This window comes from Hippopotamus amphibius, chromosome 3 (assembly GCF_030028045.1).
Source record: "Hippopotamus amphibius kiboko isolate mHipAmp2 chromosome 3, mHipAmp2.hap2, whole genome shotgun sequence".
NCBI classification, from domain to species: Eukaryota; Metazoa; Chordata; class Mammalia; order Artiodactyla; family Hippopotamidae; genus Hippopotamus; species Hippopotamus amphibius.
Genome location: NC_080188.1, coordinates 112,783,877 through 112,855,044, shown reverse-complemented (window position 1 = coordinate 112,855,044; position 71,168 = coordinate 112,783,877). Strand labels below are relative to the sequence as shown.

Genomic DNA, 71,168 nt, shown 5'->3' with positions numbered 1-71,168 from the left:
CTGTCCAGGATCTTTCTTTAGGTGTCCCTTTGCCTTCCTCCCTAATCTCCAGGGTCCTCCCCAGATCTGCATGTGGGTATGCCGCTTAGAATTCTGTAATTGTGAGACAGCAAGACTTCCTGCCCCAATCCTCTGCCTCTTGGAAGGACTCAGTCTGAAACATTAGACACACTTTGCCTCTCTGCTTAAGCATCAGTGGAGGGAACTTGGCTTCAAGGCTCCTCACTCACTCAGGTGACACAGGCCTTTGCATGGGTGTCTCTTTCCTTTCCCCTTCTTCCACAGTAAGGCTCCTTTGTGTCTCCTCTCAGCTGCTTATGTGTCTGAGGGCTTCCTGCGTGGAAGGCTCTGGAATCATTGCTGTGAAGCATTCCTAGCCCTGAGGTGCTCATAGTTGAGCATTAAGACCCATAAGGAGGAAGTCAGAGAGCAATAGGTGTCCTAATAGACGCAAGAACCTTCTTTCGGAGGCAAACCCATTTCCCTGAGGTCTCAATGCTGTTCTTGATCAGTTGCCCCGTTTACTGCATCTCCAACCCCTTTCCATGAACCTAGAGCAAAGGTCAGCAAACTATAGCCCACAGACCAAATCTCCTGCCCTATGCCTGTTGTGGGTTTTTTTATTTTTGGTGTGTGTGGCTTTTTTTTTTTTTTTTTTTTTAAATAAGGTTCATTGGAACACAGCCCTGCTCTCTTGGTTACACATTGATTGCCTATGGCAGAGTTGAGTGGTCACCACAGAGACCCTACAACAGGCAAAGCTTAGTATATTTACTAGCTGGCTCTTTACAACAAAGGTTTGTGGACAGTTTTGGACCCTGTTATCTCAGAAAGCTGTAACAGAACTCAAGGAAGGCAACTGAAGTTACCCTGAGATGGGAGTGGAAAGACACAGCCCAGACTTTCCCCCTCAGCCTACACATATGCTCAGATCTTCCCATAACCCACCACGAAACTTCTCACAACGCTTTCCACATGTGTTCGGCTTTCCACATCTCTCCTTCATGTCCCAGCCGCCCTGAAACCTACACAATCCGGCTGCTGTCCCTACTTTCCACTGAAATGGTTCCCACTAGGACCACCACTGACCTCCTCACCCCTGGCCCATCATTCTTTTCTCAGTCCTCATCACACACAACCTATCTTTAGCATCTGCCTCTCTTGACTATATCAGTCTTGAAATGCTCATGGCTTCCGGGAGACTAGACCAGTCTTGAATTGCCTCTTCTCTCTCCAACTATTTCTTCTCAGGTCCCTTCTCTTTTCTCCCTTGCTGCCTAAACACACATTCTGCAAGGATTTGTCAATGGCTTCTTCTCCTCTCAAGCTCTCTCACTGGAAAAAACTATCCACATGCCTGATTTTAACACTCACATCTATGTTGATGGCTTCCCAGTGTACAGCTTCTGAACTGAAAGCCCAGATTTCCAACAAGATGCTGCAACTCCTCAAACAAATCAACCTGCACCTCTGCCCCTCCCCTAATAACCCGTGCCTCTTCTTCCATCTATCCCCTTTTTAAAAAAATTATCTCTGTTCACCAATGACGTGATCTTTTTAAATTAATTAATTAATTATGGCTGTGCTGGCTCTTTGTTGCGGTGCATGGGCTGTACAGCACAGGAGCTCAGTAGTTGTGGCGTGCAGGCTTAGTTGCAGTATATGGCATCTTGGTTCCCTGACCAGGGATCAAACCTGGACCCCCTGCATTGGGAACGTGGAGTCTTAACCACTGGACCACCAAGGAAGTCCCCCATCTACCCCTTAATTGTTGCTCTTCCTAAGAGATCTGCCCTGACCCTTCTCTCTTTGGGGGCAATTTCATCCACTCTTACAGTTTCAACAATGAGCTGTACATCAATCACCGCCAGATCTGTTGGGTTGGTCAAAAAGTTTTTTCATGTTTTCTGTAACATGAAAAAACACAAACAAACTTTTTGGCCAACCCAGTATATCTCCAGGTATGTTTGCAGCTGCCTCCTTACATTCCCAAGTAGATGTATGAGGTAAGTATCAGGTGCTTTTGCCTGCTTGGATTCCATCCTGCTTCTGGTAACTACACCTTAGCTTTCTTTTGGGAAGACAACTATTCTCTACTTTCATTCCTCCTGGTTCACATGAGTCTGACCTCACCTGCCCCTTCAGGGGCAGTCTCACAACCCAGGTGTGTTAGATCTATGGTTGTATGAAAAATTAGTACAAAATTTAGTGGCTTAAGACAATACACATTTTTTCATGGTTTCTGTGGGTCAGGAATCTGGGCAGGGTTTGGTTGGATCCTCTGATTATGGTCTCTCATGTGGCTGCAATCAAAGTGTCACCCAGGGCTGGGTTCTCATCTGAAGGCTCAGAGGGGAAGGAGTTGCTTCCAGGTTCACGTTCAGAGTTGTTGGCAGGATTCAGTTCCTCAAGGGCTGTTGGACTGAGGCTCTCAGTTCCTTGGTGGCTGTTGGCCTCCCTCAGTTCCTTGCAATGCGGTTGTCTCCAATGTGGCAGCTTGTATCAGCAAAGCCAGCAAGAGTCTGCTAGCAAGATGGAAGTCAAAATCTTTTGTGACCTAATCACAGAAGTGCCAACCCTTTAACACTGCCATATTCTATTGGTCAGAAGCAAGTTACTCAAGAGGAGAAGATAACACAAGAGTATGTATCTAGGAAGCAGGATCACTGGGGGACAGCTTCGAGGCTGTCAACCACAGAAGATTTAGCCAATTAAACCACAATAATTGATTCAAGGATGGGTATCCAATCGAAGTCAATCAGAATTAGACCTGAGATGTTTGCAGAACTTTGGAGAGAGTAGAATTGCTGGCATTGTTATGCTGGCAGAAGAGGGTAAGCTTGAGACTGCTGGTGGTCATAAGCACTGCCTCATGGAGGAGAATCTGCCTCAACTGGAGACCTAATAAGGAACAAGAAGGCAAGAGATGGGGAGAAAGAGATGCCTGATAACATCATTTGAGAACCTGATACAGCAATGCCTGCAGCAGAACCCAAGTTTTTGGTTATGCAAGCCCAGACATTCCTTCTGCTTACATTGCTTTCAGATGGATTGTGCCACCGACAACCAAAAGTTTCCTGATGGATAAAATGTCTTAGAAATACCTTGGATTCAGTTTGCCCAAACTCAATTTAATTATCTTATCTTTATCTTCCCCACAAACCTGCTTCTCTTCCTAGGTTCTATTTTGCAGTTAAAAGCATAACACATTGCTTAGGGTGAAAACCTTGAAGTCATTTTTGCCCTTCCTAACTTGCTGTGGAGGTGGCATAGCCCATGCAACATTGGTTCTATAGAACCAGAGGAGAGACCTTTTTCCTTCGCAAAGACGGAGGAGGCTCTAAGTTGACCTAGTGATATATAGTCTTAACTATACAGCTAAACAAGTAACTAGGTTTTCCTTCAAGTCACTAGAATCTTACAGAATTTCTGGATGTGAATCACAACATTTAGAGGAAGAGAATACTGTATCTGACTCTCATTTCAAAACATAGCATAGGCAAAATGAAATTCTGGCAAACTGCCTAGGGACCTTGTCATCTGGAAGGCACCCTGGGCTGGTTTTGTGAAAATATTCCTTCTGTCTCTCAGGTAAATTAAAAGAAATCATGTCATTTGAAAGTCATTCATAATTTCTTTGACATCTTTCTCCTTAGCATTCCAATCATAATTCTAAACTTTACCTTCCTTTCCCTATGCCACCTTCATCCGGAATTGCCCTAAATCCTGTGCATTCTAACTCTCAGACGTGTCCTGTTTTCTCCATTCCCCCATCAGCTTAATACCCACCTTGGGGTTTTGTATCATCCTCTGAAAAACTTTCCTTCCAACCTCCACCCCATCAGAGTGTGAGTCCACAACACAAACCTTGGATCATTCACGTGCCCCAAACTGTGATGCCTCCCTAGTGCACAGACAACACTTTCTTTTTTTTTTTTTTTAATAAATTTATTTATTTATTTATTGTCTGCGTTGGGTCTTCGATGCTGCACATGGGCTTTCTGTAATTGCGGCAAGCAAGGGCTACTCTTCATTGTGGTGCGCGAGCTCCTCATTGCTGTGGCATCTCATTGTGCAGCACAGGCTCTAGGCACGTGGGCTTCAGTTGTTGCTGCACACAGGCTCAATAGTTGTGGCACATGGGCTTAGTTGCTCGGTGGCATGTGGGATCTTCCTGGATCAGGGACCGAACCCATGTCCCCTGCATTGGCAGGCGGATTCTTAACCACTGCACCACCTAGGAAGTCCATAGATAACACTTTCTAACCTTTATTGAGTTGTGAACCCCTCTTATTTTATTTTTTTTTATAGTTATTTATTTATTTGGCTGCACCAGCGTGCAGGATCTTCATTGCTGTGTGCAGGATCTTTGTTGCGGCATGTGGGATATTTAGTTGTGGCATGCGGGCCCTTAGTTGCAGCATGCAGGATCTATTTCCCTGACCAGGGATAGAACCCGGGCCCCCTGCATGGGGAGTGTGGAGTCTTAACCACTGGACCACCGGGGAAGTCCCTATGGACCCTTTTTTAAAAAGCTGATGAAATCTATGGGTAAGGACTTCCCAGGTGGCATAGTGGTTAAGAATCTGCCTGCCAAGGCAGGGGACACAGATTCAATCCCAGCTCCAGGAAGATTCCACATGCTGCAGAGCAACTAAGCCCATGTGCCACAACTATTGAGCTCTTGTGCTACAACTGCGAAGCCCACGCACCTAGAGCCCGTGCTCCACAACAAGAGATGCCATGGCAATGAGGAGCCCACACACCACAATGAAGAGTAGCCCTCACTTGCTGCAACTACAGAAAGCCCGTGTGCAGCATCGCAGACCCAACACAGACAATAAATAAATAAAATTAATTTATGTTTAAAAAAATCTATGGGTAAGATAACTCTTTCTAGAAAAATCTGTACTTTGTGTTTTGGTGTTCATTTCAAGAAGATCGTAAACCCTCTGGAGTCCATTTCCTAAATATCGTGCCCACTTAATGACATATCCTCTCATCAACTCAGGTTAGATCTCTGTACAGAAAATACGTTCCAAACTTCTTAGCGCGGCATTCAATGCCTTCCAGACTGAACCCGACCAGCCTTTCTAGCTGCACCTTCTGCCTCATGCAGTTATGGTTAGTTTACCTCTGATTCCTCACCAGGCCAAGAGTCTCCCTGAGAGCAGAGATTGTGCCTTTTTATTTTTCCCTGTTATATCTCCCCAGATGGAACGAAAGTTTCTCAGGAGCAACCATCAGAATGCCTAGATCAATTGTTAGTTCACTGCTAGATTTATTTTTTTAATTTATCTTAATGTAGTAAGGATATTTAACAAACACTTAACATGAGATCTCCCCACTTAACAGATTTTTAAGTGTACAATACAATATTATTGACAATAGGTACAGTGTTGTACAGCAGACCCCTAGAATTTATTCACCTTACTTAATTGAAACTTTATGCTGGTTGATTAGGAATTTTCTCTTTCTTTTTCCCTCCAGCCCTTGGCAATCACCATTCCATTCTTTGATTCTAACAGTTTGACTATTTTGGAAACCTCATGTAAGTGGAATCATGCAGTACTCGTCTTTCTGTGATGCACTTATTTCATTTAGCACATCTTCAAGTTTCACCCATGTTTTCACATATTGCAGAATTTCCTTCTTTTTTAAAGGCTGAATAATATTCCATGTATGCCTTCCCCACATTTTCTTTATCCATTCATTGTCGATGGACATTTAAGTTGTTTCCACATCTTGACTATTGTGGATAGTGTTGCAATGAGTTGCTAGATTTATTAATTTCTAGCAGTAAAAGGATTTTAGGGTGATGGGCCTAGCTAGTATGATAGAATGTCATAGGCTCCAAATCTGTATTTGGGGAGAGTTCTAATTTCAAAACTTTTCAGTTTTGGTGGACACCATAGGAATAGGGACTTCTCAGACCTCATGTGATGCTTTTGGTTTAGGAAATCACCCCGCTGGTGAACTTTTTACCACATTTGCCAGCACCAACGCCAGGAATCATTTTTGGTAGCCAGAGCCCTTTGGGACCTTGGAGAAACTTAAAGAACTGGCTCAGTTGGTGGATTCTTAGGTGAGTTTATTGATTTCATATTGTAGCTCTGACTCAACCCCCACCCCCAGCACAAACCAGAACAAGACATAGGAATGTCTCCTCTATTGCTCCAAAATGCACATTCTCAGGAAATCTGGGGCAAGAGAAATTGCTCCTCTTTGGCCACATTTCAAAATTCCTCCCACATTTCAGTCACCTCCTGCTCCCTACCCCCACCACATACATGGGACATTTCACAGCACATGATGGGAAGTAAAGAAAGACATTATCAGTCCATAAAAGTGCATGATCTCAGGGGGACAAGGACTCTGTCTGTCTTGTTTGACACTGTATCTCCAGGGCTACAGCAGTGCCTAGCACTTGGTAAGCACTCGAATTAATCTTGTTGAATGAATGAATAAATGAATGGGAAAAATGGGAGAAATCAGTGATCTTGGTTTCTAATTTGCAAATGTTTGTCTTCAGAACCTCTATACTTTCTTTGTGGGCACTTGGTATCTTGTGATTTCATCCAACCTTAAGCATTGAAGGATCTGGGTCCTTCTAGACCTGTCAGGACCAATGGGATGATGTCAAATTTCTCTCATATGCAATATACACAGCATCAATAAATCAGATACCCTGGGACTTCCTAGGTGGCGCAGTGATTGAGAATCCACCTGCCAACGCAGGAGACATGGGTTTGATCCCTGCTCTGGGAAGATCCCACATGTCGTGGAGCAACTAAATCCATGTACCACAACTATTGAGCCTGTGCTCTAGAGCCCATGAGCCACAACTGTTGAGCCCGTGTGCCACAACTATCAATGTCCACATGCCTAGAGCCCGTGCACTGCAACAAGAGAAGAAACTGCAATAAGGAACCCCCACACCACAATGAAGAGTAGCCCCCACTCTCAGCAACTAGAGAAAGCCCATGTGCAGCAACGAAGACCTAATGCAGCCAATAAAATAAATAAATAAATAAATAATAAATTTATGAAAAAAAAATCAGATACCCTCATTGTGTGCAAGGGCCTCACACAATGGTATCAATTTGCTATGGTTGGGGTTATCAGTGAATGTTAACTTCTACCTCATGGTCCATTATGGCCACTCAAGCTCCAGCCATCATGTTTTATTCCAGCCAGTAGAGGGGAGGAAGGACTGAAGAAGGCTGTGCCCCTCTTTTTTTTTTTTTTTACATTAAATTATTAAGAATATTTATTTTTGGACCATTATCATTTTTTTTTTGTTTGTCCACATTTTATAAATTTCTTACAGTGAATGTGTGGGTGTGCTGTGCCCCACTTTTAAAGAGACATTTCAGGGACTTCCCTGGCTGGCCAGTGGTTAAAACTCCTCACTTCCACTGCAGGGCGCACAGGTTCGATCCCTGGTCAGGGAACTAAGATCCCATATGCCGCATGATGTGGCCAAAAATAAATTTAAAAAAATAATAATAAATAGACTTTCTAGAACTTACCTATGATTCTTCTCCTTACATCCCATTAGCCAGAACTTAGTCACGTGGCCACACCTGATTTTAAGGGAGGAAGTCTTTATTTCAGGTGGCCAGGTAACCAGCTAAAAATCAAGGGTTCTATTATGAAGGAAGAAGTGGGGAACATATTGGGGGAGACTGTTGACATGGTTGGGGAGGTGGTTTTGAAGCAGGAGGGAAGGGGGCAGGGTACAACCTTTGAAAGAATGGTTAGCCAGAGGACATGACGTAAACTGATTAGAACCAAATGGGTTCAAGATGGTGGACAAGTTTACTTCCACTAGACCTTGAGCCTCAACATACACTCATTGTAACACACCAGCAAACTAAATGACACACCAACAGGTACTGTGACCGTTCTAAGTCTGACCACAAAGATCAAAAAGCAGGCGATGGCCCATTTCCTGGAAATCCCTGCCCCTTCCCAAGATAGCTGGAATACTCCTCCCACTCATTAGCCTATAAAACTACCCACCCCTATAAAAACTGACAACCCCGTACCCTGGTGCATCTCTCACCTTCTGAAATGGCCCACACTCTGTCTGTGGAGTGTATCTCTCCAAATAAACCTTATCTATCACTTTGTCTCACCGAATTCTTTCTGAGATGAGACATCAAGAACCTGAGCTTCATTAAATCCTGAAACCAGGTGTGTGATCTCAGTTGGAAGACCTTGAGTTTTGGCTGGGTTCAAGTCCCGACATGTGCATTCAAGTCCCAATCTGAGGAGCATAGTTTCAGTTTGACCTGGAAGGTCTTGCAAAACCAGAGAAAGCTCTCTCAACTCATGCCCTCACTCACTGTTCTTATCTGTGGAGTGGTGGTCACCAGCCCAATCCCATGTGAGGGTGGAGGAGTCTGTGCAGTGGTTAGAAAGCACAGCTGCTGGAGTCAGATGGCCATAGGTTCAGATACGTCTCTGGACCTCTCCTTTCTTCCCTTATGAAGCGAGGAAAACAGTACCCATTGTGTAAGATTACTGTGAGTATTTCACTCCTGGGAAATCCCTGGGACAGAGTTGTTGCCTATGAATGATGTTTTTTAAAAAAATTGTGCTAAGAAAGCATACACAGGACTTCCCTGGTGGCGCAATGGTTAAGAATCCGCCTGCCAATGCAGGGGACACGGGTTTGATCCCTGGCTCGGGAATATCCCACATGCCGCGGAACAACTGAGCCTGTGCACCACAACTACTGAGCCTGCGCTATAGAGCCTGTGAGCCACAACTATTGAGCCCATGTGCCACAGCTACTGAGCCCACCTGCCTAGAGCCCGTGCACTACAACAAGAGAAGCCACCACAATGAGAAGCCCACGCACCATAACGAAGAGTAGCCCCCCTCGCCACAACGAGAGAAAGCCTGTGCACAGCAATGAAGACCCAATGCAGCCAAAAATAAATAAATAAATAAATAAATAAATAAAATTTATTAAAAAAAAGCATATACAATTTACTCTTTTGACCACTTTTAGTGTGCAGGGGTTAACTATATGCACATTGTCGTGCAACAGATTTCTGAAACTTTTTCACCTTGCAAAACTGAAACACTACACCTATTAAACAGCAAGGCCGCTGCTCCCTCTCCTTCCAGCCCCTGGCAACCACCCTCCTACTCTCTAAGAGTCTGAATACTTTAGATACCTCATATCAGTAGACTTATACATTATTTGTCTTTTGTGACTGGCTTAATTCACTTAGCCAAATGTCCTCAACTTTCGTCCATGTTGCAACATACGGCAGAATTTCCTCCTTTTTTAAAAAAAAAAACCCAAATCCCAAAATGGACATGCCACATTTTCTTTATCCACATGTTCTTCATCCAGTGGATGTTTAGGTTGCTTCCACTCTGGGCTATTGTGACTGCTGCTGCAAGAATGGCGCTTCTTATCAGAGACCAGTTAGTATCAGAGACTGGTTCTCTCCTTTCTTTCAGTATCCTTTGGTGGGGAGCTTCAGGGTTTGTTGGTTTGTTTCTTCTTTCCTTGTATGTAAATAATTGTTAGGTTAAACATCTTGGGCGGAAACAAACAAGGTAGATGAATTTGGGGGTTCTATAGATACTGTATATCAATTAGAGGGAAAGAGAAAAGGTGCTCCAGGAAAATGGCAGAGTACAGATTCTCTCTAGGTGGTGCATTTGAATAGATAAGAGGAGAAGCAGGGCTGAATCCCAGAGCCACTAAAATGCCAGACTCCAGATGTTTACTCACCGGAAAGGTGCAGCACCATGGTCCAGTTCTGACTGAAGCCAGCCATCCATGAATCCTAAATCCTTACCCCAAGGATCAAAGGCCTGGAGCAGCAGTGAGGAAGAAAGACCACCTAACACAAATATGCGATTCCCTCGTTGAGAAGTCACTTGTCAGGCAAAACCCTAACTGATAGTAATTATGAGAAGCAGAAAATAAGAATAAGCAGAAAATAAGAATAACATCAATGTCATCACTATAAAAGAAAATCTTTACCCAAATATGGATGTTGCATACTTTAAAGCAAAAGCATTTACTACGCATTTATAGGCATAGATGGTATCAGAGAAGCATGGATTAATCAGGTTCCCAAGGAGCTTCCTAGTAGTTGGAGTGAAAAGGTAAAATACCTATGAACATGGGGCTATTGTTTGACATTGGAAGGGCAGAGAACACTGCTGGGCGGAGGGAGGATGCACTTTCCACTGGACTCAGAAGAATGACAGCATTTAAATAAGTGGACAGGATTCAGAAAGGCATTTATTTTGTCTTAGCCAATATGTACTGAGTGCCAACTTGGTAGGTGCCAGGCTCCATGATTGTGGCTGAGGATAATGACAAAAAGACGTGATCCCTGCCTTCCAGGAGGTTTTCAAAATTATTTCAGCAGGGGAGCAGATTTTTCTAACTGAGGCCCACACCGCCCTGGCCTCACCCTCTGAAGGGGCCCAGAGGCACTTCCAGGACACCCAGTCCCCACGCAGCACAGCTGGGTGAGCAGGAGTTGGGGATGCAGGGCTGACGGTCTGGCTGCGGCAGCAGCGGGGGAGTTGGTTCTGATGCTGTCGGGCACCTGGTGTCCACGGTGAGGATATCCTCCAGGAGCCCTGCTCGCTCGCTCATCTCACCCTGGCTGGCTGTTGCGCTGCATTTTCTGCTCAGCCCCTGACCCTTGGCCTGTGGGGCTGGTATCTGATATCCCACTGTGAGACTCCTTCAGACTTTGGCTCTTAAGCTGATTTAGGAGAGAAGACGAGGAAGACGTGCCGGTGGGGTTTCCAAGAGGAAACGCCCAGCAGTAAGCTGGCTCTTCGAACCTGAGATGGTGAGTTGGGGAGTCACCCGCGTGGAGGTGGGGTGGGATGGGGTGGGGGAGATACACAGGGATCCTAGGCAAATAGCAGAATCTGGTGTGAATAGCGTCTCTAGCCTTCCCAGCTGGGAGACCCTGAGCCAATCATTTCGTAGAGGCTCCGTTTCTTCATTTGCAAATCTGGCAAAACGATACCAAGTCACAGGATTATTGCAAAGTCTCAATGAAATACGGAAAATGAAGCCCAGTGTGGGGCACATGGTAAAAGCCCCCAGTGAAAGGGGCTTAAGCAAAGGAGGGGAGCAGGGAGCTTCACGTGAGCTCTCAGAGTGTGCAGAGAGAGGAGCAGAAGGCTGACGGCTGAGCCAGAGTGTGTCCCTAACTCTGTGGAGCTAATCTGCCCGGTCACTCAAGAAGAAATGGAGTGGGATGGGGGAGGGGGCTGGGCGGCCGGGAGGGGCACTGTCCAGCCAGCCTGTCGCTCTGGGATGATGGATGAGCCTATACCACGGCTTGTCATTAGCGCTGACTGACTCTGAGATTCTTCCCTTGGGGGAGGAAGGAACACTCTCCTTCCTCCTCTGTGCCTGGGAGGCCCTCCTCGAGGCTTGGGGCTGGGGCTGGATGGAGAATTTGCCCTGAAACTCTGGCTCAGACTTCCAGAGGCTGGTGTGCATGTGCTTTTTTTTTTTTTTAATGCTATTACTTTATTTTTAAAAATATTTATTTATTTATTTAGGCTTTGCTGGGTCTTAGTTGCGGCTTGCGGGATCTTCCTTTAGGCATGCGGGATCTTTAACTGCATCATGCAGCTTCTTAGTTGCAGTATGCATGTGGGATCTAGTTCCCTGACCAGGGATTGAACCTGCACCTCCTGCTTTGAGAGCACGGAGTTTTACCCACTGGACCACCAGGGAAGTCCCTGTTGTGCACGTGCTTTTGTACGCGTGTGTGAATGCGGGTATATGTGTATATTTGTGACTCTCGTATCAGTGTGCACGTGTACATGTGCGCACATATATACGTTGGTGTGTACTTACACATATCTATATGAGTGTGCACGTGTGCTAAGTTGCTGGTCAAGACAAGGTTAAATATGCAATGAAAGGAATATGTAAAATGCTAGATTTTTGTTGGGGTTACTTGAAGCAGATTTCAGTTTGAAGAAGTCACTTGACAGGTAGGCAGCCTTGAGGGAGGAAATAACAGACGTGTTCATGCCCCTCCCCAAGATCCCTGGTAGCCAGAGCAGTTCAGAATGGAAGAGGTGTCCCAATTTGCTTATGGGTTTTTCTGGGGTAAGAGAAACTCGTATTTCCCCAACGTTTCTTCTTATGATTCAAGAGTTGTGGAGAGGTTTTGGGAATGAGTGAGTATAATTTCAACCAAAGCTTAGAACAGAGAATACCAGTAAGATCTCTAAAATAAAATTACCTTGAGAAAAATGGAATCTAGGTTACTAAGCACTGGGGTCTGCTCCCAACTCCACTCTTCATCAGCTATGAGACCTTGAAGGAGTAGATTAATTGCTCTCTAAGACTTCATTTTTCCATCAACAAAAAGAGGATAATACTGGGACTTTCCCGGTGACGCAGTTAAGACGCCACGCTCCCAATGCAGGGGGCCTGGGTTTGATTCCTGATCAGGGAACTAGATCCTATGTGCACGCCACAACCAAGAATTCGAATGCCACAACTAAGGAGCCCATCTGCTGCAACTAAGACCTGGTGCAACCAAAAAAAAAAAAACCTCACAACAACAACAACAACAAAACACACAAAAAGGATAATACTGGCATGGTGCTATCATATATTATGTAAATTTGAATTATGCAAATTTGAAAAACTGAAAATCCCTCTAAATTAAAAAAAAATTATCAAGGTTGCATGATTTCAAAATTGGTGTACCAACTGGTTTGCAGGCTGTTTACAACTGCTGCCACAGGACGGCATCACATGAGCTGGCAAAAGTAAACAACAGCCATCGATGTTTCTATTGTGAATCAAACTGTTTATGTACATCATAACTTCTGATAGTGTCATTAATGACTAATGTGCTATTATTCTAATATTCAACATTATCATTTAAAATATTTTCTGTATCCTAGAATGATGTTATCTTAGAGTTCATTAAGTGGTGATGTTAGTGCCAAAAAAACCTCTCTAAAATCAATAACTTTGTAATGGAAGTTAGATATGATAAAACACTATGAAAAAGCCCAAGTAACTGTCGTAACTTGCCAAGAAGTTAATTTAGGAGTGCCTACTCTGTGAAACATGAGATTTTCAGTGTTTAGTAAATAAAAAATAGCACAAAGGCAAAAATATTCTACAGTGGTTGAAGATTCCTCTCCCTGCCTTTTACAAGTATTCCTCTGGAAAATATAGTGTCAAATTATGTAAAAGTCTTGAATTATCCAGCATCTTCGGTAGCATATTTTTTTCATGAGGAGTGATCTCCTCTTAAATGAAATTATGTAACCCGTGAAAATTCCTCAGCTTGGTAAATGCTCAATGCATATTAGGTAGTTACTGTTACTGTGGCTGTCAATCCCAGCCTGAAGGGTTTTAGGGACTCGGCGGATTCTGACACAGCATGTGGCTTAGGTCAGGAAGTGTTCTGGAATCCAGGCAGAACCTAAAGGTATTGAACTTTTGAAAACAGTGGCCGAACAGGTGTAAACTGTTAAGTTTGGAATTTAAATCCCCGCAGGAGGGACTTCCCTGGTGGTGCAGTGGTTAAGAATCTGCCTGCCAATGAAGGCGACATGGGTTCGAGCCCTGGTCCAGGAAGATCCCACATGCCGCAGAGCAACTAAGCCTGTGCACCACTGAGCCTGCGCTCTAGAGCCCATGAGCCACAACCACTGAGCCCATGCACCATAACTACTAAAGCCTGTGCGCCTAGAGCCCATGCTCTGCAACAAGAGAAGTCGCTGCAATGAGAAGCCCATGCACCACAAGGAAGAGTAGCCCCCACTCCCCACAACCAGAGAAAGCCTGTGTGAAGCAACGAAGACTCAATGCAGCCTAAAAAAATACATAAATAAATTTATATTAAAAAAAAAAGGACACATTCTGGGAATTCCCTGGTTACCCAGTGGTTAGGACTCTATACTTTCACTGCTGAGGGCCTGGGTTCAATCCCTGGTCAGGGAACTCAGGTCCCATAAACTTTGCGATGTAGCCAAAAAAAAACAAAAAAGGGGGGAGGGCATGTTTTCTTGACTCTTTGAATCTAAGCTGGCCTAATGACTTGCTTTGGCCAATAGAATGAGGCGGAAGTGATGTTAGATTACTTCCTAGTTTCACAGTCAAGAGGCCTTGTGTGCCCTGGCCACTTTCTTAGACCCCTGCAACCTCCATTTGATTAAGACCAGACTAGCCTCCTGGAAAACGAGAAATCAAATGGAGCAGAGCTGGTGAGCTGATTCATTTCAGACTAGGTCCCAGCCATATGCAAGAGCCTATACAAGTCCAAAGCCAAACCTCATCAGACCTTCCAGCTAACCCCATAGCTGACTGCAGCAGGCATGTAATCGAGGCCACCCTAAATCCGCCAGGCTCTCACAGACTCGGTGATTCACGAGCTAAATAAATGTTTATCATTTTAAACAAACGAACAGCCCCCAAAGTGGCATACGTGCCCTCTTACGAGAAAAGCCTTGGGGCTTCCCAGATAGCACAGTGGTTAAGAATTCGCCTGCCAGGGCTTCCTAGGTGGCGCAGTGGTTGGGAGTCTGCCTGCCAATGCGGAGGACATGAGTTCGATCCCTGCTCCAGGAAGATCCCACATGCCGCGGAGCAACTAAGCCCGTGTGCCAAAAAAAAAAAAGAATCCGCCTGCCAATGCAGGGGACACGCCAATGCAGGGGACACGGGTTCAAGCCTTGCTCCAGGAAGATCCCACATGCCACAGAGCAACTAAGCCCGTGAGCCACAACTATTGAGCCTGTGCTTTAGAGCCCGTGAGCCACAACTATTGAGCCCATGTGCCGCAACTACTGAAGCCCATGCGCCTAGAGCCCGTGCTCCGCAACAAAAGAAGCCACGGCAATGAGGAGGCCGTGCATCAAGACGAAAGAGTAGCCCTCGCTCACCGCAACTAAAGAAAGCCCGCGCAGAGCAACAAAGACCCAACACAGCCAATAAATAAATTAATTAATTAATTTTAAAAAAGTCTTAAAAAAAAAGCCTCAGAACAGAAAATATTTAAATTCCCTTCACCCTCAGACTTTCTCCTCTTTCCAGATGTGTAAGAATCTCCTCTTGGGACTTCCTAGGTGGCGCAGTGGTTAAGAATCTGCCTGCCAATGCAGGGGACACAGGTTTGAGCCCTGCTCCAGGAACATCCCGCATGCCACGGAGCAACTAACCCCGTGTGCCACAACTATTGAGCCTGTGTGCCCCAACTACTGAAGCCCATGTGCCTAGAGCCCATGCTCCACAACAAGAGAAGCTACTGCAATGAGAAGCCACTACCACAATGAAGAGTAGCCCCCACTCACTGCAACTAGAGAAAGCCCATGTGCAGCAACGAAGACCCAACACAGCCAATAAATAAATAAAAATAAATAAATAAATTTATATTTAAAAAAAAAATCTCCTCTTTCCCCCTACCTGGGTGTGGTGATTCATTGGCGATTCATTCATTCAATCAATCATTCACTCAACAGATTTTTTTTTTCTTTTTTTTTTTAGTGTAAGGCACTTTGATAGGCATGGTGGGGCACGTGGTGCAGGGCATAAAAACACACAGATCTGACTTATAGTCTAGTTTGGGCAGAAGGGAAATAAACCTGGCCAAATAAGCCACATTCAGACAACGTAGGATCAACTTATAGATGCATGATCTTTGGGTAGTTACTTAATTTTCCTGAGTTTCCCCTTCCTTATCTCACAAACAGGAATAATACCCAGCCTTCAGCATGGTGGGGAGGGTCAAAAAATTTGTAAAGCTCTACGCCCGTGGGTCAGGATCACGTTCTCCTTCAAATTTTGGGTTGGCAATGAGCACCATCTCTATCACATCAGGATCTCCCCAAGGAGTGGGGAATCTTCCCAAATTTGGGAGGTGACTGCTTTCAACAGTTCCTCACATAAGACTCAGTGCGAGGCCAGCCCCCTTAGATAGGAATTTGGCGTCCCTCCAGCAGCTTGAGAAACGGACTGCGACAGGAAGGGCATACAGAGATCACTCTGCAAATCAAGCCTGCTGTGAGCAGTCTCTCCATGCCCACCGAGCGACAAGTTAAGTCTGGGTGATTTCTTGTTTGGCTCTCAGCTTTGCCTGGGAGACTGAGCTGCAAGAAGGCCTCTGACCAGGGACCTGGCATCCTGAGGTTTTGCCCCACAAACAGTCCACACAGGGACTATGGGCAGGAAGCAAGTAGTACTAGAGGAATGACAGGGCAGGGGAAAGCCATGAACACCCACCATGTCTTCTTTCTTCCCCTCTCAGAAATATCTGACCTCAACCAGAACATGCATAAACTAGAAAGAGCACACTGGAAGCTTGGGTCTTGACTTCTCTGGTGGTCCATTGGTTAAGACTCCAAGCTTCCAGTGCAGGAGGTGCAGGTTTGACCCCTGGTCAGGGAACTAAGATCCCATGTGCTGTGCAATGCGGCCAAAAAGAAAAAAAAAAAAAGGAAGCTTAGGATTACTTCTGATTCCTGCATTTCAGCCCTGAGCTTGGCACCCGAGACCAGGCTATAGAGAAGGAGACCAGTCCAAAAGGCAGAGAGCTGCAAGTGTGGCTGTAGCATCCACCTAGCTCAGTTACCGTACTGCCCTCCCATGCCTGCTTCTCCTGATCACCAGGGTATGTGTGAGGGGTACAGAGAAACCAGATTCTGTAGAAGTACCTAGGGTGGGAGCAGCAGTGATGTAAGCATATATCCTAGTGGCTTTGATGGTGTTAAGGAAAACACTCCCCCCAAAGAGACATTTCAGGCAGGACTAGTCAGACCTAAGTTGAGACCCTATTAGAAAATCAAATCTCCATGTAGGGCAAATGCTTGATAAATGTCTGTGGACTGATGGCTGAATCCCCATGTGTAATCCCCATGTGTAATTCTCGGGAAGTAGTCAAACCTCTGGGCTGTTTGTGGTTGGGAACCTGAATGTCTGAGTATGTGAGGGAGCTGGAGGGGTGGGGGACAAGTCGGGAGGCGAGGTAAGTGGAAGGGAACATGGATGACCAGACCTGTAGCCTAAGGGCTAAAGCCAGAAATCAGTCGGTATATTTGGGTTGACAACACTGTAACAAGGAGAGGGGAAGGATGGGAGATGAGACAGACAGAGCGGGCAGGGGGCGGGAGAGGATGGAGAAAAAGAAAGGAATAGAGACAGGAGATTGAGACATAAAGACAGGATGAGAAGGAATAAAAATGAGAAAGAGGGAAATAGAAGGGCTAAGAGCTGGAGCATCAGTGAGTCTTGGAGTAGAAGCTGGAAATGAGGAAAACATATTGAGAGACATCTTCAGAGACTAAAAAAAATGCTGTGTTAAAAATTTATCTTCCTATCTGTCTCCCCCATCAAGCTACAGGTTTTAAAGACAGGCATTAGGTTTAAGTTAACTTTATAACCTCTGCACTTAGCAGAGAACCCCACACACTCTAGGTGATCAATTAGTTGGCTAAACAAATAAAATATGAAGAAAAGGCAGGACTTGAATATATAAGGGCAGAGATGTAGAAGAGAGCAGCTATGAGCTCAGCTGTAAGAGTCATAAGGATATTCTTTCAGATCCCAGTTCTGCCGTCTAACTGCAGGATTTTGAGGGACTTCCCTGGTGGTCCAGTGGGTAAGACTCCATGATCCCAATGCAGGAGGCCCAGGTTTGATCCCTGGTTTGACCCCTGGTCGGGGAACTAGATCCTGCATGCCGCAACTAAGAGTCCGCATGCTGCAACGAAGATTCCGCGTGCTGCAACTAAGACCCAGAGCAGTCAAGATGAATAAATAACAAATAAACAAATAAATATTAACTGCAGGACTCTGAGCAAGACTTAGCCTCTCTGAGTTTAGAGTTTACCATACAGATTTGTTAAGAGCATTAAACGTCTGCATAGCTTTTAGCAGACGGCCTGTGTTAAGTTCCCAACAATGTTAGCTACTGTTAGTATTGCTGTCACAGCTGTTGCAAACAAATATGCAAGATATGGGCTGTGATAAATGGATTGCATGAAAAGTCTCCCATTAGTGACTATGCCGTACCATTTTGTGGTGCTTTTCCACTCTAACTGTAGGTCTGGCCATGTGACTTGCTTTGGTTGGTGGGACAATGGTAAACTTGATGCCAGGAGAGGTGCAGGGTGTGAAAAAGACTGCCTGTCTCTGACTCCTCACTTGGAACTCTGCCACTGCAGACTAGCACTGCTGGAAGGATGCAGGAAACATGCAGAGGAGAGCCAGGGTGTTCCAGCCGAGGCCACCGTAGATCAGTCATCCCCCAACCAACCCACCAACTATTACAGATGTATGAGTGAGCCCAGGGAAGGTCAGGTCCAGCCCAGATCAGCAAGACCATTCAGCTCTAATCCCCAGACTTATGTGAAATAATAGGAGGGTGAGTCAAAACTCCAGTTATATTAAAACTCCTGTAAATTCTATGGCCAAAGTGTGGATAATTTTTGACTCACCCTCATTAATGGTTGCTATTTTAAGCCATTAAATTTGGAGTGACTTGTTACACAGCAATAGCTAGCCGACACAAGGGCCTTGGAAGCCCTAGTCCTCTAAAATTGAAAGGCAACTTGAGGACATGGGGGGGGTGGGGCAAAGGGGAAGCTGAGACAAAGTAAGAGAGTAGCATTGACATATATACACTACCAAATGTAAAATAGATAGCTCATGGGAAGTTCCTGCATAACATAGGGAGATAAACTTCATGCTGGGTGATGACTTAGAGGGCCAAGATAGGGAGGATGGGCGGGAGTGGCAGGAGGGAGGGGATATGGGGATATATGTCTAAATACAGCTGATTCACTTTGGTGTACCTGAAAAATTGGCACAACAGTGTAAAGCAATTATATTCCAATAAAAATATTTTTTTAAAAATTTAAAAGGCAAAAGAAAGAAGAAGTCATGGTCTGCCAGGTTTTATTTGTAGAGTCTGCTGTATTTGTACCAGAGAAAGCTGCATAAAGTGCTTTGGAGAATTACAGGGAAGGGATGATAGAAGCAGGTCCCCTCACCAGACCCCACGGGAGCCCTTCAGGTGGAGGGCAGACCTGAGGTGGGAGGCAGCTGGGGGCAAGTCCACGCAGGCAGCAGCAGGGCTGCAACTAGGAGAGCTGAGGCTGGAGGGGTCTGGCTTGCCGCTGTTGGCCCCCTGCAGGTCTCAGGTCCTGGGGTCATATACCCGCCCCATGAAGACTGGGAATTTGTGCTGCTGGTCCCAGAGCACAAAGAGGAAGGGCTGCTGCACGTCAAAGATCAGCAAACTGCGGGCCACAGAGACGGCGGAGGCTGCAGCCGCCTCCACCCCGGTCTCTGTTAGCTCCAGCACTGACTGGTGCTGCATCGCAGAGAGCTGCAGATCTGGGTCTTCTGTCAGCCCACACAGGTTGACATCGTAGATAAAGTCAAAGAATTCTAGGGCATAACCAGAGAAAAACAATGAGTCAAAGCCCAGCACGTGATTGTACAGCACAGGGATTATAGCCAATATTTTCTAGTAACTGTAAATGAAAAGTAACCTTTAAAAATTGTATAAAAATTTAAAAAGTTAAATTAAAAAAAATAATCATTTAAAATATTTTAAAAATTAAAATTTTACAACTAAAAAAAAAAAAAAAAAAAAGACCAGCATGAAACTCTCAGCTGTTGGAGACATTTGTCCTGAATTTTCTGGGTTGGTCCCAAGTTCCAATACTCTCTTCCTCCTCCTTCTCCTCCTTGTTTATCAAATTATAATCACATTATAATATGCCTTCTGATCCAGCTCATGGGATCCTCTATCAGTGGACCCATCTTCACTCCTACCACCACTTTCTCTCAAGTGGTGAGAGGCATGTCCCCCAACCCCCCAAAACCCTGAAAAGTGATGCTTCCTCATCAACAAGTACCTTGGAAGTAGGTAATATATCGGAAAGAGGACATATGTTCTCATATGATGTCACATACAAGGATGTGATGTCATATACTAGGAAACAAGATCATCTATTAGGAGGTCAAGTTCTATTACACAAAATGAAGTGATATATTTGGACGTGAGGTCAAAGATCAGGAAATGAGGCCTAAAGTTGGGAAATGGAGTATCTGTTGCCTCCCCTAAGCTCAGAAGCCTCCAGACCCTTCTATGCAGAGAGCTTCTTGCATATTCCGTGGGATATGTCTATGTTCCAGTGTCTATGTCACAAGGGACCGCAGTGGAAGCAGTGGGGAGAGCTGGAGACCTATACTGGGGTTCTGGCTCACTTCTAACTAGCTTAAGGGACCTTGCGTAAGTCATGCCAACTTTGAGTCTCAGCTTCCTCAATGACCCAGTGTGATAATCAGAGGATGGAGGGACAACCTGAGATTACGGATGTGAAAAATACTCAAGAGAGGGTTAACCAAATTTTAAGGCACACCCCCCCCCCACCCCCAACCCCTTCTCCTCTGATGGCCTAGGATCAATCCTGCCAGGGCTCACCCAGCATGTCCTGGTTGCTCTCCACTTTGATGCGAGGCATTGTCAGGTGAGTGGGATGGAACTTGATGGACTCCAGCTTCCTCATGACAGCCTTGAAGACAGGGAGGCTGAGAGCCTGCTCCAGGTCTTCGAGACGGTGTTTCACGGTCTGGGGCACCAGGATCACAAAGCTCAGGTTGTGGGACAGCTGCAGACGGCCCACCTGGAGAGTGAGAGATGCACCTTATCCGTCTTCCCACCCCGGCTCTCTCCTGGCTCCTACCCTCTGTGTCCCGAGGCTGGTTTTCAATCCACTGCTACAGTCTGTACTGTTTCAACAAGCAGCAGCCAGAACTAGGCTCCCAGGCTTTGCCATGAGATGGGGATGCCAGCTGGGTGAACAACGCTGATTTAACTCTGTGCTGGTGAGATGCAGAGGAATGAACACGAGTTTCTGATCACACAGGCTGAGGATCACATCTTGACTTTACTACTGATTAGCTATGCAACACAGGCAAGCCATTTGATCTTTCTGAGCCCCGTTCCCTTCCTTTCAAGTACATTGTGCATAAAATATATAATGTACATCATGTACCACCAGAGTCATCAGGTTCGTCCTTTGAAAGACTTTTGATGCCTTTTCACTGTCTATGAGATTAAGTATAAACCTCCTGGTCTGGCATTCAACATTGTGTACAAGCTGATCCTAGCCTACCTTATCAGTTTGCCAGTAGAAGGACTTAAAAACTGGTGGCCAGAAAGAAGTATGAGAGAAATGCAGGACCCACAAGTCCAATACAGCGGTGTTCCCAACGCAGGGCGAATTTGCCCCCAGTGGACATTTGGCAATGTTTGGAGCTGGCAGAAACAGGAGCTCACAGTGCTACTGACATCTTGTGAGTAGAAGCCAGGAATGCTGCTAAGTCCTACAATGCCCTGACAGCACCTTATAATGAAGAATCATTGAACTCAAAATGTCCACAGTGCCAAGACTGAGAAACCTTAGACTAATAGGATATAAGAAACTATCACTGGGACTTCCCTGGTGGTCCAGCGGTTGAGAATCAGCCTTCCAATGCAAGGGACGTGGATTCGATTCCTGGTTGGGGAACTAGGATCCCATATGCCGTGGGGCAACAAAGCCCGCACACTCTAGAGTCCGTGTGCCACAGCTAGAGAGAAGCCCACGCGCGCAAAGATCCCACGTGCAGCAACTGAGACCCGATGCAGCCGAATAAATGAATAAATAAATAAATACATAAATACATATATATATATAAAGAAAGAAACGATCACTGAAATGGCATTATGGTTGAGGTTGAGAGATGGACAAGAATAATCTAGAACGCAGAATTCAACTGGGCAATGAAGAAATTAACTGAAATCAATCAATTGTTGGAATTTGAAAAAAATGGTCCAGCAGGTTGTACACTGATTTATCACCTGAAGAGCATGGACATGGGGTCCCTGTTGACAGAGGCTCTAGAGAGAGCCTCTGCTATTGATAGAGCCTCCACACATCTGGCAGTACCCACCCTTCACATCCTGTGTTTGGACCTTGCCTCTCTGACCAAATAATTACCACATTGTGGTCTTGAATTTTCAAGCCAATAACCTCAGCATACCTGAGTTGGTAAACCTAACCCTCTTCGTTGGGTAAATACTCTTTAAATCCCAGGAAAATATAGAATAAAGTACGGGAATGACAAAACAAACCAACTCTGTAGTATTAACACCAGGTGATAAGTTCAGAGCAATCTGTGTTTGTTATTTAAAACAGCACTTATAATTTTAAAAAAATCAGACATGCTAAGTGAAAGTTAGTGTTTTATATAAAAATTATGATTAATAATGTAGCAAATTCAGCTAAAAATGGAAAGGCTTAAGTAAAACTTTGATTTTGAATTTATAACGTGAATACATTAAATCAAGTATTTGTTTAAAACCCACAGAACTGTAAATGGTGGTGTTTTGTTTTCTGGTTTTTTTTTGCATCACTCCTGCTTCTTTGCCATTAAACAACCCTCACATTGATATTCTCCCCTCATACACTCTGAGTTAGAGTGGTGCCCTGAACCTGCCATGTACATTCACTCTTCTCTGCCTATGCATGTATGCTGGTTCTGTGAAATAGTTGGGAATGTTCAAAGCCGTTGGACAGGGATGGATGGATGGATGGAAGGGTGGAAGAGTGCACGAATGGTTCAGTGGTCAAAAGTAACCACCTCCGTGACATTTTCCTAGCCACTCATACTAAGTGAGTTGCTCCCTTTTGCATCTTCCATTGAACTCATTCATTTATTCAGCAAACATAATGAACGCTTATTATATATGGCATTGTTCTAGGCCCTCAGATACAGTAGCAAAAAAAGAGAAGGTCTCTGATCCTAAGGAAAGAGACAGTATCTCAGGGAGATAGACGATACTGCAATCAAATAAGCAAATAAACAACATACTATCTGAAAAAATTCAGATAGTGATAAGTACCAAGGATATAATAAAACAGGATGATGTTACAGGGTGAGGAGGAGGCGACTTTAAGGAGGGGGAAGGCCTCTCCACCAAAGTGACCTTTTAGCTGACACTGGATGAGCAGAAGGAACAAGTTATGTGAAAATCTGAGTGAAGAGGGTCCAGGCAGAGGGAAAAGCTAGGAAAAGCTCCTGAGGTGGAAACAAGCCTGCCCTGTTCCAGAACAGATCCTATACTTCTCAGCCTCGTACTAAGTCACTGGCCATTTCCCACTGTTTTCTGTCTCATAGGTCTGTGTCTTGCTGTCCTAACAAGGCAGGAGTCTCTGGTCATTAGGCACGAGAGGGTTTACTAACCAGAACCTTCTGGGCTCAATGTTCTCTTTCCCCTCCCTCCTCATCCATACTGTTCAATTTTTGTTAAGTAACTTAAGCTATTTAACACATGCACACACATGCACTTACCACATACATGAACACAAGCATATACCTAGACATGTGTACACATAGAGATGCATGCTGTACACAGGTACGCACACACAGGACTTACTAAGCCAGCAGGGTCTACTGGTGCATTGACTGGAAAGAGAAACAGAGGCACAGAATAGGGACACGACTCACTTTTTGCCCTTTGATGCAGTAGAGATGCAAGAAGAAACTTTAGAATCCTGCTTTCCAATCTCAAATATATAATGCCTGCCTCGGCCAAGGCTGGAGAGGGGGAGAAGGAGAAAAGACAGGGTGGAAACAGAGACAGAAGCAGCAGAACTGATGCATTAAGGGTAAGGCTATGCCCCACACTGATGGAGCCACAGCAGGAAAGACGTCAGGACACGTGAGCGGCTCTGAAACAGGAGAGGGAAGGGTTAAGAACTTACCTTGGCCTTCAAAGTCGGGTCTGTGAAATGGGCCACAGGGTACTTCTTGCTGTTCATCATGGGTACTTTTATCACAGAGGATTTTCTGTAAAAGGCCTCCATACCTGTTCTGTTGTGATTAAATGGTATCTTCCATTTGGCTAGAGGGAAGAGTGGGGGAAGGGTTACTCTCATGCAGGTGGGGAGAGGATGAAGGGGAGTTAAAGGCTCTGTTGGCAAGGGGTGGGGCGGGTACAATGGGGTCCAGCCCTGGAACTTGGGATTCAGTGGGTTTTAAGCCAGGAGGAGATGGAGGAACTCAGGATAGGAAGACACCCTGGTCTGGGACCCCCTTACCACTCAGGTAGATAGCGTTGAGAAGGATAAGGCGGGTGTCATCGGGCAGGCTGTCTAGCAGATGCTTAATCTTGTGGTTGGTCTTCTTGGCCACCCAGGAATTGATGAGCTCCAAGTTGGCTTTACTGTCAGCTCCCAGGGCGCTGGGGGTATTGTCATACAGGTGCTGAGATGCATCCATAAAGGTGTCCCTTATAACCAGGTCTGGCAGGGGAAGCAAGTGGAGAGAGGGAGGCATGAGATCCTGGAACACTCTCTCCCCTTCCAAGAGCAGGCTTGGAGAGGGAGCTTGTTTCCCATCACTCTTTCTGCTCCAATGAACACAGTATGTCGGAGCAAGGGTCCAGCCCACTTCTGTTACAGATGTGCTTAAGGAGGCCCAGGGAAGGCAAATCCTGAGCTAAGAGCAGGAGAACTCATCCTAGGCCTTTACTGCCTCCATATGCCATGGGACCATGGCTTGGCTTTGAGATCTTAACTTCCATTTCCCTGTATTTTTCCTGTTTTCTTCCCTTAATTCATCAGGGAACAGACTCTGCTTTTCAGCCTCAGTGGAAGGTTGTGACACGACTTCCTGGGTTTTGCTCTCCAAAGCCCAAGTCCACTGAAGAAAAAAAGTTTGAAAGAGACATTTTTCCTGGACTAAATAGATAATATTGAATGCAGTTGTATTTTCCACCAACCTAGCAAGACAGAGGATAAATTTGATTTATAGCAAATAAGTAAAGGCAGCATTTCTTGAATCCCTCTAAGCCATATTTTCCCCATCTCTAAAAAGAGGGCTTTTTTTTTTTAAGGTAATGCTGTGATAGGTGAGTTTTCTTCCTCCCTCCCTTCCTTCCTCCCTCCCTCCTTCTCTCTCTTTCTTTCTTTTTCATTCCTATATTTTCTCAGGTTTTTTTTTGTTTTTTTTTTCTTTTGGCCATGCCAAGCGGCATGTGGGATCTTAGTTCCCCCACCAGGGATCAAACCCATGTCCCCCTGCAGTGGAAGCATGGAGTCCTAACCACTAGACCACCAGGGAATTCCAATATTTTCTTAGTTTTCTACAATGAATGAGTTTTGCTTTTATAGTAAAAATTCTTTTCCTTATTTAAAGAGGGGATCACACTAAATCGGTAATTTTGAAGCTCAGCAGAACTGAGGTTTCAAATATAGTCAAGTCTGAAGCCCCCAACACAAAAGGGCTCTGGTTGAGGCTGGTGGGAGTTTGGAGCCCACCTGGCTTTATCTCCCTCACACAGGAAGTGATACTTCACTCCCCACTCAGCCTCCCTAACTCGCCACTCCCACCAGGACTCCTGCAGCAGCTCTGCAGAACCCTAGGGCTCTGGGAAACAAAACTTGAAAGAACTGCATTAGATCATTTTGGAAGCTTACGGCTCTGATTACCTACCTAATAAGGTAATATAAGTAAATGACAACAAATTCATATAACAGGAAAGTACAAAGAATAGGAGTCCCAAGACCCCCTGACCCACATGAACAAACTTTTTTTTTTTGGTCTGGGGGGCCTCACAGCTTGCAGGATCTTCGCTCCCTGACCAGGGATGGAACTGGGGCCCACAGCAGTGAAAGCCCAGAGTCTTAACCACTGGACCACCAGGGAATTCCCAGAATGACAGACATTTTTTTGGTCTATTTTACGTCTAGAGCTCTCTAGCCCTCTAGCCCTCTCTATTACTGAATGTAGAAGGCTATTCCTACCTTTTTTTTTTTTAAGCATGCCTCGTTCTATTGCCCTTTGCTTTACTGTACTTCATAGATATTACATGTTTTGACAAATTAGAGGTTTGTGGCAAGCCAGCTTCAAGCAAGTCATTTTTCCAACAGTATGTGTTCACTTTGTATCTCTATGTCACATTTTGGTATATTCTTACTTTAAATGGAGTTGACGGATGCAAATGATTTGCCCAAGGACTCGCCAGGGGACCTATCCAGCTCCCAGGAACCACCTGATGTTTCTGAGGCCCCGACCTGCTCTGCATTCCATCCCCCTGTTCTAGTTCTAACATCCCCTCTGTCCTCTCTTTCCCCAGTGCTGGGTCCCCATCAAAATCCCGAGGACCCAGTTCAGCACCCGCCATCCTTCCCCGGGCACTCACCTGGGCTGTGGAAGATTTGAGAGACTGAGGTAAAGCCTTTGGACGTGAAGGCCTTCAGGGCCTGGTGGACACAGGTGAAGTTTTCAGGGTAAGAGAGAAGGAGCGCCAGGCTTTTCTTGGTTTCTCCCCCAGCCCCTACAACAAATGGCAGAGATGAGGGTGCACGGCAGGAGGTGTGGAGAATCACAGCTGGGGAGCAGGGTTGAGGGATGAGGCTGCAGTAGGGCGGGGCGGGGGGGAGTCACATATCATCAGAGCTGGAAGTGTTTTGGAAGACAATCCATGTCCGAAAGAGAAGGCTGGGGGAATTATGAATAATCCCAGGATCTTCCAGGGCTTTGAATACTTTCTTCCTTTGTTTTCCTACCTAATTTAATACCACTCATCATCCAAAGCCTGGCGCAGTCACTGCCTATTCCACATTAACTATTATTTAGTTGGTTTGGGCTTACAAAGGTTCACCCTATAGGCAGGGACACTAGATTATTATTAAGAAGAGCCATCAGAGAGTCATAAAAGGGGATGGATGTTCAATACTCTTTCTGTTATTCATTATTAAATACTTACTGTACACATCTTCTGTGCAGTAATAGATGAAATTTATAGAGCACTTAACTTCGTTCCAGGATCATAAGAGCTTCTGCCATATTATCTCATTGACTCTTCACCATAACCCTTTTACGTACTAATGGGGACAGTTACTATCCCCATAACACAGATGAGGAAACTGAGGTTTAAGACAGTAAGTAATCTACTCATTTTAAGATCACGGAGTTGATAATTGACGGACAGAGAAAAGATTCAAGCCATATCTTTTGGGCGATAAAAAAATTAACTGAAACCAACCAATTGAAATGTGTCTCCTAGGGGACATCTGGAGATATTTTGGTTGTCATAACTGGGGGGTAGGGTGCTACTGGCATCTAGTGGATACAGGCTAGGGATGTTAGGATTCTGGGACTCCACAAGAAAGATTCTTATGTGCTCACTGTATTGTCTCTAGTAGCCTTCCTGGAATTCCCCCTTGGCGTGACAGCTGTTTCCACGGCTTGTAGCTCTTTGTTTGTGCCATTCCTAGTAATCACCCCAGGGGACTTGACAGTGGTCTCTCAGGAAAGCAGAGGAATTAACATTTTTTGACCTCCTACCATGTCAGGCACTGGGCTATCTGCTTAATTGTTTTTAGGTAACTACAACCGTTTTCATTTTACACAGAAGGACTCAGGCTCAGAGAGGTTAAGTGGTCTGCCTAAGGTCACACAGATAAAAAGCAGCATCAAGATTCTACTCTCTCTCTCTCTCTCTCTTATGGTTCATCTTCCTTGTGGTCTCACCTCAAACCATGATTGGTTGGCTGGAACCTTATTTTACATGTTCTTGTTTAGTCCATAGGATTTTATAAGCGATAGTGCCTATGAAATCATTGTTAAATGCAAGAATAAATGAAAGTTCCAGAATAAAAAAAGATTCCCCTCCCCAACCCCTGATGTGGCCCATTTTTACAGCTTCCTTCCTGAGGTATAGCTGTGTGTGTATCTGATAGGTACCGCCCTCATGGGAACATCTTACACGTGACCTGGAGAGAAGTAAGTCAGGTTCTTACCAAGCAGGACTTGAGTGAGGAGGCTGGCAAGGCTGAATGGAGAAAAGACAATGTTGGTCTCCTTATTCTTCATTATGGACAAAGTCTGGTAGACCTTCAGGGAGAAATCTGTCAAAGCCTCCCCCAGCAAGGTCTCTGCTGAACGGCTCTCCAAGTCAGAGCAGGAAGTGACAGGCGCTGGGCAGAAGGGCTCAGTAGTGAGCGGCGTAGTTGGTGGCGGGGGTTGAGTGGTGGACTGTTTCAAGGGCTCGGTGGTACTGTCTGCGATGATGGTCACGTTGGTTTCCCACAAGGTGGTGGAGCTCCCGGTGTTGTTTTCTTGAACGCATACTTTTTTGGGAACGTCTCCTTTGGGGATATCTCCTTCACCTTCCCCTCCTGGCAAGCTCTCTGGAGCCACGGGGCTGATACCAGCCAGACTGTTGAGAACATCTCCTTTGGGGATATCGTCTTCACCTTCCCCTCCTGGTAAGCTCTCAGGACCCACAGGGCTGATGCCAGCTAGATTGTTGAGAATGTCTTCTTTGGGGATCTCTCCTTCACCTTCCCCTCCTGGCAAGCTCTCTGGATCCACGCGGCTGATACCAGCCAGATTGCTGAGAATGTCTCCTTTGGGGATCTCTCCTTCACCTTCCCCTCCTGGTAAGCTCTCTGGATCCATGGGGCTGATACCAGTCAGATTTGAGGAGGCTCCATCCTGTGGTTCAAGAGACTTTCTTTCTCTCTTTTACTAGAAGGCACAGTCCCCTTCAAACACTCAAAGCAGGAAGAGAAGGTGGTATTCGAGAGAATTATTCCTGGGAAAGCCTGGTGGGAGAGGGGCCTGCCCTGGAGCCCCCACCACTACATTCTTTCAGAGAAAGCATGTAGTATCCCATTTCACTGGTAAAAGAAACTGATTCTGAGACAAATTAAGAAATCAGCCCAGGGTCTCAAGAGAGACAGGAGGAAAAAACTAGAAGTCAGACTTGGGTCTCTGATTCCAGATCCCTTGATCAACCCCGCATCATCTGATACCTTTCAAAGGGCATGGCCAGTGTCAGCTTCCACACACCTACACTGAATGCACACACCACAGTAAGCACCCACCTTTCTCCTGGGCTCATCCCTGACCCCTGACCTCCCAGACCACCGGGGAGGGCCTACGCCTCAGCAGCATAACCCCACCCCCCACCCCGCCACTCCGTTTTCCACAGTAACCCCTAGCTTTTAATATCCGCAAATGCTCTCCATCTCCTTGCTCTCTCTGATGCTTCTGCTTTATTCTCGACTCTGTAAATCAGGACAGGAAAGCTCGGAGAGGTGACCGGCTCAAGGCCACCGCAGCTGGTACCATAGCGAGCCAGGATTAGACCCTGCGTGGGTCTGAGTGCCTGCCCTTTGCATGCTCTGCAGGAACTCCGGTGCGACCATCACGCTTGCTGAGCCCAAGAGGAACTCTCCTCATTCTCCGGAGCCTGAAGGGTTAATCCTCAGCCTCCTCCCCTCCCCCACCTCACGAAGGGGTCACTCACCCCAGCCAGCAGCAGCAGCAGCAGCAGGGTCAGCGGGGTCAGCCTGGAGGCCATCTGGGCGGCGACGGCAGCCCGGATCTGCAGAGCCAGCCAGCGTCGGTGCCAGCTCCGAGCCTCGGGCCTAGAGGGCCTCCACCCAACCCCAGCCCACCCCGGGGGCCCGCCCCCATTCCATTCCCGGCCCTAACCCCTCTCGAACTCTCTCCTCTCCAGCCTGCCTCCCAGGGCCACCTTCTCCCTGGCTCCTCCCCCTGTTTTGTTTTCCCCAAACCGCTCCCCTTTCCCGGCACCGGCTGGCCCTTCCGTCCCTCCCCCCCCCCCCCCCCCCACCCCAGGCCCGGGTCTCCGTCCATCTGTTCCCTCCAGAGGGTCCTGCTTTAACTAAACAAAGAGGCCAGGGGCCGGGGGAGGAGAGGAGGTCCAGAGGGGGCTGGGCACGAGAGCCCAGGGGGAGGAGATGGAGGGGAAGGAGGGAAGGAGGGGGAGACAGAGGTCTTAAGTGCAAGCGCGAGTATGGAGGCTGCGGAGATAAAGGGGGGGGGGCCGCTAGGGAGGAAAAGAAGGAGATGAGGATGAGAAGACCTCCTTCTCCCAACACCCCCCCTCCCCAGCACCAAACCTGCTGCAAACTCCTGGTCACTGGGCAGCTTCAGGGCACACTCAGTGAATAGCCCCACAGGGTCAGGGAGGGTGGGGTGGAGGGGGGGTTCGGTCTTAGCTATTGGCTGGCCCAGGACACAGCCCAGTTACAAATTAAGGCTGATTGATCGCTGGTGTGATTTCCCGTAAATCGGGATGGGAGGGACCACTTTGTCCAGCTTTGTAAGCCAGACCAGAAATTTAGCCCAAAGCCCCCTGGGAGCCAGGGGTAGGGAAGCTTTGGTGCAGCTCTCCGCTCTACACAACCAAGCCTCCTCCTCCATCTTCATGGGTCATGATACAAACAGCACTGACACAAAATGTGCTCCACGGTTTACAAGCAACCAGCTTTCCCGGAATTGCTCAACTCCGTGGATCCCCAAAGTAACCCCTTGGAAATAGGCCCAATTGTGCCCATGTCATAGTTAACAGCCTTACAGCACTGAAATGCCTGGCTCCCTTGGAGAGCCCTCACTTGAAGATAAGCCTGGACTGGACCTCCTGAGGTCCTAACCCCATCCCTGCTCTCCTCTGTGGGCGTTCCGCTTCTCCTCTAGCAGACCTGGAGTCAGTGGTTCTTCCCTTCTGTAACAGACAAAGAATCCAAGGCACCCAGTCCAGCAAGCATTCACCTTAAGCAAAAAACAGAAAGCTGGGGTGTAAGTGTTGAGGGCTGGGAGGCAGTAGCCTGGGAGCCAACAGACCTGGCTGTGAGACCTGGCTTGCTGTGTGACCCTGGCAACTTGCTTTCCCTCTCAGCACCTACTTGCCTCTCAGGATTGCCAGATAAAATACAGGAAGCCCAGTTAAATCTGAATTTCAGATAAACAACAATGAAAAAGGTTATTTGGAAATATGTCCCATGCAATATTGGGGCCTACTTATACTAAAAAAAATTTTTTTTGGCTTCTTTTATATGAAATTCAGATTTGACTAGACATTCTGTACCTTATTTGCTAAATCTGGCACCCCTACCTCTGCAAAACAAGGTGGTCTCTGATGAGACAGCACTGATGTTCTATCATCTCCTCACTGCTGGGCCTGTCTTCTTTGGCATATTCAGGAAAGTTGGCTGCTAGCACCAGAACTGCTACTCTAAGGGGCTGACCAAGGACAGAAATGAGAGAGAATATTTGTACAGCTTCTTGGGGGTGTCCTTGAAAAAGACTCACAAAGACTGTACCAGCTTTGCAGGTACTTCATTCTTTGCGCCCATTGGGGAACCTCCTAAGTCATGGGAAAGTTCCTTTACATCAGTGCCATGGTTGAAACAGCTACATACACAATGACGTTTCTCCATCCTCAGGGCCCGGACTGGGGCCTTGAACTTGTGGGTCAGCCAAACAAAAAGATGATGGAAAGCAGCCTCATTCGTCCTTTCGTTAATTCTCATGACACCTGTGAAGTGGGTGCTAATATTAACCCCACTTGAAACGAATTTTTTAAAAAATGAAACAGCAGAAATTATTTGATTCATCCAACATCACACAGCTACTAAGTGACAGAGCCAGGATATGGACCACATCTGTCTGAGCCCGAGATCCAGAATTGTATTACTGGCACTGGCTTCAGGAGCTAGCCTGAAGCCGACAGCAGAGTGAGAATCCTGTGTCCAGCTGCAGGGCTGTGGTGCTCTGTGCATCAGAGTCTCCGGGTGGACATGGACCAGTGAAGAGATCTTCCCTACCTCCTTTAGACATCTCAGCTCTCTGGCCACAGCCATCTCTTCTGGACATTTTTTTTTTCAAATTACATTTTATTTATTTTAATTTATTTTATTTTTGTTTTATTTTTTGGCTGCATTGGGTCTTCATTGCTGCGCTCGGGCTTTCTCTAGTTGTGGCAAGTGGGGGCTACTCCTGGTTGTGGTGTGCGGGCTTCTCATTGCAGTGGCTTATCTTGTTGCGGAGCATGGGCTCTAGGCACGGAGGCTTCAGTAGTCTCAGCATGCAGGCTCAGTAGTTGTGGCTCATGGGCTTACTTGCTCTGCAGCATGTGAGATCTTCCTGGACCAGGGCTCGAACCCATGTCCCCTGCATTGGCAGGTGATTCTTAACCACTGTGCCACCAGGGAAGTCCCTCTTCTGGACATTTAGAGGGTGTCTCTGCTTTGTGGGTACCATCCTGGTTGACAAAACTGGGATGAAGCTGAAGCGCTTCCCCAGTGTGATTGGCCTCAGGTGGAGTTAGGGTGTTTTTGCACAGTTTCTCTTTAGTGTGGGTGAATCAGCTTAGGGTTGTGAATTCAGTCCTTTCCCCACCCCTGGGGGCAGGTCCAGGGTTCCTCTGTCATGAGAACCTTCCCTTCCGATGGGTGAGGAGGGATAAGCCCACAGGAAGCTCTTTTTCCGTGTCATATGTGTACATGGTTTCTTCCCGCTCTGGGGTTCCTGGTATTGGATGAATTCAAATTCTCACGAAAGCTCTTTCTGTACTCAGAGCGTTTAATCAGGTTTTTCCTCTTGGGTGGCTCCTCAGATACAGAAGGTACAAACAGCTGTGGGTGAATGCTCTCTCATAATCTATACACCTGTAGTTTCTCCTCTGAAGAAAAATTGCCCAAAACTTGGAAATAGGGCAGAAGCACTAGGCTCACCAGATTCTCAGAACACAGAGAATCATTTAGGTGATTATTTCCTCATTTGTCTCACAGATAGCACACAACGAGTACCACTATAGAGGCAGAGAGAGGTTGACTGATTACATACAAAGAATGTCTTGGGCCATAGGGTTCAATCCTCTCTTCAGAACCCTGGCTGAGGGTTCCCCATTCAAGATTAAAATTGTCTTTGATTTCCTATTTACTATAGATCACGGCCCAGATTCTGTAATGTCAGGAGGATAAGATGCCAAAAAGGATAAGATGCAAATATTTTTTATCTGGGAGAGATGAGAGTGAAATAGAAACATCTTTTCAGTATTAGCCCTGCCAGGTAGACCAGATGCACAGCTTTACCTAGCACGTGTGTGACATGAGCTAATCATTTCTTTTATCTATACACAGCAACACACCACCTAATCAATTTCACACATACACACACACACAGCAGTTTCTTGCACCATTCTTTTTTTTTTTTTGCTCTAGTTTTATTGAGAAATATATACATCACTTTGTAAGTTTAGGTTGTACAGCATGATGGTTTGATTTACATATACAATGAAATGAGTATCACAATAAATTTAGTTAATATCCATCAGCTCATCTAGATACAATCAAAAGAAAAGAAAAAAAAAATCTTGCATCTTTCTTTGAACCAGCTCTGTCAATCTGATGTTTGTCTCATTAATGTTCTCTCTGTGTATTTGTATGAGGGTGATGTTTCTGCCACTCTGAGGACCGTGTTTTGGCTTTCCCTTTTGTGGGGTGATTGATGCTTTGTGAGTAAAGATGAAACACTGACTGAACCTTGTCTCTTATTTTCTACAAACATAGTCCTCTCCAGGAGAAGGCCTGGATTCCTGCAGCCAATGCTGCCTTGACATCTTCTCATCAGTCTGTCCCCCATGCGCTCTTTCCTGCTCAACTCTCCAGGGACCACGCCTTCCTAGGAACCCACTAGAGAGTCTTAATTCACAGGACCTTTCTGCTGAAGACCCTCTTCTCGGATATTAGCACTCCCATGTTCATTGCAGCTCTATTCACAGTGGTTAAAATGTGAAAATAATCAAGAAAATGTAGGGACTTCCCTGGTGGTCCAGTGGTTAAGACTCCACGCTCCCAATGCAGGGGGCATGGGTTCGATCTCTGGTCAGGGAATTAAGATCCTGCATGCCGCAGGCGTGGCCAAAAAAAGAAAAGGAAAGAAAATGTGGTATCTACCTCTCCAGCGCACATAATTCTTCCTCTTCCATAATATCTTTTTCTCACTTGAGTGTCACGGACATCGTTCCACGTCATTGCAGGCAGCTGTCCCTCATTCTCCCTTACAGCCACCTAGTATTCCATCACGTGGATATGTCACAAACTCTTTCTTTGATCTCACACTGAGGATCATTTGGGTTGATTCCCAGGCCCCTAACTGCATTCTGGTTCCAGAAGGCTCCCTCTTGCCTATGCACTTTTCCTCTTCCTACTCTGCAGCTTACCTGGCTTCTCTACCACATTTCTGCCTCTAACCTTTGGCTCCAGCTCTCTGTTGCTGCCTTTCTTGGATAGAAAACCCAGGTTTGGACAATTTACTCAGCTGTGAATTTGGTTCCTTTCAGATTATGATTTCTTTTTTTTCCCCCAAAGTTAATTATTTTTTATACAGTTTGATACTTTTTTCTTACTGGTATTGTATATATAGCAACCCCAATCTCCCAATTCATCCCGCCCCAACCCCCGTATGATTTCTTTCTTTTCTTTTCCTTTCTTTTCTTTTCTTTCCTCCCTCCCTCCTTCCTTCCTTCCTTCCTTCCTTCCTTCCTTCCTTCCTTCCTTCCTTCCTTCCCTTCTTTCTTTCTTCCTTCCTTTCTTTCTTTCTTTTTCTTTCTTTCTTTCTTTCTTTCTTTCTTTCTTTCTTTCTTTCTTTCTTTCTTTCTTTCTCTCTCTCTCTCTCTCTCTCTCTCTCTTTCTTTCTTTCTTTCTTTCTTTCTTTCTTTCTTTCTTTCTTTCTTTCTTTCCTCCCTTCCTTCCTTCCTTCCTTCCTTCCTTCCTTCCTTCCTTCCTTCCTTCCCTCCTTCTTTCTTTCTTTCTTTCTTTCTTTCTTTCTTTCTTTCTTTCTTTCTTTCTTTCTTTCTTTCTTTCTTTCTTTCTTTCTTTCTCTCTTTCTCTCTCTCTCTCTCTTTCTTTTTTTTAGCATATGGGATCTTAGTTCCCTGAGCAGAGACTGAATCTGCGTTCCCTGCATTGGAAGCGTGGAGTCATAACCACTGGACCTCCAGGGAAGTCCTCAGATTATGATTTCTTGTTTTGACCTGCTGCTTTTGCTTCCCTGCACTGCTCCTGAGGATAAAATACCTGCCCCAGTCCCAGGGAGGCCAGGTTGCCTGCCCCACCCCTCATTCATCCATGCCTGACAAGGGGACAGGGAACCAACATCCTAGCGCTGCCCAGGTGGGAGCCCACATGGTCATTGACCCAACTGAGGATCTTTCTATGCTTCACCCTCTAACATGTGATTATCCTTGCCCTGCAAACCATGTATGTATCTTTCATCATCAAAATATTTATCTGCCACAAATGGTAGTTTTTTTCAGATAGAGGAGGGGCTACACATGTCCCCCCGACCCAGGGTCATGTGTGATTAGTTGCAGTGCAGAAAGAGCGAAGGACATGTGCCTTTGAGTCACATTGACTTGGATTCAAATCCTGTTTTCTAAACATTAACTGTCCGGTGAGGGGGGTGGGGGGGAACTTAATGTCTCTGAGGAGTCATAGTTTCAGACTCTGATATGGGGCTTGTGCTATCTCCCCTACAGGGTTATTTTGAGGATTAAGTAAGACAGGTGAAAAGTACATAAAAGGTGCTTGAAAAGATAGCAGTTTTTGAGTGGTGATGACTAATTTCTCATGAATTCCAGAAAAAGCCATAATTTTTGTTTCCCATTAGCGTGATCATAAATTGGGCTCTCATGAATGGAGTTTTACATCAAGGGGGGTTTTGTTCTTGAGCAAGTCATCCTTGTAGGCCCACCTAGACTTTTAATTTCATTTTCTGATGACACATGATGCACAAGGAATCTGCAACGTCAAATCCAGAGTTTTGTGTTTGTAACATTAAAAAAAAAAAAAAAAAGAGTATGGTGGTCCAGCTGTAAAGAATCTACCTTCCAATGCAGGGAATGTGGGCTCGATCCCTGGTGGGGGAACTAAGATCCCACAAGCCCAGAGCAGCTAAGCCCACGTGCCACAACTATTGAGCCTGTGCGCACCTCAACTACAGAGACTGTGTGCCAAACTACAGAGCCCACGTGCTCTGGAGCGTGCGCACCACAACTAGAGAGGAAAAAAACCCTGCATGCCACAACTAGAGAGAAGCCTTTGCGCCGCAAAGAAAGATCCCGCATGCCACAACTAAGACCTGATGCAGCCTTAAAAAAAAAAAAAAAAAGCCCTATTTCCAAATGCAGTCACATTCTGACCTACTAGGGGCTAGGGCTTAAAAAACCAAACAACAACAACCAAAAGACAAAAACCCACACAAAACTATAGTGAGTAATTCATAAGAAAAATTACATAAAATAAATGTATAATTAAACAAAATGTAAAGTTCACATCCATGTAACCAACACCCTGTTCAAAAAATAGATTATTATTGTCAAGCCGTTCGCCTCTCAATCACAATTCCATTTCCCTACGGGAAACCACGGTCTGAATGTCATAGTAATCACGTCCTTACTTTTCTTTATACATTTGCCACCTATGTCATCATTCCTAAATAATATTGTTAGTTTTGCCCATGTTGGAAGTTTATATAAATGAAACCACGCAGTGTGTATTTTTTTTTTTCAACACTGTTGGGTTTTGGGTTTTTTTTTTTTTTTTTTTGGTTTTATTTATTTATTTGGCTGCACTGGGTCTTGGTTGTTGAGCAAGGGCTTTCTCTAGTTGTGGCGAGCGGAGGCTGCTCTTTGTTGTGGTGTGTAGGCTTCTCATTGCGGTGGCTTCTCTTGTTGTGGAGCATGGGCTCTAGACTCTTGGACTTCAGTAGTTGCAGCACACAGGCTCAGTAGTCGTGGCTGACGGGCTCTAGAGCGCAGGCTCAGTAGTTGTGACACACGGGCTGAATTGCTCTGCGGCATGTGGGATCTTCCCGGCCCAGGCATCAAACCTGTGTCCCCTGCATTGGCAGACGGATTCTTAACCACTGTGCCACCAGGGAAGTCCAGTGTGTATTCTTAAGCATCTGGCTTCTCTCACTCAACATTATGCTTTTAAGATTTGTCCATATCATTGCAAGTAGCTGCAGTTTGTTCCTTTTCATTGTTCTGTAGATTTCCATTATGTTAATATACCACAATTTTATCTGTTCTAGCATTGATGGACACTTGTTTCCAGTTTCAGGTTCTTCTGTACAAGGCAGCTATGAACATACCTTTGCATGTGGCCTGTTGCTCTGGGATCTGTACCTCGGACTATCATTGCTGAGTTAAAAGATGTGAGCACCTTCAATTTTTCTACTACTCCCAAAGTGATTTTACCAATTTAAACTCTCATAGCAGTTTATAAAACTGTTGTGTGAGACCTTGTGACGGTCAATTTTATGTATCAAATTGGCTGGGCCATTGTGCCCAGGTATTTGGTCAAACATTGTTCTGGATGTTTGGATGTTTCTGTTTCTGTTTCAGAAAAGATTAGCATTTAAATCACTGGACTCTGAGTAACGCAAATCATCCCCTATAAGGTGGGTGGGCTTCATCCAATCAGTTGGAGATCTTCATTGAACAAAGACTGACTACCCCTGAACAAGAAGAACTTCTGCCAGCAGACACCACGATACCACGATTCTTCTCTGAGTCCGGTCTGCCAGCCTATCCCATCAGATTTTGGACTCACCAAGCCTCCACAATCGTGTGAATCAATTCCTTAAAATAAATGGCTCTTTCTCTCTCCCTATCTATTTATCTATCTAAACATCCAGAATACATATATATAGAGAGAGAATATTATATATATATATGTTTATATATTTATATATATGGAGAGAGAGGGGAAGTCAGTCTTTGTTCTATTAAGGCCTTCAACTGATAAGGTGATACCCACCCACATTATAGAGGGCAATCTGCTTTACTCAAAGTCCACTGATTTATATGTGTATACATATACAGCATACACACACACATCCTGCTGGTTCTATTTCTCAGGATAACCCTGACTTACACAGACCTAAAATTAAGGCTTACTATGCACTGCCTTGACATCTGGCAAAACAGAGAGGGCCTTCAATGACCTAACTGCAATTTCCCCCTCCTCATTCTGCTCCCTTGGGAAAGGTCCCCTAGGCAAACAACCCTCCTTATCTAGGGGACCAGGCATAGTTCCTGATTACCTCTGTGTACTGGGTTTCAGTTTCCTGTCAGCCTGTAGAATTATTCAAACAAATCAATCACATCTTCCTATGGGAACCAGAGGGGACTCCATCTTCCTGATACCACAAAGCCTGCTTCCCTCAGCCCCTGGTTATTTGCTCTGTTCCCAAGGGCAAACTCTTTGTGGCCTTGTATGGAATGAGATGTCCTAGTCCCTCAGGATGTGAGGATATGTGACCAATAAGCTGCTGTAGAGCTGATCTGTCCAAGTGTCAAGTGTTGTGTGTTTAGCCATCCCCCCAACCAGTGGAATGAAGGGGAGGTGTTTAAAACAAAAAGCCACTATTTCATCAAATTCTCACCAATACCTGGTATGGTCACAATTTAAACTTTTAGTCAATCTACTAATATCTCATTATGGTCTTACTTTTTTTTTTTTTTACTGCTGTATAGTTTATTTACAATGCTGTATAGCAAAGAGATTCGGTTATACATATATATACATTCTTTTTTAAAATATTCTTTCCCCTTATGGTTTATCACAGGGTATTGAATATAGTTCTCTATGCTATGCAATAGGACCTTTTGTTTATCCATTCTATATATAAAAGCTTACATCTGCTAACACCAACATCCCACTCCATTCCTCCCCCAACCCCCTCCCCCTTGACAACTACCAGTCTGTCCTCTATGTCCATGATTCTATTCCTGTTTCATCAATAGGTTCATTTGTGTCGTAGTTTAGATTCCACATGTAAGTGATATCACATGGTATTTGTGTTTCTCTGTCTGGCTTACTTCACTTAGTATGATCATCTCTATTTGCATCCATATTGCTGCAAATGGCATTATTTCATTCTTTTTATGGCTGAATAGTATTCCACTGTATATATGTACCACATCTTCTTTGTCCATTCATCTGTCAATAGACATTTAGGTTGTTTCCATGTGTTAGCTATTGTGAATAGTGATGCAATGAACACAAGGGTGCAGGTATATTTTTGAATTATGATTTTATCTGGATATTTGCCCAGAAGTGGGATTGCTGGATCATATGGTAATTCTATTTTTAGCTTTCTGAGGAAACTCCATACTGTTTTCCACAGTGGCTGTATATTATAGTCTTAATTTTTAGTTCCTTGATCGCTAATGAGACCACACACTTTTCCATGATCATTGTCCTTTTGTATTTTTTTCTTTGGTGAAATGTCTTGTGGCAGAAACTGATTGGCTGCTCATCAAAGTTGTTTCCTTTTTCTCCCGGCCGTACAGCTCAACTGCATTTCCCTGCTTCCCTTGCAGCTATGTGAGTTAGGTGGCTGAGATCTAGCTGAAGAAATACTAGGGGAGGACTTCCCAGGTAGCGCAGTGGTTAAGAATCTGCCTGCCAATGCAGGGGAAACAGGTTCAATCCCTGCTCTAGGAAGATTCCACAAGCAGCGGAGCAATTAAGCCCATGTGCCACAACTACTGAGCCTGTGTGCCACAACTACTGAGGAAGCCCACGCACCTAGAGCCCGTGCTCCGCAACAAGAGAAGTCATGGCAATGAGGAGCCTGAGCACCACAACTAAGAGTAACCCCCGCTCGCCGCAACTAGACAAAGCTCATGTGCAGCAACGAAGACCCAACACAGCCAATAAATAAATAAATAAATAAATAAATAAATAAATAAATAATTTTAAAAAAAAAGAAAAGAAATACTAGGGGAAGTGACATGAGCTCTTTCTAGGCCTGGCCCTGGAAAATCTCCTACCCATGAAACTCTCCTTTCTCCCCCATCTACTGGCCGGATGTTGATGTCCAGGATGCCTTTGGAGGCCTCATGTTGAAGCTGAGTGTCTGTCAGTCTGAGTACCCAAGTGAATTTGTGGAGAAGAGCCTCCTGTGGTCAGGAACATCAGTTTTGGACTTCACCTGAGCTAAAAATAAACTACAACTTCTATTGTATAAAGCACCAAGATTTGGGGGTTGGTTGTTGTAGCTGTTAGTCTACCTTTACTGATATTTGCTAATTTATCTATTGAGACTTTTCTTTTAATTTAGGAGTTCTTTTAGGATACAAGTCTTTTGTCAGTTATCTGTGTTGCAAATGTATTCTCTCCTGTGGTTGGTCTTTTCCTTCTATTGATACTGTGTCTTGAAGAATAAAAATAATTCATTGTAATATGGTCAGATTTATCACTCTTTCCCCTTATGATTAGCATGACTTTGCATTTGTTCATAAAATGTTTCCATCTGGGGTTAATAATGTAGTCTCTTGTTTTGTCATCCAAACTTTTTTTTTCTTTTTGGTGGGAGGAGCTTTCATATTTAAGTTTGGAATCACCTGGAACTGATTTTTTTTGGTATAATGTGAAGTAGGGGTACAACTTGTTCGTTTGTTTTCTGTGTGGATATCAAATTGTGACGACGTCACTCTTAAGTGCTGAGAGCTGGTAGACCAAGTCCTCCTACTTTTTTCTCCTTTGAGAGTTTCATTACTCTTCCTGATCCCTGCATTTCTATATGTACTTAGAATCAGTTTGTCAGGCTCCACAAAACAAACAAAAAACCCGTTGGGATTTTTGACTGGCATTACTTTACACCTATAAATTATTTGGGAGGATAATTTACAACTCTTCCAATTAATGAATATATTATAGTTTTCCAGTTATTTGGGTCTTCTTTAATATCTCTCAATATAGTTGTTTAGTTTTCTCTGTAGATGTATCCCCCTTTTTTGTTCATTTTATTCCTAGGTGCTTGATACATTTTATGTTATTAGACACAGTTTATATTTTACTTTGATCTATATCATTAACAATCATTTTTAGGTCTATTTTCCCCCTTTCTTCTGTCTAGCAGTCTTAGATTTTGTATCTACTTTACAGCACCAGTTACCTTGAATTTGGTTGGGTTTGGGTCTTCAGTTTTAGGTCCTAACCAACAAGGACCTACTGTTCAGCGTAGGGAACCCTGCTCAATATTATGTGACAACCTAAACGGGAAAAGAATTTGAAAAAGATTAGATACATGTATATGTATAACTGAATCACTTTGCTGTATACCTGAAACTGTCACAACATTGTTAATCAACTCTACTCCAACATAAAATAAAAAGTTAAAAAAGATCTTAGATCCTAATTTGAACCCTCTACCTCCACGTCAGGTTCTGTGTGTAAGGCTAGAAGGTGGTAGAAGAGTGATTAACCTCTCACCCAGGGGGTCGAGGGGAGATTGATCTTTCCCTACATTCAGCCCAGTAAGCAAAGCTTTCAGTAACATCTCCAGAATGTATCCTGAATCCACTCACTTCTCTCCTCTGGGGCATAACCCCAGTCTAGCCACAGTCATATCTCACCTGGACCACTGAATATCTTCCTAACTGATTTCGATGCTTTTACTTTGTCTTTTCCTTGCATTCTCCATTCCACAAACAGAACTTTAAAGAAATACGAGTTGATTTTCCATGGGAGACCATTCTAATGGGAAGCCATTTACAAGGTTTTCTCTCCACACGTATAGTAAAATCTAAATTCTCTAGTCTGTCTGGCCTATGAGACTGGTCCAAGCTGACCTCTACCTCCCTGTCCAATCTCCTCTTGTATTACTCGACCCCCCCTTATTCCATCTAGCCCCCAGCCTTCCAATAGTTTCTAGAATATGCATATTGGTTCCTGCCTCTGTCCTTGCTGTTCCTGTGCCAGGACGTTTCTTTCACCAACTTTCTGCGTGGCTGGTTCATCCTTCAGGTGGGTTTGAGCCTTTAAATGTTCCTCCTCAGAGCAGCCTTTCTGACCCCTTTCACCGTTCTTCTCTACTCTAGAGCCCTTTGGTTTTCCTCACTGCATTGATCACAAGAGGGACAATTAGTTTGTTTGCTCATTGCTTGCTTGACTTCCCCACTAGACTGTGAGCCACAGGAGGGCAGGGACCCCACCTGTCTTGTTCATCGTTCTATTCCTGACCCATCATACTGTGCTCACCATCTATAAGGCATTCAGTAAGTGTTTGTTGAATAAGTGGATACATCTTGCCTAAGTTAAAAGACAGACGTTCTGAGGGCAGGGACTCTTCACAGGGGCTGGATGAACTGCTGAGGATCTCAAATGATCGTGGGTAATGATCAGTGCCAACAGTGTGTGTGACTGGGAGGGAGAGGAGATGGGTGAATGAGTCTAGTATAAATGCTCTTCACCCAGGGAGCGGGTGCCAACTAAAAACTGGCACTCACCATCCTCCTGTACAAGGACGGAGTCGTCAGCCACTGCAGCCGCTGACCTTCAGCACCCCCTGAAGGGAGCTCAGGGTGGAGATCAGGAATCAGGCACTCTGTGCTCTGGGAAAAACTGGCAGAACAGGCCTTCACACAGTGAGGTATTTTCAGGAGAAGATTTTATGAGCCCAGTTCTTGCATCTCTTCATATCTAGAAGAGCACTGAAATCATTAATGGTGACCTCTGCTCCTGGTGACTAGCAACAAGCCTCTGCCAAAATGTGTGCTTGATGGCATGTACCCCCTTCACCAAAATCATATATAACACTGGCCTTCCCTCTTTGAATAAAAAAAAATATTGACTGCCACATCAGTAAACAAAGGATGTTGCAGCCTTCAAGCCGTCACGTTACAGCCGCCCGGAGGGTGAGCCCTGAGGGAACTCAGGATGGAAACAGAAGGCCTGCTGCTACAGCCACCCCTCACAGGACACCCTGAGGAGACTCAGGATGAGAACACACAGGATACTGGCCCCAGATAGCTGAGGTGCATACCTAAGGAATGATTTCAATGAGCCCAGATTTTGCATCTTCCCTTACATAGAAAAGCACTAAATTCCTCACCTTGAGATGTCTAATTTTTTTTAACTAACAGTACAGTAATCTTAAAAAAATATTTATTTATTTATTTGGCTGCATTGGGTCTTAGTTGCGGCACATCGGATCTTTCATTGCGGTGCACAGGCTTCTCTCTAGCTGTGGCATGCAGGCTCTAGAGTGCATGGGCTTAGTCGTCCTGTGGCATGTGGGATCTTAGTTCCCTGACTAGGGATCGAACCCATGTCCCCTGCATTGGAAGGAGGATTCTTCATCCCTGGACCACCAGGGAAGTCTCTTAACAGTAATCTATTGATGCTCTGACTACCTGGTCTTTGTTGCAGAAACTCTTATATATCCTCCCCATGCTCCCTTGCCTCTTCAGAGCAGTCCTTCAGAGTGATCTGAGAGTCCTGTTTCCAGGGCTTGAAGTCCACAGAATGCCCACCGAATAAAACATAACATTCAACTTTCAGGTTGTGCATTTTTTTCAGTCGACACCCTCTACCTCTTTGGAGCAGTTTCTCAGAGCTATCTGAAGTGCTGTCTCCCAGGCTATAGTTTTTTGTTTGTTTGTTTGTTTGTTTGTTTGCCATGCTGCATGCCTTGTGGGACCTTAGTTCCATAACCAGGGATCAAACCCGTGCCCCTGCAGTGGAAGCATGGAGTCCTAACCACTAGACGGCCAGGGAATTCCCTATAGTTCTCATTTTGCCCCAAATAAAACAACTCACATTGGACAATTTTTTTTCAATTGACAGGGGGATTCTACCTGTTGGTCCTTAACAATTCCATCTTTCTGATCTGTCTCCATCCTTCATCTGAATGAGTTAGAGGAAGAAAACTACCAAAAAACAAGAAGATGGGAGGGGGCACTTTCCTGGAGGTCCAGTCTTGCCTGTTACCTCCTCTAAAGAACTGAGAAGGCAAAGAGAGGAGAGACACAAAGCTATTACATGGAGGTGGGGGTGGAGCAGGGGAGAGCAAGCCCTCCCCCAAATTCCAGAGAAACAGCTGCACCAGGAGCACATCAACAATTCAAGGTCGAGGCATCACTCTTTATCCCACCCCCACCCCAATAAATATCAGTCATGCTTTCCTTGTGACTGCTAGCCTTGAGTTCCTCTCGTTTTCATACCTTACTAAACACATAGACATTTAAACACTGACATTAATTGCCTCCATTTACCTGTACGTTACAATAAAATGATATTTTGGTAAAATTCTTTTTAACATTACAAATAGGACTAGATTGATGTTTTCCATCCATTCCAACAATATTCTATCATTGCTTCACCTCATCCCGGGGCTTACTTGCTCAGCTTAGTATTCGTTGGGGCATCCAAACCTGGCTGAGTCTTTTCATTTAGTCAGAAGCTCCCTAGGGCCTTTCTGGGCCATGCTTCAGGCCACAGTGCAGCTCAGACTAGTGGCAAGAGCTCCCAGATCGAAGAACCCCTGTCCTGTCCGCATTTTCAAAGACTAGCCTTTCATTCCCTCCACCAGTTCTAATTTGCCATCCAGATAGCTGACCTGGGAAGCTAGATGCATTGGTGGATTTCGGCTCTCCTGCTATTATGTCTCTGGACTTCCCCCTCAGCCCCTTCTCCTTTAGGCTAAAATGGAAAAGGAAGAGGGAACAAAACCCTGGGGGGATGCGGTAGCCAGGGCCCTGCTTTCTGCCTCAGGATGTGTCCTCTGATCAGGTTGTGGTTACCTGGGTGACCAGCATCAGGCCTCAGGCCTTTGAAGAGGCCCCCTAGTCAGACTGCTAACGTGCTCTTCTTCAAAGCGCCCTCATTTCTTTATTATTATTATTTTTAACAAGGTGCTGCTGCCCAGATTTCAAGGAACTTTGTCCTTTGTTGGCCTTTCTGAATGGCTGTTAAAGCAGTGTTCTGATGGAAACAAAACCGTCATAAGTTTCGGACATAAGTTCCTCATAGGGTCCTCTGGGCAGTGGACTCCCCAGGCCCGAGGGATTGGCAAGAGCAGGCTGTGGGGTTAGTCCTGCATCCTTGTGCAGACCATCTAAGCCAGTGGGGAAGGGATCATCCTATTCCCAGGAAGTGCCTTGTCACAACTTGTCCTGGAGGGTCGCGAAGTCTTAGGAATTCCAGTCCTGGCTCCGCAAGGCTTTATATTCCCAGACCTCAGTTTCCTCATCTGTAAAACAGTGGATGTTTATTTGTGCCATGTTTTTGCACCGCTGCACTAGCATGTACTTTCGTATCTGCTGTGAACTGAATGGTGTCTCCCCCATCCCCTCCAAATTCATATATGGAAGGCCTAACCCACACTGGTTGTATCTGGAGATAGTCTTTAGGAGGTAATTAAAGTTCAATGAGGTCATAATCATGGGGTCCTAATCCAATAGGATGGTGCCCTGCTAAGAAGAGGAAGAGAGATACACACATATACCTCCTCCACATGAGGATGCAGAGAGAAGAGACTGTCTGCCAGCTGGGAAGAGGGACCTCCCTGAACATTCTTCCATGCTGGCACCCTGATCTTGGACTTCCAGCCTTCAGAACTGTGAGAAAATGAATTTCTGTTGCTTAAGCCACCTAGTCTAGAGTATTTCGTTATGGCAGCCTGAGCTGACTAATGGACTCGTGTTTACTTGACTACACTTATATAAAAAGAAACTTGACTTCGCCTCTGTAAGTGGAAAATTGGTAGCCCTCACCATACAGAGTATGAATCAGGACCAACCAGACACAGGGCCTTGAGCCCAGAATACTTTTAGGGGCCTATGAAAATGCTTTACTCTCAATTTCTTTTAAAATCAGAAGAAAAAATAAACACAATAATAAAACCAGTCTGGATTATATTCTTATTTATACCAATGAAGTCTTAAAATGTAATTTTTTATTTTTCTGTCTGATGCAGGAAGGGGCCCACCAAGGCATAAGTGCCTAGGGTCCATGAAAGTCAGAATGCAGACGTGGAATGAATGTACCTATAAGAAAAATACAATGAAAACATTGTTCCAAAATTCTAGCAGAGTCTGCCTGCTGAAGTCTCTGTACTTCCTGCCCCTATGTCTCTTCATTTTGTTAAAAATGGAAGTTAACATGTGTTAGGTATTAAACACTGATTAGCACCAAACTGATACTTTGTCCTGGAGAAATCAAAAAGGATCGAAAAGAAAAAAAAGGAAAAACTTTCTCAGCTTCTGATTTATTGTTATTTAGTACCACCTAAAATTGCTTGACGTCCCTTGAGTGGGTTCATCCTGTGCTTGGGGGATGCTGGCTTTGATGATGCTTCTGATGCTGCTGACTATTGTATTATTGTGGTCCAGGTTTGTTAGGAATGCTCACCATATGTCAGACCCTTGGCTAAAAATCTTCATATTCAAATCTCACTTAATGTTCACAGAGACATTGGGAACAAGGTATTATTACCTCCATTTTTTTTTAATTTTTGAAGAATATTTAATAGCATAGGTAGATGTTTATGACAAAATATTAATGTTAAAAACACATGGTACAAATTATATAGTAATGATTCCAATTTTGTAATATAACTTTGTTATAGATGCATATTATTCTTTTTATATATATATATATTTTAAGAACTTTTATTGAGATACAGTTAACATACAATAAACTGCATGTATTTAGAGTGTACAACTTGGTATCCCAATCTCCCAATTCATTTCCCCACAACCCTCCCTGCTTTCCTCACTTGGTGTCCATATGTTTGTTCTCTACATCTGGGTCTCTATTTCTGCCTTGCAAACCGGTTGATTTGTACCATTTTTCTATAGTCCACATAGATGTGTTAATATATGATATTTGTTTTTCTCTTTCTGACTCACTTCCCTCTGTATGACAGTCTCTAGGTCCATCCATGTCTCTAGAAATGTCCCAGTTTCCTTGCTTTTTACAGCTGAGTAATATTCCATTGTATATACGTACCACATCTTTTTTTATAGATAAGTTAAAGCTTAGAGAGGCTAAGTAACTTGCCCAAAGTCATTTAGAAAGGTCAGAGCTTTAAATCTAGGTCTGATTGACTCTAAATCCCATATTCTTAATTCCTAGGCTATACTTCCTATTTTTGTTTCCATCTTCAACTGTCTTTAAAGAAATGTTGTGTTTGTTTACAGTTTTGAATGGATACTTATTCACATAGTAGGAAATTTTAAAAATACAAAATAGTTGAAAGTAAGTCTCAGACTTCGCTGGTGGCGCAGCGGTTAAGAATCCACCTGCCAATGCAGGGGACATGGGTTCCATCCCTGGTCCAGGAAGATCCCACATGCCATGGAGCAAAGAAGCCCACGTGCCACAACTACTGAGCCTGCACTCTAGAGCCCTCGAGACACAGCTACTGAGCCTGGGTGCTGCAACTACTGAAGCCCATGCACCTAGAGCCTGTGCTCCTCAGCAAAAGAAGCCACTGCAATGAGAAGCCCGTGCACCACAACGAAGAGCAGCCCCCGCTCGCCACAACTAGAAAAAGCCCGCGCGCAGCAATGAAGACCCAACACAGCCAATAAATAAATAAATAAATAGAATTAGATGTGCAAAACAAAGGACTTAAAAAAAAAGAAAGAAAGAAAGTCTCCCCACCCCATCCCGAGACACTCAGTTTCCCTTGGCAAACTGACAAAACACTCAGCAGCCGCATCTTCCAGTTATGCTTTAAACTATAACGGTTGAAAGATAATTTCCAGAACAAGGTAGAATCATGACTCTCATACAACTATAAAATGGACACATGTTAAAGATTTCATTCCACTTACTAATCCACAAGGGAAACAGGCAGATGTTAGACAAAAAGAGAATCTGAAAACAGACACATTTATAGATCAAGGGTATTGAAATGAACATGTAAATAAAGGCAAAACTGCTTTTTTTCCTGGGGTGGGAGAAAGCAAATCAATTAAACCTGTATTGGACAGAAAAAATTTGCATGTCCCTAAGAATTATTTTGCATCATTTACTAAAAATTACAGAATTTCAAAGATAATGAAAGGCAGACAGTCTGAGAAGGGTATGCTGTTTGTAGAAAAAAGTTTTCTTCCTCCCAAACTGATAACTATTCTATGAAGTTCTTAAGTATCCTTTCAGGTGAGTCTCTAACCTGTAAACATAAATGTATATACTGTAGTCTTTAAACACACAGCTAGGATGTCATACTGTCTACGGTGTCTGAAAAGGTTTTCTTGTGTTTTGTTTGTTTGTTTGTTTGTGTATTAATGTACTTCCTGACTCTTTTTTCAGATGGTCTCTGAGACACCCTGTCAATGACAGAACCATCAAAAGGAAGGTCCTGGCTCTTTCACGAGTGGAAGATGACAATTCTTCCCTGAGAATTGCCTGGAAGGGTCCTGAGCAAGGATCAGACACTGTCACACCTCCCAGACAGGTACACATCTATGTCTGTTAAGGCCACAACCATCACAGGCATGAAAAACCCTGACCCTGGGGAAGAAAGGAAAGGAGAGGATCTGCGAGATAGATAACGAATTCAAGGAGAATCCAGAGCAGGGGTCTCTTAAAGGGCCAGACAGCTAAAAAAGCAGGTGATGCTGGGCAGTCCAAGAGAAATGGGGAGTGGCAAGGTAGAAGGTAAATGGGGGCAAGCTTTCGTGCTCTGAAAGGGCAGCCCCTATTCAGCTCCAGCCAATCATTGCCACGAGCAGGTGTGGGCCTACATATTGCCAAGGGCCTCCTTTTCCAAGAGAAGCCAGAAATAAACACTTTAATGTAAAAATAGTTCCGTTTTAAAGAGAAAATATATTTTTTAATTTTTAATTTATTATTTTAATTAGAATTTTTAAAACTGACATACACTTGACTTACAATGTTGTGTTAATTTCTGCTGTACAGCAAAGTGATTCAGTTATACATACATATACGTTCTTTTTTAAAAAATACTCTTTTCCATTATGATTTATCGTAGGATATTGAACATAGTTCTCTGTGCTATGCAATAGGACCTTGTTGTTTATCCATTCTATATATAAAAGCTTACACCTGCTAATCCCAACCTCCCACTCCATTCCTCTCCCAACCCCCTCCCTGTTGGCAGCTGCCAGTCTGTCCTCTATGTCCATGAGTCTGTTTCTGTTTCATAGATAGGTTCATTTGTGTCATATTTTAGATTCCACATATAAGTGATATCATATGGTGTTTGTCTTTCTCTTTCTGGCTTACTTCACTTAATATGATAGTCTCTAGTTGCATCCATGTTGCTGCAAATGGCATTATTTCATTCTTTTTCATGGCTGAATAGTATTCCATTGTATATATGTACTACATTTTCTTTCTCCATTCATCTGTCAATGGACATTTAGGTTGTCTCCATGTCTTGGCTGTTGTGAATAGTGCTGCTATGAACATAGGGGTGTGTGTATCTTTTCGAATTAGAGTTTTATCTGGATATACATCCAGGAGTAGGATTGCTGGGTCATATGATAATTCTATTTTTAGTTTTTTAAGGAACATCCATACTGTTTTCCATAGTGGCTGGACCAGTTTACATTCCCACCAACACTGTAGGAGGGTTCCCTTTCCTCCGCACCTTCTTCAGCATTTGTTATTTATAGACTTTTTGATGTTGGCCATTCTGACCTGTGTGAGGGGATACTTCATTGTAGTTTTGATTTGCATTTCTCTAAAAATTAGCAATGTCAAGCATCTTTTCATGTGCCTATTGGCCATGTGTATTTCTTCTTTGGAGAAATGTCTATTAAGTTCTTCTGCCCATTTTTTGATTGGGTTGTTTTTTTGTTAAGTTGTATGAGCTGTTTGTATATTTTGGAAATTAAGCCCTTGTCGGTTACATCGTTTGCAAATATTTTCTCCCAGTCTATAGGTTGTATTTTCATTTTGTTTATGGTTTCCTGAAGAGAAAAAAAAATTTTAAGAGAAAATATTTTTAAATTTAAATGTTATTCACTTTTGAAGAGGTAGTTCATTCATCTTGTTCAAAAATTTTGAAGGTAGTTGAGTTCATAGAGAAAGATTTTCTCCCCCTCCCATACCCAGTCACCCAGTTACCCTCCCCAGAGACCATCACAATATCTGTATCCTTCCAGAGATGTTGCAGGCATGCAGAAGTGAATATTATTTTTCCTTTACTTATACAGATCATAACATACTTTTCACCTTGTACTTTATTTTGCTTTTTTCCTTAAAATTTATCTTTCTCTTCTCTATCAATACATAAACAGCTTCCTCATTCTTGCTTACAGCTGCTTAATATTTCTTTGCATGCATATACCATAATTTACTTAATCAGACTCCTCTTGATAGACATAGATTGTTTCCAAAGTCTAGCTCCCACAAGTAAACCTATATTTATATTATTTTACACATTGATAAATATATCTACAGATGAAAATCCTAGAAGTAGAACTGATGGATCAAAGGAATATACTTTTATGATTTTGATAGTTACTGAAAATTTTCTCATCACAGAGATTGTACAAATTTACATTTCAACTAGCAATTTGAGTGCCTGTTTTTCCGACTCTCCCAAAGATGTGTATTATCCATCTTTTAAATTTTTCATCAATAAATAAAATTGTACCTATGAGTTCCTCCTGTTGTGAGCATAGTTGCTGGTCTTTTCACATGTTTAAGAATAATTTCTACATGATTTTCATTGAATTATCTTTTCATATCTTTCATCTGTTATCCACTAGAGTTGTTTTTTTTCCCCTTTATTTGTAGATGCTCTTTATACATTAGGGGAATTAACACTTTGGAATACATTCCAAATAAGTTTCCTAATTTCTTGCTTATAGCTCTCATTTTTAAAATGTTGCATTATCGTTAAAAACAGGCACAAGCCACACAAACAATACCTGCAAAATCGATCTTGTTTCTGAGCCACCATTTCCATTTGCTAATCTTAAGAAAATGAACGGGAAAGCCGAGGTATGGAGGCTGTAAATTGCATTGGCCAGAATCATGTGGCCATGAGAACAGAACTCACCATATTCTGGTTCTGGACCAGGGGATGCTTCCTAAATACCAGTTGTCGCTGATGTCAAAACAACAGTGAAGTGTGACCCCTTTGCTCCCATCAAAAGGTTCAATTCAGAAAAAGTCAGGGACTGAGGCTGAGGCTGAGACAATTGGAGGAAGCCTGCAAAGCACTCGCTGGACCAGGCATAGGGATATCTGGGTTCTGGTCCATGACCTGGGTAAGCCATTTCCCCTGTTTGGGCTCCTGTTTTCTCATCCACACTGTGTGATGTTGCAGAGAGTGGAGTGGCTAGGCAACCCTAGCCAATCTCAAAGCTCTCTTCCAGTTCTGGGATTAAGGGGACCTGCGCCTACTTTGAAGGTCCTGGGGTAGCCACATTCTAGAGGCTGTTCCCTGTTAAGAAAGACAACTTACATGTGCACATCCTTTTGCAGGAATCCAGTTCCTCTGGGTGTAGCCTAATGAAGCAGACAGGACAGAAATGTTCATCACCATCTTTAACATGAGGAACTGAGGCCCAGGTGGACATAGTGCTTAAGAAGCAAGAAGTCAGCAGTCTGGGTTTAAGTTCCAGCTTAGAGACAAGACAAACATGTGACCTTGGGCCAGTGACCTAGCCTCAGTTTTTTTACCTATAAAATGGAGACAATTGGGAATTCCCTGGTGTTCCAGTGGTTAGGACCCCATGCTTCCACTGCTGGGGGCCTGGGTTTGCTCCATGGTTGGGGAACAAAGAGCCCGCAAGCAGCACAGCACAGCCAAAAAAAAAAAAAAAAAAAAAAAAAGATGGAGACAATAAAGAACTTTTTTATAAACTTAGAGTGAAAATTAAATGAGAATTATGGGACAGATCAGTTATAAGAATGCATGCCAAGCACTTAGCACAATATCTGTATTATGGACTGAAAATTTATTTCCCCCCCAAATTCATACATTGAAGCCCTAACCCCACATGTGGCTGTATTTGGAGATGGAGCCTCTAAGGAAGTAATTAATTTTTAAAATAATTAATTAATTAATTTCTTGGCTGCACTGGGTCTTCGTTGCTGCACACGGGCTTTCTCTAGTTGTGGCGAACAGGGGCTACTCATCATTGTGGTGTGCGGGCTTCTCATTTTGGTGGCTTCTCCTGTTGCAGAGCATGGGCTCCAGGTGCGCAGGCTTCAGTAGTTGTGGCACACTGGCTCAATAGTTGTGGTGCACAGGCTTAGTTGCTCTGCAGCATGTGGGATCTTCCTGGAGCAGGGATCGAACCTGTGTCCCCTGCATTTGCAAGGGAATTCTTAACCACTGCACCACCTAGGAGGTCCAGGGACTAATTAATGTTAAATGAGATCATAAGGGTGGGGCCCTGATCCCACAGGATTAGTGTTTGTATAAGAAGAGACACCAAAGAGCTAATGCTCTCTCTCTCCTTGAGCACAAGAACCAAGGAAAAGCCATATGAAGACATAGCAAGAAAGTGGCCATCTGCAAGCCAGGAAGCAAGCTCTCACCAGACACCAAGTAGGCTGGAACCTTGATCTTGAGCTTCTAGTCTCCAAAACTGAGAAATAAATTTCTGTTGTTTAAACATCCAGCCTGGGGTGTGCTGTTATGGTAGCCCAAGCAGACTAATACCGCCTGGCACATTCAACACACAGTCCTTATTATCACCACAGTTGGCAACAGTCTCATCTCTCTTGTCCAAAGTCTCCCAACTAGTGAACTGAGCAGGACCCTGTGGGGCTCCCAGGTATGGAAGCTTTTCTGTCCCCTTTTTCTTGTTTGTAGGCAAGACCCCAGCCTCCATGACCTTCCCTGAGTTCCAAAGGGCACATTGGAACAGTTACTAATCAAGGGAGGAGCAGCCAAGAAACCACCTAAGGCAAGATTAAAGGGACCAGAGAAGCTCATCAAGGTTAGGAGATTGGGGGAATTCCCTGGTGGTCCAGTGGTTAGGACTCCAAGCTTCCGCTGCAAGCGACCCATGTTGAATTCCTGGTCAGGGAACTAAGATCTCCACAAGCTGCGAGGTACGGCCAAAAGATAAAAATAAAAAAGATGAGGAGGGGCTTCCCTGGTGGCGCAGTGGTTAAGAATCCGCCTGCCAATGCAGGGGACATGGGTTCGAGCCCTGGTCTGGGAAGATCCCACATACCGTGGAGCAACTAAGCCTGTGCACCACAGCTACTGAGCCTGTGCTCTAGAGCCTATGAGCTCTGCAGCAAGAGAAGCCACTGCAATGAGAAGCCTGTGCACCATGAGGAAGAGTAGCCCCCATTTGCTGCAACTAGAGAAAGCCTGCGCCCAGCAGCAAAGACCCAACGCAACCAATAAATAAAATAAATAAATAAATTAAAAAAGAAAAAAAGACTAAGAGACCAAGCCCCTGAGACGAGAGTAAAGGAGTGCAGGCCCTGCACACACCCTAATCTTGTCAGCAACCCCACCCTTGACTTATTGCTATAAAACTCCTTATTAAATCCTCCCAGGTGCAGACACACAGTTTTGAGAGGCACAAGCCCGCTCTGCTCCCCTTTGCCTGGCAAAGCAATAAAGTTATTCTTTCCTACTTCACCCCAAACTCTGTCTCCGAGATTCGATTCGGCACCAGTGCACAGAGGCTGAGATTTTGGCATCCTTAGCAAGTGAGCAAGTGGCTGAACCAGGCTGAGGAAGCGGTTTCCTAGACCCAGCAGGCCATCTTCCTGCTCTTGGAGCAGGACTCCCCCAACAGCTTCTCTCCTGGGCCGCTTCATCTCCTGGCTGTTTCTGCTCCATGCTGTCCACCTCACCCACAAGGGCAGCGCTCACTTTCATGGGGGTGCAGCCTATCAAGAGAGGTGTGTGTGTGTGTGTGCGTGTGCATGTGTGTGTGTGTGTGTGAGATTTACCCAGGAGAAGGAGGTATGTGAGGGGGACAGGAAGAGGGAGTCCTTCCTCAGTCAAAAGAAGCAGGAAATTCCTTTCTGCCTTTGGTTCCCTGAGAACTTCTCTGGACTGTAGGGAGATAGGGAGGGCTAGGGTGATTCTGAGATTAACCCTCCCTGCCCCAGACAGAAACAAGCCCAGGGAGAAGGCCCAGGGGACAACAACTGCTCCTTTTTTTTTTTTTTAGTTAATTTATTTATTTGGCTACCCTGGGTCTTAGTTGTAGCACACGGGATCTAGTTCCCTGACCAGGAATCGAACCTGGGCCCCCTGCATTGGGAGCATGGAGTCTTAACCACTGGACCACCAGGGAAGTCCCAACTGCTCTTTCTAACTCAGTCTTCCCCTCAAAGATGCTCTGAAGGGTCCTAGCCCCTTCTAAACAACTTGAACCTTTTGCCCAGAACACTGTATTATAAACAGGTAAAGTGCTTTGGTACCTACAACGTGCCCCTCATATATACAGTCTCTATTTATTTATTTTTTGGCTGTGCCACGCGGCTTGCAGGATCTCATTTCTCCAACCAGGGATTGAACCCAGGCCCCAGCAGTGAAAGCATCAAAGCCTAACCACTGGCCCACCAGGGAATTCCCTAATTTCATTTTATTCTTACAATAAACCGACAGTAAGTCAAACCTAGAGTTTTTTGGGTTTTTTTTTTTTGGTGTATTTTCTCTATTAAAAAATTTTATTGAGATATAATTGATATATACCATTATATTATTTTTAGCTGTACAGCATAATGACGCTCTGTTTGCATATACTGGGAAATAATGGTCACAATCAGTCTAGTTAACACCCATCACCACACATAGTTACAATTTTTTTTTCTTGTGATGAGAACTTTTAAGATCTACTCTCTAAGCAACTTTCAAATATAAAATTCAGTATTACTTAGAACTACATTCACCATGCTGTACATTACACCCCCAGGATTTATTTATAACTAGAAGTTGGTGCCTTTTGATCCCCTTCACCTGTTCCTCCCACCTCACCTCCCCTTGCCTCTGGCAACCAATCTGTTCTCTGTATCTATGAACTTGGTTTTTTTGTTTGTTTAGATTCCATATATAAGTGGCTTAGAGCCCTTTCTCCTCCAACTTTTGTTGTCTGTACAGACATATGTCCCTTCTACTCAACGGTAAAGACAAAGGGTTGACCTCACCCTTCCCTGTGCCCCGAAGAGAGCTCAACACAGGGCCTTGCAGAACCAGGCACTTAAAAATTTTTTGTGGAGGACTTCCCTGGTGGTGCAGTGGTTAAGAACCCTCCTGCCAATGTAGGGGACACGGGTTCAATCCCTGGTCCAGGAAGATCCCACATGCCACAGAGCAACTAAGCCCGTGTGCCACAGCTTCTGAGCCTGTGCTCTAGAGCCCTCGAGCCACAACTACCGAAGCCTGTGCGCCTAAAGCCTGTGCACCACAAGAGAAGCCACCGCACTGAGAAGCCCGTGCACCACAACAAAGAGGAGCCTCCGCCCTGTACAACAAGAGGAAGACCGCATGCAGCAAAGAAGAGCCAACGTAGCCAAAAGAAAAAAAAAAAATTGTGGAGTAAATGAATAAATGCTGACCAGATCAGAGAGAAGTAAAAAGAGTTCTCCTTCTCAGGAAGATGGTGTTGCCATTGGTCTAAGGGAGCAAACTCAGGCATCCCTGTGGTTCCTCCAACCCAGCACATTCACTCCTGGGCAGGCACTGGACATCATTTTAATATTGATAATTCTTGTTATTACAATATTTTTACTATTATAACTGGCACTTATTGTCCAAATATCAGCACATTACTCCTCACTTCCACTATGACCAGCCTCATTTTACAGATGAGGCAATGCAGACACAGAGAGGGGAAGTAATTTACTCAAGGTTATTCAGCCAAGGGTAGTGGATTCCATCCTGATTATGTATATCTTGAGCTTGAAACCGAGCAGGGCCCTCTGGGTCTCCAGGGCACAGAGGCCTTTTTGTCCCCCATTTCTTGGAGGCAAGGCTCCAGCCTCCATGACCTTCCCTGAGTTCCAAAGGGCAGATTCGAACGGTTGCCAATCAAGGGAGGAGAAGCCAAGAAACCACCTGAGGCAAGATTAAAGGGACCAGAGCAGCTCAACAGGATTAGGAGATCGACCCCCTGAGATGAGATTAAGGGAGTGCAAACACACACACCCTAATGTTGTCAGTGATCCCACCCTTGGACTATTGCTATAAATCCCCTCCTCAAATCCTCCCAGGTGCAGACACACAATTTTGAGAGGTACAAGCCCGCTCTGCTCCCCTTTGCCTGGCAAAGCAATAAAGCCATTCTTTTCTACTTCACCCCAAGTTCTGTCTCTTGAGATTCAATTCGGCACCAGTGCACAGAGGCTGAGATTTCAGCATCAGACTTACAATTTTCAAAGTTCCTCGGATACTGTGAATTTAGCCTCACAGTGGTCCTGGGAAGCAGGTGGACGTTTCCACAGCCCACCCAAGGCCATGCAGATGTGGAACTAGAACCCAGATCTAATGGGGCTCATTCTGACACACAAAGGTCTGTCTTGTGTAAGGACGTGAAGGCCACGCCTGTGGGCCTCCCAGCTGTGTAGGGGTTTTTCGGATCCATCCCAGAATGGAGAGGCTGGACTAAGTCCATGATTCTGAATTCACTCTGGGGACTCAGGATTTCTGTGGGAGAAAGGAAGGCGAACCACAGAGTGGAGGGCAGACTTTGCTTCACATTATGGAACAAATCACTTTGAGTTTCCATATTCACAGCCAGGCACCTTTGCTTGTGCTGTTCTCTCTTTTTTTTTTTTTGGCTGCATTGGGTCTTCGTTGCTGTGCTCAGGCTTTCTCTAGCTGTGGCGAGCGGGGGCTACTCTTCACTGCGGTGCACGGGCTTCTCACTGCAGTGGCTTCTCTTGTTGCGGAGCATGGGCTCTAGGTACGTGGGCTTCAGTAGTTGTGGCATGTGGGCTCAGTATTTGCACTCTTGGGCTCCAGAGTGCAGGCTCAGTAGCTGTGGCGCACGGGCTTAGTTACTCTGCGACATGTGGGATCTTCCAGGACCAGGGATCAAACCCGTGTCCCCTGCATTGGCAAGTGGATTCTTAACCACTGTGCCACCAGGGAAGTCCCTGCTCCCTCTTCTTGGCACATCCTCATCCCACGTTCTAACCCTAGCTAACTCATCATGCTTGCAATTCACTTGGATCTTTATCTCTTTCAGGAAAACTCTGCCCCTCTCTGAGGCTGGACGGAGTGACCCTCCTCCCGGCTCCTACAGCATCCGCTGATTGCCTATAGCCTAATGCTGACCTCTTTGCATTCAGAATGCAGGGGCTGCATTCTTTCTCTCTGTCCCGATAGTCAGAGAGCTTCTCAAGAGCAGGGACCCCACTTTCTCACTGTGGTCCATGCCTGTCACTCTGTAGAAAATGCTTAGTAACCGAGATGAATGACCGGAGGTGAGTTCAGATGCCTCAGCTCCTTCATCACTACCTATGTTAAGGGATTGTAGACAGTGTCCTATTCATTTCTGGCATATAGAAGATGCCCAGTTTGGGAATTCCCTGGTGGTCCAGTGTTTAGGACTTGATGCTTTCATTACTGTGGGCCTGGGTTCGATTCCCTGGTAGAGGAACTAAGATCCTGCAAGCTGTGCAGTATGGCCAAAAAAGAAAAAAAAAAGGGAAAAAGAAAAAATATATATATATGAACAGGGTTTCACACTTCCCTTTGGGAATTCCCTGGTGGTCCAGTGGTCAGGCCTTTGTGCTTTCACTGCCATGGGCCCAGGTTCAATCCCTGCTCGCGAAACTGAGATCCCATAAGGCACTTAGGGCAGCCAAAAAAAAAAAAAAAAAAAAAAGCCCAGCTAAACTTTATTGAATTGAATTAAACAAAATTAATCGTTCTGCAAATGCACCCTATATCCAAGAAGAGAAGTCATTTGGTTCCAAGACACTTAGATAAAAAGTAAGTGAGGTAGTGAGCTCAGAACTCAAAATATGTGCTCAAAATATTTTCTGCTTTCCTTCCTCCCCTGGACTGGGGGTGGGGTGAGGAAGATGGGTTCACTCCTCCCAAAGAGTCTCATTATTACCAGGAGATTCTTCCCCAGATGCTGCTTCATGCTCTGGGGCTGCTAGTCCACGGTGGCCTCAACTTCATGCTGGAGGAAAGGGCCTCTGCCCTTGCACGGAGTGGAGACTCCTGGCTGTGTTTTGGGGCACACAGTAAGCCTGTAGTTTATCATGGACTGATGGTAAAATAAGGCAGGCCCCTTAAGTCCATCTCGGGGCTCCCACCAGCCAACTGTCTCCCAAATCTACATGTAGTAGGCACTTACTAAATACTAAACCTAGTAAAGCACTGAACCGTTGGCCGAACCCCAAAGCAAGAAAATGGGGCCAACAGCGCCTCCTCGAGGTGCTCTGCACCAAGCGGTCACCTGGGAGAAACGTCTTTGCGGTGCCACCAGCTAAAGCTGGACAGCACAAAGGATCCCAAGCTGCCAGGGGAGGGGCCCTTGGAGGGAATAAAGTCTACGCTGTCTACCACCCATTCTTAGAGACGGGGCACTGGGCCCAGAGAGGGGAAATGATTTGCCCGGGGGCTCTGGGAATTCCTAAAGGGACTTAGGGCGCCGGTCTGACGGTGGATGCCCCCGAGCGACGCTGTCGCGAAGCTGGGCGAACCTAGCGAGCATCCTGCATTTACTTAGCGCGAGCGTGTGTGGGGGGCGGCGGAGACCGGACTGACGGAGATGGTGCAGCTCCCGGCGGGGCCTCTGGCGGCGGGCTGGAACTAGAAGGCGGATGGGCGGACCCCGGCCCGCGCCCGCGAGCGCTCGCTGCCTGGTGCAGAGCGCCCCGCAGCGGGACGCCGGCATGCCGCATCGCCGCGCGCTCCCAGGCCCCCCCGGTCTCCAGACAAAAGAGCTCAAGCTCCGGGCATCCGAGCCCACCGCGCCGGGGACCGGGCGGGTCCTCCCCTCGGTGGCCTCGCAGTCTCAGCCGAGGCGGTGGGGAGCAGGTCAATCCTGCCCCCGGTCCCCGCGGGTGGAACGGAGCGTGGGCGGGGCTCCCGGAGATGATGTCGCCGGGGCGGGGCGCGCGGAGTCGGCCGGCGGGTGTACGGTCTGGCTGGAGTCAGCTGGAACTCCACACTCGGTCCCGAGATGACGGCAAGGAAGCGGGTGGTGAAGGTAACCGTGAGTAGGATGACCCCTTTCTCAAGGGTCCCCGCGCCTTTCTATTCCGTGCTCTCTCCATCCCTCCTCCATCCTTCCTCCAGCGCATTTGTTTGTTGTTTGTCTGCGTACCAGGGCTGGCTGAATCCCTGCATCCCTGCCCCCTCCCCAGAGGAAGAGCGGGTCTGCGAGAGGGGCTAGAGCTGGAGTTTGGGGGGTGAAGGCATATCGAGGAGGGGGGGGTGTCGCTGGCTCCCTGAGCTGTGCTGGGGTTGGGGATGAGCCAGCCACCTCTCTCCACACTGGTTTCAGTTTCATTTCTCCTACCAGAAACTTGTGATAACAATTACGTGCGTCTGGGGTGCGGGAAGGGTTGGTTCCTTGGCGTGTTCTTGGAGCCAGGCACTCTGTTGGGGATGGTGGCAGGTGCCTTTTGAACAGAGATATAACCAGAACAAAGGACAAGGTCCTTGCCTTGGAACAGCCCATGGCCCGCCCCATACTTTGGTACCCACATTAGAGTCCCGAGAAGTATGGGATGCTGAGTGGGAGTTGAAAGCAAAGTTCTCAGGATATTCTCCGGGACGGGGAAGATGTCAGCGCGAACCTAGGAGGTGTCCTGGAGTAGGTGGCGTGCATTCGTTTGTTCTACAGATGTTGAATGCCTCCTGTATGCTGACTCTTGTTCTGGGAGGTTGGGAGGCAGAGATAAACAAAAACCCTGCCCTCGCTGAGCTTTCATGCCAATCAGGGACACAATTTGAAGTGAGATCGGGAACGATGGGGAGGGGGCAATTTTCCTCAGGAGGTGGGAAAATCCAAGGTGTTGGAGGGCTGGGGTGTGGCTTGGATTGGAGGTAGATAGGGAAGGTAGAGCAGTCCTGGTGAGGTGGGTCTGACACCCTCAGGCTTTGAGTCTCTCAGAAGTGCCCCTCCTACATGCAGGCTTGAGAAGGGTAAAGAGAGGGTGCTACCCTCAGCCTCTGAGAAGAAAATGATCTCAGACTGGGGCACCTAGACTCAGCCCAGAAGGACTGAATTCTGGAGGTTGGCAGCAAAATGGGGAAAGAGCTATGAGCCGATATTTATTGCACTGGCACCATTAAAAGCCAGGTAAGTGTACATTAGTTATTTCATCTCATTCTCACAGCAGCCCTGTGAGATAAGTCCTATACCCCCATTTTACAGATGGGAAAGTTGAGGCTCAGAGAGAGTAACTTGATTGTTCTGGGTCACCCGGTAGGGAGTGATGTGGCTGAGATTTGAGCCCTGGTGGGGCTCCAAGCCAGCAGCTTCTCTACTTTCAGTTTCTGTTCCTCTGAGTCAGGTGATTTCCTAACAGACCTTGGAAGGAGTGGTGTGTCCTAGCTTGCGTTTCATCCCCAGGCTTTGGAAAAATCTTGATAGAACTCATACATAACAGGTGAAGTCCAGATTCTTTCAGTTATAGTAAAATTGGGAAAAAATATCTGTTCCAGAGCTTTACTGTTCAACCTGGGGCTTCATTCTTGCTAAAGAGTCACAGATGATTCTGCAACTAGGACTTGCAGTAGCAGATGCTTCTACTTTGGGGTAAAAGAAGAATGAGGGGTCATAGATTCAGGACAGAAGGTGCAAGAAGCAGTTTGTTGGCCTGAACAGAGTTGGAGTATGGAAAGATAAGTAACAGGGGATAAGGGTATGTTTGTATATTGGGGGGCAGAGAACGTTTAGATGGTGCACAGTGTGAGGGGACCCTTCCGCAGCTATGGACTGGCTTTGGGGACCCTTCTCTCTGCCTTTGTTTATACCAGGGTTTCCCAGCCTTGTCACTGTTGACAGTTTGGGCTGGATAATTTTTTGTCAGATGTTTTCAGCATCCCTGGCCTCTACCCACTGGATATAGTAGCGCTCCTCCATTTGTGGCAGCCAAATATGGTTCTAGACGTTACCAAATGTCCCCGGGGCGGGGGGAGGGGGGATAGGTAAAGTAACTCCCCAGCTGAGGACCACTGATTTACACCCATTTGGTGTTCCACAAGAATATGACCTGCCCTTGAATGTCTTTTTAAAAAAATACTTTAATTTATTTCTTTTAAAATTATTATTTTTTATTCTTTTTTGGCTGCACTGCGTAGCTCACGGGGGGATCTTAGTTCCCCAACCAGGGATTGGACCCTCGCCCTCAGCAGAGTCTTAATCACTGGACCTCCAGGGAATTCCCCGAATGTCTTTATCTGTTATTGTTGTTTTGTGTTTTTTTTTGTTTTTTTTTACTATTGCAGTGGGGGGGGGCAACATAAGGGGAGTGGGGGTAAGAGGTACAAACTATTAGGTATAAAATTAGCTACAAGGATATATTGTACAACCCGGGGAATATGGCCAATATTTGATAATAGCTATAAATGGAGTATAACCTTTAAAAATCGCAAATCACTATATTGTACACCTGTAACATATAATACTGTATAGCAACCATACCACGATTAAAAAAATTTTTTTTAAAAGAAAAGGAAATATATTTTAAAAAGGTCTGTTGTCCCACAAGGTGGACCCCAAAATGGAGAGGGGGTTCCTTGGTCTGATACATTTGAGGAGTACTGCATGCTTGGGCTCACATCTGGGAGAATCACATTACACGGTAACATATTAAAGGCTTTGGGAAGTCCTACAGGAAAGAAGTCTGTTTAGCCTAGTGTTTCCCACTGTACTTGACCACGGAACCCTTTTCCTGTAATACCTATGAACCTTGCTATACTCGTTTGCCCTAACTGGGCCCTCTGCCTTGGTACCTCTCCAGTTCTCTGCATGGCAGACTCCTATTCATTCCGCATGGCCCAGCTCACAGTGTCACCCTGTGTGACGCTTTCCTGCTCCCCTCTCCTCTCCTTCCCTGTTATGTGTCCACGCATCTTTCACATAATCGCATTCATGTTTCTCCCATTCCTCCAATGACGTTCTCGAGGGCTGGGCCGTGTCTTAGTCAAGTGTCAGTAGAGAATGGTATTGAGGAGAGGGGTGTTGGGAGAACTCAGTGATGTCCAGGTGACTGGGCCACCTTTCTGGGAAGGTGAGTCACTGCATGTCTTCTCGTTTCCCTATTTAGTGTGTAGAGTTCTCTGCTGTGGTCTGCCCGAGTCATTTCCCCTCCCCAGGCCTGGTCTGGAGCAGCATAACAGGGACAGGGTGATGTCTTCGCTGCCTGCTCTACCCTGAGCGCTGTAAAGGCACGACGTCATGCTTCATGTTCTTGGGCGCTATGGAAGGGAGGGAGGACCTCATGACTCTCTAGGAAGAGGACCAGAGGACGGATGTTAAGTACTTTGGTTTCAGGAGGGAAGGCTCCTAAGAGAGTTTACGCCCAGGTTATAACATCTGGGAGCAGTGATGCGTATCCTCCCTCCACCTGGTACCTACACAGCTGGGTTGAGGCTAAAATCGGGGGATTCACTCAAAGCCCTGAGCACCACGCCCGACTCGTACCAAGTGCTCGGTAAACAGGGCTCTGACTCTGCCGGCTTCTGTTCTCTAGGGTGTCCTGTTTGGGACTTGGGACAGTTTGCTGTGGGGCAGGGGGAGGGGGCTGGAGTAGGAGAGACGAGGCCAACTGCCCCTCTCTGTCCCCCCTGCAGGAGCTGGAGGACCTTCAGAAGCAGCTTCCCAAGTACGTCCGGAACCTGTCCAGTGATGATGCCAACGTGCTGGTGTGGCATGGGCTCCTCCTGCCTGTGAGTATCCATGGGACCCTGGCCTGGGACTGGCGCCACTGAGGCCAGGGGCCTGGGCAGGGAGGGTTAGGATTGAGCAGGAGTTTTCCCTGCCTTAGAATCCTTTTTTTCCACTGGAGGTTATCATTGGCAGAGGGGGGTCTCTCTCTGGATTGATTGCGTCTGAGGTCCAGGCTGACTGATGAAGAGGCTTTTGGACTTAGGAGGAGACCCCTTCCTCAAGCCAGTAGCTACCAAGCCCACTCTGGAAGCTTCGGTAGACAAAGGACAGCAGAAAAAAAAAAAAAAAAAAAAAGGAAAAGGAAAAAGATCTCTTGGATCTTTGCCGAAGGGTAGGGATACAAGTTCCTGTTTCCCACAGTTGGTAGAATTTGCTCCCTCAGACCTAAAGTGTACTTTGTTATCTTTTTAAAATCGTCTTTCAGAAAATTTCTGTTACATGCTACAACACAGATAAGCCATCTCTACTGTTCTGATTTTCCCCTATTTCTTGTTAGAGGTCAACTTGATAGAATCTCCCTTTGAAAGTAATATTCCAAAGGACCTATCAAAGTGCAAGATGTCTATTTTATCATCTAATTATTAGCGACCACAGATTTTCTTTAAGAACTTCATCTGTATACCTTTGGGTACTTGGGAATAAAAATGAAAACAATTGAGCTTTTTATTAGCTCTTTGGAATTCAATGGAAACGATTCATTCGATTATTTAGGATTTGGATTTCTTACTGACAGGGCAATGATGGCCTGGGTTGTGCCATCTTGCCTTTCAACTGACCTGTGGTCCGGAACAATGGAGAAAGGCTTGAGGCAGGCCAACCCTTGACCCTCTGTCATGTCGCGTGAGCTGCTGGGTTGAAACAGTCCACCATACCTGCTCTGGGCTGGAAGAATAGCAACATGCTTTATTTAACCCAGGGCTTCGGAAGAAGTAGGACTTTCTCAGCTGACCCTAAGGTGCGGTGTGAAGCCCTCTGTGTGGTCCCATTTCCTCATTTTTACAGATGAGGAAACTGAGTCCCAGAGCTGCTCGAAGCCACACACCAAGCTCGAGGAGGAGCTGGGGAGGGTTCCCAGGGCCCAGGGCTCTCAGCTACTTGGCTCTGCTACCTCCTTCCTCTGATAAGACCTGGGCAGCCCAGCCTGCAACCCCTGCAGAAGGACACACAGACGCTCTCCCGTTCTTTTCTGATGCCTCACCCTTGGGCTTGTGTCTGCTTCCCAGGTCCCAGCCTCTTCTTATTATCGAGAACATGAAAGCTAACACATTTTCTTTATCCGCCCATTTGCCCCAGCTCTTATCTCAGACACACCCAAGACCATTACGGCTTCCTTTCTGGCTTCTGCTAAGGAAGAGGAGCTCTCTCAAAACCTTGACTCTGCACGTACAGACCTATGTCATTCCGACTGTCTTTGTCCTGTCTTCTCTGTCACAAAGCTTCTGAAAGGATTTGCAGCTCTGGAACCAGCCTGAAGGCCCCTGTGCTCTGTGCTGGGGTCACCCAAGTCCCTAGTTTCCTCCACTGCTCATGTGTGGAGAAGTCAAGTCTGCAGTGCTGAGTTCCCATTCTAGCACTGTCACTGTGGCCCCGGGCAAGTTACTCGTATACATGGAACTTGAGTTTCCTCATCTGGAAATGGAGATCCTAATAGCCATGAGTTTTCATAATACTTCTCCTAATAGCTGACACATACGTCATGCTTGCCATGTGCCAGGCCCTGTTGTAAGCCCTTAATATAAAATAGCTCATTTAATCCTTACATAAACCCTATCAAGAAGTCTGTTATTAGTTTTGTATGGAAAAGCACAGAGAGGTTAAGTCACTTGCCTGAGGTCACACAGCTAGGAAGTGGCAGAGCCAAGATTCACGCTTACGCAGGGTGGCTCCAAAGTCCATGTAACCCCTACACTGTGCTATATGGGCGAATGTGTGTCGAGCCCTTAGCACAGGGCAGCACAGAGTAGATGTCCAGGAAAGCCTTCTGGTTGCTGGAAATCTAGAGGGTCTTCTACTGCCTGCTGGCAACTGTTGGTCACTCCAGCTCCAAGTTCTTTTTTTTTTAACACAGTATAATACACATAACAGCATGTTCCTTCTTCACCGTTTTTATGTTCTGAGTTCAGTGACACCAAGTACATTCACGTGGTTGTGCAACCATCACCACCGTCCATCTCCAGAACTTTTTCATCATCCACAGCTGAAGCTCTGTGTCCATTAAACACTAACTCCCCATCCCTCCTTCCCTCCAGCACCTGGTAACTAATTCTCTATTTTATGTCTGTGAATTTGACTATTCTAGGTACCTCACATAAGAGAAATCATACAATATTTTTTTTGATCTAGCTTATTTCACTTAGCATAATGCCTTCAGGGTTTGTGTGGCAGCATGTATCAGAATGTCCTTCCTTTTTAAGGATGAATCATATTCCCTTTTATGGATATACATTTGATGTATCTACTCACCTGTGGATGGATGTTTGGTGTGTTCCAGTCTTTTGCTGTTGTGAACCATGCTGCTATGAACATGGATGTACAAATACCGGTTCAAGTCCCTGCTTTTAGTTTTTTTGAATATATACTCAGAAGTGGAATTGCTACATCATATGGTAATTCCGTTTAATTTTTTGAGGAACCGCTATATGATTTTTGGCAGTGGCTGTACCGCTTTACATTTCCAAGCCCCTGACTTCTTTTTTTTTTTTAAGAACTTTTATTGAGATATGATTGACATACAATAAACTGCATATATTTAAAGTGTACAGTTTGATTTTTTTTTCTTATTAGTAATGTGTATATAAGCCCCTGACTTTTTTTTTTTATAAATTTATTTATTCATTGGCTGCGTTGGGTCTTCGTTGCTGTGCACGGGCTTTCTCTATTTGTGATGAGCAGGGTTACTCTTCATTGTGGTACGTGGGCTCCTCATTGCGGTGGCTTTTCTTGTTTTGGAGCATGGGCTGTAGGTACACGGGCTTCAGTAGTTGTGGCACGTGGGCTCAGTAGTTGTGGCTTGCGGGCTCTAGAGCACAGGCTCAGTAGTTGCGGCACACGGGCTTAGTTGCTCCGTGGCATGTGGGATCTTCCCGGCTCAGGGATCGAACCCTAGTCCCCTGCATTGGCAGGCAGATTCTTAACCACTGTGCCACCAGGGAAGTCCCTAAGCCCCTGACCTCTTATGATTTCCTTATTTTTCCCATTTCCAAGCACCCAATAATGACATTCTCCTGAACTTGCTAACAGTTCCCAAAGAGAGGATGTCTGTCCTTCCCTTCCATAATTCTCAGAAAGGTGTTAAGCTGAGATGACCATTTATAACAACATGGATGGACCTCGAAGGCATTATGCTAAATGAAATGTCAGACGGAGAAAGGTAAGTACTGTGTGATTTCACTTATACGTTGAATCTAAAAACAAAACATAACTCATAGAAAAAGAAATCAGATCTGTGATTACCAGAGGCGGGGGGGTGGGTGGGAGGGGGAATTGGATGAAGGTCTTCAAAATGTACAAACTTCCAGTTATAAGATAAATAAATACTGGGGTGCATGTTACAGCATGATGACTGTAGCTAACACTGCTGTGTGATATACAGGAAAGTTGTTAAGATGGTAAATCCTAATTGCTCTCATCACGAGGAGAAATATCTTTTTCCTTTTCTCTTTCTCTTTCTTTTTTACTTTTTTACATTAAAAAAATTTTTGTTTACTTATTTGGCTGTTCCAGGTCTTAGTTGCAGCATGTGGGCTCCTTAGTTGTGGTGTGTGGACTTCTTAGTTGTGGCATTCATCGGGGATCTAGTTCCCTGACCAGGGATCGAACCCAGGCCCCCTGCACTGGGAGCGCAGAGTCTTAACCACTGCGCAACCAGGGAAGTCCCTCTTTTCTTTTCTTTCTTTTTTTTTTTAAATAAATTTATTTATTTGTTTATTTATTTATTGGCTGTGTTGGGTCTTGGTTGCTGCATGCCGACTTTCTCTAGTTGGGGCGAGGGGGGCTACTCTTCGTTGCGGTGTGAGGGCTTCTCAGTGCAGTGGCTTCTCTTGTTGCAGAGCCTGGGCTCTAGGCACAGGCTTCAGTAATTGTGGCACCTGGGCTCAGTAGTTGTGGCTCACGGGCTTTAGAGAGCAGGTTCAGTGGTTGTGGCGCATGGGCTTAGTTGCTCCAAGGCATGTGGGATCTTCCCGGACCAGGGCTCGAACCCGTGTTCCCTGCATTGGCTAACGGATCTTTACCACTGGACCACCAGGGAAGTCCCCCTCTTTTCTTTTTATTGTACCTACATGAGAAGATGGATGTTAGCTGAACCTATTATGACAATTATTTCACAATATATGTAAGTCTAACCATCATGCTCTAAGCCTTAAACTTAGTCAGTGATGTATATCAGTTATTTTTCAATAAAACTGGGGGGAAAAGGTAATTATCAGTATAATAAAAAGAAGCTGAGATCCTTAGGGCTCATCTAGTCAAACTTTACCCTATTTTCTAAGGAGGGAACTGAGGCTTAGGGATGGGCAGCAGCTGACCCATGGACACACAGCAAAAGCGAGGATCCAACTTTTGTGGCTCCCAGGCCAGGGTCCCTTTGTGACTCACTTGTCCACTAATCCACAGCTCAGTGACTGAATGAGTGCAGGTGCTGTCTGTGTCCCCATTCATGAATCTTCCTGGGAGTGGAGCTGAGGAGTCCTGGGACCCTGGGGTGGGGGCAGGGAGGAAATCAGACCGGAGGCCCTAGGAGGAAAAATGAGCAGCCTTGTCTTGGCACAGAGCTTGATCCCTTCTCTTGCACAGGAAACACCGCCCTACAACCTCAAGGCCTTCGAATTTCGCGTCAGCTTCCCTGGGGACTACCCGTTCAAGCCCCCGACGGTGATGTTCACGACCAGGATCTACCACCCCAACGTGGACAGCAGCGGGCAGGTGTGCCTGCCCATCACCAGCAAGGAGACCTGGAAACCTCACATCAGGACCTCACAGGGTGCGGCTGGGCTCTGCCTAAAGGGAGGAACCCAGACTGGATGGGGGTGGGGGTCGTGGGACCGACTGTGAGCTAGAAAAGTCCAAAAGAGAGGAGACAGATAAAAATTGTGAGTCTCAGCTGAGCCTGTTGTCAGATAGGAGGGAGACATCCTGAGATCCTGGGCTGGCTGGCCTGCTCCTGACTCTGTTCTCATACCTGGGCAGGTGGGACAGAGCAGTGTTGCTCTGGGTCAAGGGAGAGAGAAGCAGCTGGGCTGTAGAGGGAAGGGCTTGGGATAAGAAGGCCACCTGCTCTATCTGGGGACTTTGGTGACATCTCTGTTCATTTCCAGGACTCAGTGCCCTAAATGACGGCTAAGAGGCTGAGTGGATTGGCCTGACAATGATAATACACATCACTTAATTAGGCACTTTGGTACTGTGCTAAGAGTGTCACGTGCCTCTTTTTTTTTTTTGGGTGCACCCTACAGCTTACAGGATCTTAGTTCCCCAACCAGGGATTGAACCCCGAGCCCCCAGCAGTGGAAGCTCAGAGTCCTAACGACTGGTCTGCCAGGGAATTCCCACGTGACAGTTTTTTAAAAGTTCATTTTTTTTTTAATTGAAGTATAGTTGATTTACAATGTTATGTTAGTTTCAGGTGTACAGCAGAGTGATTCAGTTGTACATATGTACACATATTCTTTTCCATGTTCTTTTCCATTATAGTTTATTATAAGATATTGAATATAGTTCCTTGTGCTATACAGTAGGACCTAGCTGTTTATCTGTTTTATATATAATAGTGTATATATGTTAATCCCAAATTCCTAACTTATCTCCCCTCCCCCACTTTCCTTCATGGTAACCATAGGTTTGTTTTCTATGTCCGTAAGTCTGTTTCTGTTTTGTAAATAAGTTCATTTCTATCATATTTTAGATTCCACATACTAATGATATCATATGATATTTGTCTTTCTCTGCCTGGCATACATTACTTAGTATGATAATCTCCAGGTCCATCCATGTTGCTGCAAATGGCATTCTTTCATTCTTTTTTATGGCTGAGTAATATTTCATTGTATACATGTACCACATCTTTTTTATCCCTTCATATGTTGGTGGACATTTAGGTTGCTTCCATGTATTGGCTATTGTAAATAGTGCTGCTTTGAACATTGGGGTGCGTGTATCTTTTTGAATTAGAGTTTTCTCTGGATATACGCCCAGGACTGGGATGGCAGGATCATATGGTAATTCTATTTTTAGTTTTTTAAGGAACCCCCATACTGTTTTCATAGGGGCTGCACCATTTTACATTCCTCACCAACAGTGGAGGAGGGTTCCCTTTCCTCCACACGTTCTCCAGCATAAAAATTCACTTTTTAGTTCCATATTATATTTTTTGTATCTACCCAGTGACAAATTGAAATTATAATGGAGTAATCACAGTTCAGGAATACAAAGATGGAGTTGGGTGGCCACTGAGGAACTGGTCTCAGACGTGTCCCTGCACCACTGAGAACCTGAACTTGCTAACCCAGGGATACTAGCCATTTTTAACACACCAACCTCATTTAATTCCCCGTGGAGGCCCCTGAAACAGCGTTCTCATTAGCCCCATTTAATAGATGAGGACACTGAGGCATGTGAGAGGTGACGCACTTGCCTGAGCTGGCAGGTGGCAGAGCTGGGATTTGGAGACTGCTTGGCTGAGTCTGGAACAGCACCGTCCAGCAGAATTTCTGCAGCGATAGAATCATTCTATAGCTACCTGCTCAGTGCAGTAGTCACTAGCTACGTGTAGCGTTCTTTGGGGGCTGGCAACAGTGCTTGTGGGATCTTAGTTCCCGGACCAGGGATTGAACCCAGGCCCTCGGCAGTGAGAGTGCGGAGTCCTAACCCCTGGACCACCAGGGAATTCCCCGTGTAGCTTTCGAGCACTTGAAACATGGCTGATGTGACTATGAACTGCATTCCTAATTGTTGTGAATTTCAGTTAATTTCAATTGAGATAAACACACATGGCTGGCAGCTACCGTATTTGCACACTGTGGCTCTAGAGCCTAGATGGATGTAATCAGTGTGTGATCAGTCCTACCTCCGTACCAGCTCGGGAGTTCTTAACCTTGGAAATAACAATCTGGTGGGGGTGGGGGGGGAGTGGTCTTCGGATGAGCTTCAGGAGGTCTGTGAAGCACTCTGAACCCAGAACTGCGTGTTTGTGTGTATGCGTGTGTACACGTGCCTGGGAGAGATGGGCCACTGCCTTCACCAGGTTCCCAAAGTCGCCCGTCAAAGATTTCCAGCCACGGGGTGGTAGTGCTTTCCAGTCTTGAACCTCAGAACCCTTTTTCCCAAATAAGAGTTTTTTGGGAATCCTAATAACACAATGGAGAAAAGCAAGGTGGTTCTTCTTGAAATGGGAATAGAACCCAGAAACCCTGTTTATCTCACTGACCCCCATAATGGGTAGCTTCTGTGACACCGTGGAGCATAGTTTGAAAACCACTGATGTGACGGTTAGGGCTTTGGGCATCATCAGTGAGTATGGTGAGTGGCATTCGATTTGGTTGTAGAATCATCCAAAGACACGGAACCCCCTGGGGGGAGCCCCCAAGGAGTGAGTGTGGTGTTTCAGGGGGATCTGGGAGTGGGCAGCCATCACTTCCTTCCCAAGACTTTTTTCCTTCCATCCTGATGTCCTGATCTGACCTCTCTCCCCAGTCTTGGAGGCCCTCAGCGTGCTGGTGAATACACTAGAGGTGCGGCAGCCCCTTCGGGTGGAGCTCGCTGACCAGCTGACACAGGACCCGGAGCTGTTCAACAAGAAGGCCGAAGAGTTCACCCTCCAGTTTGGAGTGGACCGACCCTCCTAACTCTGCCTCTCTGCCTCTGATCCGTCTCTGCACCGGATGCTTTCTGTGTGATGGACGGACACGTGTCATGGACTAGGGGCCAGAGCCCCTTCGCGGTCCATTCCTGCTCATTTCTTCCAAGTTTCCCTTCTTAGATTGTTAGTCATTTGTGTGTATGTGTGTGTGTGTGTGGTGGGGAGGGGGCTGCAGTTATGTGCGTGGTGTGCGGACCCACTGGCCACAGGTGTGCTTTCCCCACTCCCTTTCTCTGCCCCAGAGCCAGGGCTGTTTAGGTTTGCAGAGTCACAGGCCAGCTCCCCAGTGCTCTGTGGCATGGGAATCCTGATCCCACTAGTTGGTCCTTCTTAGAGACCCAGGACAGCTTCCAGGCCAGCTGGTAGGAAATGAGCCCAGCGGCCAACCAGAATCTCCAAGGGCCTAGGCATGGGGGGAGGGCAGAGGGGGAGGGCAGCGTATAGGGTGGGGGGGTTGGGGAGGCAGGGCACACAGGGCACAGGGAGGAGGGACACCTACTTACAGTTGAGTGTTTTGTTGATTGAGTGATTGAAATCAGCTGGACTGCTGGTGGACATGTATAGACTTAGGTGCAAAACCTCTTCTCTTCCACTGAGGAATCATAAAGTGAAGACTCTAATCTCCATCCCAGAAATCTGACTTTTTGTTTGTTTGTCTGCTTTGAATTTTTCTTTTGGCCACACAACCAGGGATTGAAGCCATGCCGCCTACAGTGCAAGCGTGGGGTCTTAACCACTGGACTGCTGGGGAAGTCCCCCGACTACATGGATTTTTTTTTTCTTTTTTTCTTTTTTTTTTCCTGACTACGTGGTTTTTC

The 71,168-nt window shown here is 45.5% G+C and overlaps 2 protein-coding genes and 1 non-coding gene across 4 annotated transcripts; 1 reads left to right on the top strand and 2 right to left on the bottom strand.

Moving 5' to 3' along the window:
• Window positions 1-18,922: 18,922 nt before the first annotated feature.
• Window positions 18,923-30,004, bottom strand: SERPING1 (serpin family G member 1). Its single transcript, XM_057727960.1, has 8 exons — window positions 29,983-30,004; window positions 29,364-29,441; window positions 27,850-28,546; window positions 26,247-26,381; window positions 24,142-24,345; window positions 23,806-23,945; window positions 20,478-20,679; window positions 18,923-19,435 (listed from the first exon to the last, which is right to left on the bottom strand). The coding sequence occupies exons 2-8, from the start codon at window positions 29,415-29,417 to the stop codon at window positions 19,182-19,184; spliced, it is 1,686 nt and encodes a 561-aa protein (XP_057583943.1). The 5' UTR covers window positions 29,418-29,441; window positions 29,983-30,004; the 3' UTR covers window positions 18,923-19,181.
• A 23,850-nt stretch (window positions 30,005-53,854) lies between these two features.
• On the bottom strand, window positions 53,855-53,927 carry TRNAW-CCA (transfer RNA tryptophan (anticodon CCA)). Its single transcript has one exon. It is a non-coding gene; the product is annotated as a tRNA-Trp (tRNA).
• Window positions 53,928-58,585: 4,658 nt separating this feature from the next.
• Window positions 58,586-70,778, top strand: UBE2L6 (ubiquitin conjugating enzyme E2 L6). 2 transcript variants are annotated; one of them, XM_057729898.1, is made up of 4 exons: window positions 58,586-58,808; window positions 62,399-62,494; window positions 67,290-67,476; window positions 70,185-70,778. In XM_057729898.1, the coding sequence occupies exons 1-4, from the start codon at window positions 58,776-58,778 to the stop codon at window positions 70,334-70,336; spliced, it is 468 nt and encodes a 155-aa protein (XP_057585881.1). In that variant the 5' UTR covers window positions 58,586-58,775; the 3' UTR covers window positions 70,337-70,778. The 2 variants fall into 2 exon arrangements, with proteins under 2 accessions (XP_057585881.1, XP_057585882.1); XM_057729899.1 differs by having other exon boundaries at window positions 58,598-58,802.
• Window positions 70,779-71,168: the final 390 nt, after the last annotated feature.

Coding starts and splice junctions, on each gene's coding strand:
- SERPING1 (XM_057727960.1), bottom strand. CDS start 29,417: ATGGCCTCCAGGCTGACCCCGCTGACCCTGCTGCTGCTGCTGCTGCTG. Junction 23,946..24,141: donor CAACGCTATCTACCTGAGTG/GTAAGGGGGTCC, acceptor TCTTCCCTCTAG/CCAAATGGAAGATACCATTT. Junction 20,680..23,805: donor ACCCGACTTTGAAGGCCAAG/GTAAGTTCTTAA, acceptor CTCACTCTCCAG/GTGGGCCGTCTGCAGCTGTC.
- UBE2L6 (XM_057729898.1), top strand. CDS start 58,776: ATGACGGCAAGGAAGCGGGTGGTGAAGGTAACC. Junction 62,495..67,289: donor GGCATGGGCTCCTCCTGCCT/GTGAGTATCCAT, acceptor TCTCTTGCACAG/GAAACACCGCCCTACAACCT. Junction 67,477..70,184: donor TCACATCAGGACCTCACAGG/GTGCGGCTGGGC, acceptor CTCTCTCCCCAG/TCTTGGAGGCCCTCAGCGTG.